General features: G+C 41.2%; 4 protein-coding genes across 4 annotated transcripts; 2 read left to right on the forward strand and 2 right to left on the reverse strand.

Moving 5' to 3' along the window:
* Positions 1 to 8437: 8437 nt before the first annotated feature.
* On the reverse strand, positions 8438 to 18911 carry LOC114574028 (interferon gamma receptor 1-like). Its single transcript, XM_028606314.1, has 8 exons — positions 18559 to 18911; positions 12732 to 12849; positions 11339 to 11523; positions 11075 to 11223; positions 9777 to 9948; positions 8874 to 8998; positions 8713 to 8769; positions 8438 to 8668 (listed from the first exon to the last, which is right to left on the reverse strand). The coding sequence occupies exons 1-8, from the start codon at positions 18614 to 18616 to the stop codon at positions 8438 to 8440; spliced, it is 1095 nt and encodes a 364-aa protein (XP_028462115.1). The 5' UTR covers positions 18617 to 18911.
* A 2119-nt stretch (positions 18912 to 21030) lies between these two features.
* Positions 21031 to 25681, forward strand: smim28 (small integral membrane protein 28). The gene is made up of 3 exons (XM_028606373.1): positions 21031 to 21055; positions 22894 to 23075; positions 25259 to 25681. The coding sequence occupies exons 2-3, from the start codon at positions 22977 to 22979 to the stop codon at positions 25679 to 25681; spliced, it is 522 nt and encodes a 173-aa protein (XP_028462174.1). The 5' UTR covers positions 21031 to 21055; positions 22894 to 22976.
* Positions 25682 to 36922: 11241 nt separating this feature from the next.
* LOC114574100 (protein LTV1 homolog) lies at positions 36923 to 49941 on the forward strand. Its single transcript, XM_028606424.1, has 8 exons — positions 36923 to 36972; positions 38682 to 38904; positions 43293 to 43420; positions 44156 to 44223; positions 44329 to 44406; positions 46157 to 46209; positions 46327 to 46527; positions 49416 to 49941. Exons 1-8 carry the CDS (start codon positions 36923 to 36925, stop codon positions 49524 to 49526), a joined length of 912 nt encoding a protein of 303 aa, XP_028462225.1. The 3' UTR covers positions 49527 to 49941.
* Positions 49942 to 52152: 2211 nt separating this feature from the next.
* Positions 52153 to 57619, reverse strand: ifngr1 (interferon gamma receptor 1). Its single transcript, XM_028563523.1, has 7 exons — positions 57592 to 57619; positions 56764 to 56881; positions 55375 to 55559; positions 55111 to 55259; positions 53792 to 53963; positions 52899 to 53023; positions 52153 to 52796 (listed from the first exon to the last, which is right to left on the reverse strand). Exons 1-7 carry the CDS (start codon positions 57617 to 57619, stop codon positions 52434 to 52436), a joined length of 1140 nt encoding a protein of 379 aa, XP_028419324.1. The 3' UTR covers positions 52153 to 52433.
* Positions 57620 to 62440: the final 4821 nt, after the last annotated feature.

Below are 62440 nucleotides of genomic sequence, written 5' to 3' on the forward strand. Positions count from 1 at the left end.
ACACACAGAACACAGACACAGACACAGAGACAGACACACAGAGACACACAGACAGACACACAGACAGACAGACAGACAGACACAGACAGACAGACAGACACAGACACACAGATACAGACACAGACAAACAGAGACAGAGACACAGACACACAGAGACACACAGAGACACACAGACAGACATACAGAGACAGACACACAGAGACAGACACAGACACACAGAGACAGACACACACACAGAGACAGAGACACAGAGACAGAGACAGACAGACAGACAGACAGAGACAGACAGACACAGAGACAGAGACACAGACACACAGAGACAGAGACACAGACACACACAGAGACAGACAGAGACAGACAGAGACAGACACAGACAGACAGACACAGACAGACACATTAGAGACAGACAGAGACAGACAGACAGACAGACAGACAGACAGACACAGACAGACAGACGAGACAGACACAGACAGACAGAGACAGACAGACAGACAGAGAGAGACAGACACACAGAGACAGACAGAGACAGACAGACAGAGACAGAGACAGACAGACAGAGACACACAGACAGACACAGAGACACAGAGACACACAGAGACACACAGAGACACACAGAGACACAGAGACACACACAGAGACACAGACAGAGACACAGACAGAGACACACACAGACAGACAGACAGACACAGACAGACACAGACAGACAGAGACAGACAGAGACAGACAGACAGAGACAGACAGAGACAGACACAGACAGAGACAGACAGACAGAGACAGACAGACAGAGAGACACAGACAGAGACAGACAGACAGACACAGACAGACACAGACAGACACAGACAGACACAGACAGACAGACAGACAGAGACAGACACAGACAGACAGACACATAAACAGAAACAGAGAGACAGACAGAGACACACAGACACAGACAGACAGAGAGACAGACAGAGAGACAGAGACAGACAGACACAGACAGACAGAGAGACAGACAGAGACAGACAGAGACAGACAGACAGACAGACAGACAGACAAATATCCATTGATGGGTAATATAAACAACTGAGCTAATTATAATCATACAAAATATAGCCACATTTGAGAGTTGCAGATTTTTTTTAGACTTTCTTCAAAGATTGTTGACTTGTTGTGCGTGTCCATATTCCACCGTGGGTGGAGAGAAATTTATTTTTATTGCTCTGTATGTCTGGCACATATTGCATAATAGATAATAAAAGTTACTTGACTCGACTTGAAAGATAACGTTTGGTGGAAGCCATAATCACACTAGAGCTGACCCCAGAACAGTTCATACAAAGTCAATGAAAGGGAGCCGGATGACTCTCACTCGACTCTGTGACTCTGCGTTCGTCTTTGTAATAAAACTCCACGCCTTAGTATTTAACTTTTATATTTTAAAACAAACGATGGAAAAAGTGACTCAGCCGACCTGTCATGGGAAGCCAAAGGTTAGAATCTTATTCGTTTTATGTAGATGCAGTAAAGTTTATTGTTTAATGGTTGACTTATGTGGTAATGAAGCACTTATCTCAAAATGTCAGGAGTGGTTTGCTATACATTTCAGGCCTCAGGTGGCCGGGTTAGCTCAGTTGGTAGACCAGGCGCACATATATAGAGGGTTTAATGCTTGACGCAGCGGCTGTGGGTTTGACTCCGACCTGTGGCCCTTTGCTGCATGTCATTCCCCTTCGCTCTCATGTCTTCATCTGTCCTGTGGAAATAAAGGCCTAAAAATGCCCAAAAAATAATAATAAAAATAAATAAATTCCGGCCTGAAATACTGAATGTAAAAATATGTTTGTCTTGATGAAGTGAGAAACTAGTCGTGCCGTCTCACTTGAGACCGTTGAACAACTGCCTTCTTATTCAAATTTAAACTTTAGGTGATTACAATTGGTTGTTATTCCTATTTGAATTGTCTTTAAGAAATCATTTTATAGTTTGAAAAAAAAAAAAAAAACTGTTGAAACAACTTTTGACTCACTGACTGTGTTCATTTATCTGAAGATACCTTATCGGTTTCTCTTATTTTGACTGCATTGTGTTTTTTTTTTTTTCTTCTCCAGGCACATATTCCAACATATATAACCGACCCAAGATCATTCAGGAACCACCATCGGTATAAAACACTTCTTTTGTGTTCTTTTAGATGTGACACATGTGAGCGATAACGCACACGGACTAAAAACAAGTCTTGAATCATCCCTTCTCTCTTTTTGTTTCCTTCGGCCGCCAGACCAAGCCGATCCCGTGTCCAGTAAGACGGGCATCCCTCTGGACGTCCTTGCCAAAGGCCTGACCCCAAAAGGCCTCGGACCGCGACAAGGAGGAGAGCAGGCCGGAGCGCATGATATACACTCACCTAAAGGATCATTAGGAACACCATATAGACTCGTTAATGCAATTATCTAATCAACCAATCACACGGCAGCTGCTTCACCGCATTTAAAAGGGGGTTAGGGCTGGGCGATATGGACCAAAAGTCATATTCAATAAGCTGAGGAGAGCAAAGAGAGCAAATGTTTCAGTTTGTTTGTTTTTTTCCAAGGTTAAAAACACATCCTATATTTTCATCAAGGAATAAAAAAATCAGATATCATGAATTCTTGGTGAGGAATATAAGAGTTGAGTATCGCCAAAATATCTTCACCTTAAAGATAAATTCATTAGGAACAACTAGAACATATAGAAAATTTCACTGTAATGCGCCTTTAATGCAATTATGTCAATCAACCAATCAAAATCACGATATCTAGTCTCATGCTTTCGATATAATATCGGGTCGCCCAGCCCTAGGGTGGGGTCCAGGTCTAGACAATCTCCTGAACACCAAACTGAATGTCAGAATGGGAAAGAAGGGTGATCTAAGCAACATGGTTGTTGGTGCCAGACGGGCTGGTCTGAGTATTTCACAATCTGCTCAGTTACTGGGATTCTCACCCACAACCATTTCTAGGGTTTACAAAGAATGGTCTGGAAAAGGAAAAACATCCCGTATGCTGCAGTCCTGGGGAGCGAAAATACCTTGTTGATGCTAGAGGTCAGAGGAGAATGAGCCGAGTGATTCCAGCTGATAGAAGATCAACTTTGACTCAAATAACCACTCGTTACAACCGAGGTATGCAGCAAAGCATTTGTGAAGCCACAACCTTGAGGCGGATGGGCTACACCAGCAGAAGACCCCCACGGGTACCACTCATCTCTACTAAAAATAGGAAAATGAGGCTACAATTTCAACAAGCTCACCAAAATTGGACAGTTGAAGACTGTAAAAATGTTGCCTGGTCTGATGAGTCTCTATTTCTGCTGAGACATTCAGATGGTAGAGTCAGAATTTGGCGTAAACAGAATGAGAACATGGATCAGTCATGCCTTGTTACCACTGGGCAGGCTGGTGGTGGTGTAATGGTGTGGGGGATGTTTTCTTGGCACATTTAGGCCCCTTAGTACCAATTGGGCATTGTTTAAATGCCACAGCCTACCTGAGCAATGTTTCTGACCATGTCCATCCCTTTATGACCACCATGGACCCATCCTCTGATGGCTACTTCCAGCAGGATAATGCACCATGTCACAAAGCTCAAATCATTTCAAATTGGTTTCTTAAACATGACAATGAGATCACTGTACTAAAATGGCCCCCACAGTCACCAGATCTCAACCCAATAGAACATCTTTGGGATGTGGGGGAACGGGAGCTTCGTGCCCTGGATGTGCATCCCCCAAATCTCCATCAACTGCAAGATGCTATCCTCTCAATATGGGCCAACATTTCTAAAGAATGCTTCCAGCACCTTGTTGAATCAATGCTACAAAGAATTAAGGCAGTTCTGAAGGCGAAAGGGGGTCAAACACAGTATTAGTAGAGTGTTCCTAATAATCCTTTAGGTGAGTGTATATACTGTGTGGTGTGTGTGTGTGTGTGCAGGGGTGTCAGACTGGGGGAAAAAGGGGACTGGGACTGAGCCCTCATGCAAGGAGCCCAAAAAGATGCTAGAATGAATATATGTATGTATACAGAGTAGAGCTGCAAAGATTAATTGGTTAGTCGTCAACTATTAAATTAATTGCCAACTATTTTGATAATCTATTCGTTTTGAGTTGTTTTTTATGAAAAAAGTCAAACATTTAAAGGGATACTCCACCGTTTTGTTGAAATAGGGCTTATCGCGGTCTCCCCTAGCTGTAAATATGCATTGTTTTAGTCCGGTGCAACGCCGCCGCTAGTTAGCTTAGCGTAGTGAATGGAATCCTATGTTGCCGGTTAGCATGTTGTGAGTAAAAGGGAGCCAACAAAAGACAAAAAACAACCTAATTACTTGCACTGAGACAACAAATGCGTTGGCCCACCTATCTACAGCCAGGGGAGACCGTGATAAGAACTATTTCAACAAATGGTGGAGTACTCCTTTAAGGGGCGCCTAGGTAACTCACATGGTGGAGTGCACGCCCACATGCGGAGGCTCAGTCCTCGACGCAGCAGGTTTGGTTCCGACCTGCAGCCCATGGCTGGCATTTTCTCTCTCTCTCCATGGCTACAGCTGTCATGTCAGAAATAAAGGCCTATGGGCGCCCGGTTTGCTCAGTTGGTAGAGCGGGCGCCCATATATAGAGGTTTACTCCTCGACGCAGCGGCCCCGGGTTAGACTCCGACCTGTAGCCCTTTGCTGCAGGTCATTCCCTCCTCTCTCTCCCCTTTCACGTCTTCAGCTGTCTTGTCAAAATAAAGGCCCGAAAATGCCCCAAAAAGAAATAAAGGCCTATCAAAGAAATGCCCCAAAACAACTCACGTTGTAGCATTTTTATATATATTATATATATATATATAAATTTTTTTAAACTGAACAATGGAAAAGGTGACAGAGAAGTACGCTCTGAAAACTTGGCCGACAGGTGAAGTACCTGTCAGCTGAGACCTTTTTAAAGTGTTGTTGTTGGAAGCCAAAGGTTAGAATCTTATCAGTTTCACCTTTGTGCAGTAAAGTTTGTTTATTGGGAAACACCCCAGGTGACTAGGAAAAATAAAATGACTAATAGAGCTCAGCATAGAAACTTCCCTCATAAAAAGGTCCTCCAACACAAAGAAAGAGGAAGATGAAAAGAGGGGCATCCGCTGGGATTTCTGTCTGCAACGGAGAAATGCCGGAAGTGGAACGATGCAGATCTAGACGATCATAGCATCAAACAACTAATAAAAACCAAACTGATCAGAAAAATTGACACTTAAACCATCAGTGTGATCTAAACCTTAAAATGACAGAAACCATCTTGGGGACAAAGTTCTGTTTGAGGTTTCCTTTAGATTTTTGTTTGTTTGTCCCTTAATGCCAGCCACCGGGGGCCAATCAAAAGGTGTCTGGCTTCACACACAGTGAAAGAGTCGATTTATAGACTTAACCAATGGGCTTGGAGCTGAGAGCCACAGACAGGACTGTATTGACAGACGGATTAATACATTGTTGGTTTTGGTCCTTCCATGTGATTTGTCGGCAATATCCTACAACCCTGAACCCTGAGTACAGTGTGTTAAATTCTACTTGTGTGTGTGTGTGTGTGTTTTATGAATAGGAGCGGCGAGTGGAGAAGAAAGCCAACAAGATGGCGTTCAAGGAAGAAAAAGTCCGCCAGGAGAAGCAGATGTTGAACCTGAGAACAAACGTTCAAGGCCTGAAGCTTTAGCAACAAACTGCCAGCACAGACTTTTTACCCGTTGGTGGCGGACACGCCGCTGTTCACCTCACTGGAGCCAAACAAAGGAGGACGGACGGACGGGGTGCTGAGAGGAGGCTCGGGTTTCTCATATCATCAACACAGAGTTAATTTAATAAAAAAGGAGTAAAAAACCAGGTCTTGTCATCATGTTACAGCAGGCTGAAATCCAGGAAATACCAAAGGCTTGGTATTGAGTAGTGTATTAAAAACGTATGAGCCAAAAGTTGGTGTTGTACATCTTTTCCTATTAGTGATCTCATTTACTCATCCTCTGATCAGATCTTGTCTGGTATTTTGAGTAATACGCTTTATTGCAGAGAGTTAGACGAGAAGATCAATACCACTCACATTCAACTCTTTGCCAGAAAGCAGATTTTGTTGGAAAAAAACATAAAAGGGTATCGGTATTTGTACCTTAAGATCTCCACTGATACCCAGCCGCATAAACCCTTTATATTTGAAAAGAAAAGATCAATATTGTTTGTCTCTTTATTAAAAAAATTTAAATGCAATTTAATTTCATTTCAATCTTTCAAACTGCACTTTCCTCCCACCAGGCAGGCGGATAATCATCGGTCACAATCTTTGTCAAAGCAGCAGGACGACATTCCTCCCTCGCATCCAAACGAGTATCATGTTTACCTCACCTTAAATATAAATCACATCTCATTAGAAGCACAGCATTCATACTCTTAAAAAAAAAAAAAATAGATATGGCTTCGGTGTTTAACCCAAAAACAAATGACTGTATAATTAATATTAATTACAATTGTATTAGCAAAAAGCACACAATGTTAAACAAAGCATAATGCAAATGATAAACTAAACTCCCACACGCCGCCTACACGGCCGGTTTTGCAAGCTGTGGCACTGTTTGCGAGGCTGAAAAGTTAAATAACCTGATAAACGGTGTCTCAATTATCTCAAGGCTCTCTGCATGATCGCGGTAACATTACTCAACTCGATAAAGAAATGGCTGAAGTGAAAGTTTTGCCCCAAAACAATGTCGTTGCGTATCATTGCACATTTTAAAGTGGGTATATGGAAACACTGGAGTTTTCTTACCAGGTATACCTGCGTATCACGTAGACTACACCGCTGCTGCTAACCTGCTGCATACAGGGAAAGTCCACATTATATGGGAGGTGCTCGGTTTAACTTGCAACATTTAAATCAAAAGCCTCAAGTTTGGTCAGAGGGACCAGTGAGACTTTCACTTAAAAACATGTTGGATGGAATTCGGTTAGTGGAACTCAAAAACAAAATGACACATCTCTCCTTGCATAAATAAGTTTCCCCGGTTTGCTCTGGACAATCCACAAAACCTTTGCCATGAATGGTTTTCATTAGAACTTCTTTCTACTGAAGAAATAGTCCCTGTGTGTTCTGTGGATTATGTGTGGACATTATTTCTAAAATAAAGTGATTCAATTCACCCTCATTTTATTGGAATGGTGTGGCAGAAATCCTAAACCAAACTTCTGCACAAACTATTGACATGATTAGAGAATACTTGATGCAAGTGAGAACATGCATTTTGTGTGTCATTTGGTTGAACTCTGCTTTTTTTTTTTTTTTTTTTTTTTTTTTTTTTTTTTTTTAAACAAAACAGTAAATGCTGGCAAAGATTTAAAAAATAAAAAAAAAACAGACATTCCCAAGCCCTTTCCATTCATGAATAACAGCTGCACATATAAAACACGGTTTTAGCCGATACTAAAAGACAACAAAGAACTTAAAACCACACCTTTTGATATGCTCTTGTTTCCTTGAGATAAAACCACCCGGTTGCCTTTTGAAGTAACCGTTCTGCACTGCAGCATCTGATAAAATGAGAAAAACAAGACCGACTGAGGGTTGGGACTGGAAGATCACCGGTTTGTTTTCCGCCGGCACGGAAGAGTCAAACAGCACAAGCAGCGTTGAAGAATGTTAAAAACGGGTTTAAAAAGCGGCTGAGGTTTCATATTGTTGAAAAGCACGTACTCAAAAAAAATGTTTCCCTGCATTGTTCAGGCGGCGTGAAGTCTTTTTAATCCTCTTCGGGTTGCAGCTCTTTGATTTTAGAGAGAAGAATCAGGCCCCCCTTTGGATTACCTCCAAAAACAGCCACAAAGGCAAACCAACGCTATCCTTCAAAGCAAAATGAACCCAGGGGTTAATAACACACGTGTACCGATTTGTTTTCAACTGTTCTCTGTGACCAGTTTTTTTCATGCTTAATAGTCGTCAGGGCATGTGACCAGTTTTCTACACCACTAACAAGGCTCAAAATAGCACCACTTATAGCATACATGCAAAGTCATTGACAACTTTGGGTACAGACAGTTTAAAGACCCTCATTAAAATGTAGAAGTGTGGTGCTATTTTCTACACCACTAACAAGGCAGAGAACTGTCTAAAACTGGTCACATTCGATTAGCATGAAAACATATCCCGGAGAACGGTCGACTCGGGTATGTACTAGGTTCATTTTGCGCCGGATTTGTCCTTTAACATGTAGGTCAATGCATTTCTAAACAGTGCAGTCAGAAAGAAAGAAAAAAAAGATTTTGAGCGTCTCTCAGGGGTCTTCTTGGCAAAGCTTCTACCTCCCTGAGTGCAACGTTTAGGCTTTATAGTGCCTAGTTAGCCCCGAGGTACGATCGTGACGGCTGATCCCGGATGAGTTAAAACCAACGCCGTGCAAATTCAAAATCCCAAATCAGGACGGCCCTTCCCTCTCGCTGTAACCCGTGACCATGTCTCCGTCCCCCATGTCCACCTGCAGGTTGTGCGGCAGGTTGTGCGGGCAGTCGTAGGGAGACCGTTCCTTCTCCTCTCCGTCCTCTGCGAAGTCTTCGTCTCCCCTGTATCCCTCTCCGAGTTCCCCCCCGGAGGAGGAGGAGGAGCAGCAGCAGCTGTCCTCGGTGAGACTGTCCCCGTCCTCGGGAGACTGTCAATGGAGCTGACCGACAGGTTTTGCAGGGCTGCCGGGACACGGTCAATGATCGGACACTCCCTGTCCCAGTGGTTTCTAGCAGCTTCAAAGTCTTCCTGACAAAAGGGAAAAGGGGAAAGAAAAAGGTTTACAACAACAACAACATAATTACTAATCGTTTGGTTGGTTGGTTTTAGTTTTTTCCGATATGACTCCTTACCAGAGCCGAGGGCAGACCGGGTAGCTTCATCGTCCAGGCTTTTGCTTTGCAGATCAGAAAAGTAATCGCACTGATTACGACGAAGAGGAAGAACAGCATTATAGCGAGCGCTATCGCAGGGAGCTCTGCAATCAAATCAGATTTTTAAAAAGAAAAGTCAAGTCAAAATAGTTTGAAAAGGTTTCTCGTTTACCAAAAGTGCTGCAGCAAAGAACACTTATTTTGAAGGACAGTTTATTTTTTTAAGTCCGGTGACGATGTTTATGCTGGATTAGTTTGTGTATCGGTTATCATTCAACCTGGATTTGAACTCTTTCAGGTCTGGACACACCAACCCGATAATCGGCCGCCGGACGGTCTGGCGAGGTCGGGGTATTTTCAGTGTGATATTTAGTACTTTTATTTACACAGTTTTCTGCACTTTTCACCAAGTCAAATTTAAGACTTTTTAAGACCCTTGTGAATGAAATTTAAGACCTTTATCCCATTTTTTTCAAGCCAAGTATCGCTAAACGTGCACTTCCCCATAGCTAAAGAATGAAATCCGTTTTATGTCTGTGGTACAATCTGAAAGAGCATCGCACCAATAACACGAAAGCTGATTGGCTGCAATATAAGTTGCAGGTCTCATTTGTAGTCTTAATGTGGCTAAATTATATTTCGACTAGTCAAAGAAACAACTACAACTCCACAGTAATAATGAAAAAAAAGAGCATTAGAGGCAGCGATACATGGACGTAGGAAAATTAAGACCTGTTTAAAATGATGTAAGACCTAGAGCACATTCACTTCAGCCATTTAATACTTCACCGCTGCCTGTTCTGTTCAGAAAATATTTCACGTGACCAGACTGTACTGTTCTTGATGCAGAAAGAAGACAAAGTCTTCCCCGTTAAGACTTACCAATCGACGCAGTCGCACAGATGTCGTGTGTCTTTGTGAACAACACGTTGCGACGAAGCTCCCCGTGAACCAAGCTTCCATTCAGGCTGACGCACTTCTTCACCCCCTCCGGAAACGAGATGTTGCGTTTGCAGATTGTCTCACCCGCCTTGCAAGACTCGGTAATATTTCCCTGAAAGTCACAGAACACGTACAGATACAAGAACACTGTTCATGAAGTACTGGATGAATGAATTCAGGATAATTCATGTACCACTATTATAAAAGTGTTACCATCTTATTTTCATATTCGTATAATGGGGAACAAAGAATTTGAACTCCATTGTTTTTTGGGGTGGAAGCAGAAATGTCTTTCAACAAATCTCTCCTTCTTATTAAAACTGCTTTCATTTGAGTCTCGATATCCAACCCCTAGCTGGAAGTGTGATGTTCCTGAAAGTGCTCCCGTGGTGCAATTAAACAGAAACAGCATGTTGTGGTATGATGAGACTAAAGGGAAAGCTTAGACAACATCGGATATTTCCCAGAGAGAGAGAGAGACAGGCTGAACTAGGCTTTAGTATCTGATACTTCCCAGAGAGAGAGAGAGACAGGCTGAACTAGGCTTTAGCATCGGATACTTCCCAGAGAGAGAGAGACAGGCTGAACTAGGCTTTAGCATCGGATACTTCCCAGAGAGAGAGAGACAGGCTAAACGAGGCTTTAGTATCTGATGCTTCCCAGAGAGACAGGCTGAACTAGGTTTTAGCATTGGATACTTCCCAGAGAGAGAGAGAGAGACAGGCTGAACTAGGCTTTAGCATCTGATATTTCCCAGAGAGAGAGAGACAGGCTGAACTAGGCTTTAGCATCTGATACTTCCCAGAGAGAGAGAGAGACAGGCTGAACTAGGCTTTAGCATCGGATACTTCCCAGAGAGAGAGAGAGAGACAGGCTGAACTAGGCTTTAGCATCGGATACTTCCCAGAGAGAGAGAGACAGGCTGAACTAGGCTTTACGGCGCCTTCACACTGGCACTTGAAATCAGCTCGTGGATGGATGTCGTACTACACCGTTGAAAGCTTCGGAAGAGAGTTTATCAGTACCATAGCAACGCTAACTTCCGCTCGGATTGTCGGATAGGAACTGTCCGTTGCCAGTCGTACGAGTTCAACTTTTTGAACGCTTTCGCGCCGCACTCGTTCGCTGGGAATCTCCGTAGGAAATGAATGACTTCCGGTCGTTTCGCAGCCGTATCTACTGTTCCAATGTGAAGGCAGCGTTAGCATGGGATACAAACTTTACGATGCGGTACTTACAGCGTCTGACGAGATCGTGAATTCAAAGGTGGTGGCACCCGTCTTGACAGCGTGCTTCAGTCGGTCGTAGTGGTGGAGGGGATTCACGAAGCTCACTGTGGCGCCTGAATCCTTCTCATCCACATCCACGGGAGGGAAGTCCAACTCACCTGGGAAGAGAAACCTCTCTTTATAACTCAAAACAGCACCGTCTAACTTAAACAGTGGCTTCCTTATATTTATTACAGGGAAATAAACACATTTTAACATCTACATGTTACTTACATTCTATTTTGACCGTCTTTAAACGATTAAAGGAGAATGTTTCGGATGATACCGGTTTGGATCGGTTGCCTCCCTCTACGGCTGTCACGTTGACGTGGTAATTGTCCATGTAGCGCTCTTCAGACGCCCAGATGTAGTCGCTCAGGTCGTACCGATGGTCTGTGGTTTCGTTCTGATAGGGTTCCCTTTAAGATGAGCAACAACACAGCACATCAGTCAGTCATCTAACTGCATTCACAAACAGAGTATCCTTGTCCAGCTGCTGCAACAAATATGCAGAGGCGGAGAAATCACTCTGCACAAAAATGATCCGAGAAGTGTTTGATGGTTATTTATTTGTGGTTGCCAAACAATCATAAAGTAAGCTTTATTTACCATCAGATTCAAGTAGCTACAAAACATTAGTTCTGCTGGTGTACAGCTGGACTGGAGCATGTGATGTTAGCTGTTCACTGAATAGGACCTGTAAAGCCCCGCCCATTTTTTTTCACTTAAGGTAGTTGTTATGCATTTCTCCCGGGTGCAAAATTACAAATCCCAGTATGGCCACGCCTCGGCATGGCCATAGTGGTCGACTAGTCGGGTTTAGGCATTTGACCTCGTTTGGTTAAGGTTAGGAAAGCTGGTCAGGGGATAGGACCTGTACAAATAAGGTTACGTTACCTTGCGTAAACATGGACGCCTGGCCAATAGTAGCTATTGAAGGGCGGGTCTGTAGCTAGCTGTCTGGATTTACCCTGCAGAGATCTGAGGAGCGGTTAACCATAGTCCTCAGAAATACACCGGAGTTTTAAATTCCAACAAAAAAAGAAAGCTGAAGGAAACGGAAATCGCCGAAAATACATGCATCCGGCGGAAGTGGAAAGTCGTGGATATGGACTTCACCCATGTTGACAGGCTCAGTTTGAATTTCCAAAAGGAGGGTTGACCAGACAACCCTGGCCCAACCCTGGTATGTGGTGTGAAAGAGGTAGTGACTTTATAAATCCAGGGTTATAATACGAATACATGCTTTTTGGCACTAAATATGTTCAAGTATTAATAAAACAGTTTGAATCTGAATGCATTTTTAAATCATATCACATATGAGATAAATCTCGGATAGAAAATACAGTATATTGACCAAGTTTTTAATCATTTTTAAACACTTTTTTTTTTAGTGGAATGTAACTAAGTACATTTACTCCAGTACTGTACTTAAGTACAAATGTCAAGGCCACCCCCCCTCTCCTCCTCCACAATGGCTACACAGACACAGAAATGGCACATCCTAAGGAAAGCTCATAGTGGGACTGGCTCTAGTGATAATTAATCAAACTAATTCGAGCATTAGCAAAGTTTTAGCAAAAGTTATATTTTCTCCAGTTTGAAGTTCAGGAGAGTTTGGTCTCACCCTTCAGACCCTTCGATGTGTACTAGGAATCTGGTTTGTGGTCCCTGTTCGCTGTACTCCCATGTGACCACGACGTCGAGATTCAGGCAGCTCAGCTTCACGTTTGTCGGCGGCGGAACTGCAAAAAAGAAAAAGACGAAAGATCAGTGGCTGATAGGGGTGGGAATCTCTTGGCACCTCACGATTCGATTTGATTCAGAGGCCAACGATTCGATTCTTAAGCGATTATTGATGCAACAATTTTTTTTATGTACATTTCCATGGGGGAGTTTGCTAATCACTTCCTAGACAAAGCACACACACAAGTTTTAAATAAATGTATTGTCTTCTGAGGTTTTTATTTTGTAGTCATTCCATGCTTAAGCTTTAAACATGCTTGTGAACGTCACCTTCTCTCCCAGTGATCTTACATGTCAGAGGCTCAGTCACGTTTAAAAGGTGGAGAATTGGCTTCTTAGAACATGAAACATGAGGTGGTCAGATGTCATGTGATAAAGTAGATGAACATGTGTATTTGTGTATTTTCATGTATATCTTATTAGATATATATATATTATATAAATAAATATATATATATATTTGTATATTTTTTTTCTGCACTCTTGCCTAAACTCTAAGTTGTTGTCCATTATCCCATCCTCTTTCAGTCACTCTGTTTTCTGATTTGTACTTGTCTGGAGACAGTAACTTTTAAATAAAAATCAACACATTTAAAAAAAAAAATTAAAAAAAAATCTTATTATCTCAATCAAAAATCGAATCGTTCTAGAGAGGATTGCGATGCATCTAAGAATCGATTATTTTTCCCACTCCCTAGCGGCTGAGCTGGGAAATGCATCGTCACGAAGCTGAAAACATGGCTTCTGATTGGTTCTTCTGATGCCGTGACAAGTTTTTAAACTTTTTAGAGACACGTGCTTCTCACAGGAGAGCGACGCTTCAAACATATGATGATCTTATATGATCTTTTTATCCTTTTTCTATGCTGTTTTGCTGCACTTTTTAATATTTACCTGTAGTTGGTATTGTTCCTGTTACCGATCAGTTACTGGTTTTGTTTTTTCGTTGACCTTGTAAAGTGCCTTTGAGTACCTTTTAAAGCGCTTTTAGAAATAAATGTACTACTACTACTACTACTACTACTACTACTACTACTACTACTACAACAACAGGTCATGGTGCATTGCTGTAGATGAAACAGATTTTTAAATCAAACTAAATCAAACACTTTTACCTTCGCATCAATCAACTAATCAATTAGTCAACTAAGAATTTATTTGGTTGCGAAAAGCCCTGCAGGAAATAAAGAAAATAGTATTGAAGGAAAAAAATTGTATTGAACAACTTATTTTCAGGAAGTTGTAACACCTTCACCCACGCTGATGATCTTCGCACCGGCGAGTCCAAGCCATGTTTGGCAACACTCGCTACTCATAAAGAGATATTAAAAGATTTCATTCCAGGCATTTATTTACTAATTTGATTCATATATTACGCTACTTTTGTGAAGCCAAGACTTTTGTAAACTAATTTCAAGCACCAAAACAATGGAGTGTGGTTATGTTTTCACAAGAGATGTGAGAAATATTTCCCTTTTAGCGCCAAATTATCTCTTTATCCAATGCTCTAGAACCATTTTGGGCCTCACTATACAGAAAGCTGAGTTTGTCCTGAACATTTTGATATGTTACACACGGGGGATCAGTTATATGCATATACCCTTAAAAGTTGAATTCAGTAAGATATATAGGATTAACTGAAACACAGCCAGTGGCAACTTAATGCAACAGCATTCACCTCTTCAGTTTTACCCGTCACAATTAAAGCTCTATGACTTAACTTCCTCCCAACATTTCCCTGAGAAGTAACCCAATAAAATACATTACACATTAGAGCTGGACGATATGGCAAATCTCACAATATTTTTGACAAAATACTTCAATGTTGATATTGTCGCGATATTGTAGTGTTGACTATTGGTGCTTTCACAAAATATTAACACAATGAGTTTTGATAAATAATCACCAATAATGTGGATTCGGTGACTAAGTGGGGTAAAGGCAAATAATAGAAAAGCTAGAACAGTCTGGTAGATTCAGAAAATTACATCACTTTACTGTAACGCAGCCTCTAAAACACTTACTCACGATATCCAAAATTGAAGACGATATCTAGTCTCATATATCGATGTCGATTACACATCCAAGCGAATCAAAGCACATCTGTGCGTACACGACACCCACCCACACCCCACATATTTGGGTGTAGGCAAGTACATACTTTCCAATCAGCTCCAGTAACCCTATTGGCCCATCAAATAACAGCGTGTTGACAAATGCTGTCAGCTTTTGGGAACCACAAGAACAATAACCGGTACATCAAGGTGCCATTGTGCTTGCTCTTCAACATTCCACCGTTCGGTTTCATAGCTACTGCCTCGCCAACAGCTGGGAGACAAAGTCTCTTCATGGGTGAACAAAAAAACAAGAATAGTGTAGTGTAACAGATTCAGTCTCATCTTATCCTAATGTTCTCTTTCCTGTTCACTCATCAAGATCCTGCTGTTCTGCAAGATGTTTTGACTGTCCTGAAACTATTTCACCTGATCAACAAACTTTGAGTGTATCCTGATTTAATCAAGTCCGTCTGCCTTTATCTAGCTTCAGGCTGATTTATACTTCTACTACTTATACTTCTATCTACGTGCGTAGATACATGAAGACACAAACCTACGCCGGACTGTACACCTTTAGTGCCGATTAGGGCTGGGTACCGAGTTCAATGCTTTTTAGGCACCGACTGAATTGCCTCTACAGTGTTGAGTAGGGATAGACCGATTACGGGCCATTTTATGGCAGTTTTCAGATTATCTGTATCAGCGTTTTATTTGTCCGATAACAGATAAAGTTAATGAATTACAAAGTGTTGTATTTTGGCTCGTCTACAGCTCTGTGTTTGTCCCTCTGCTCCAGTTTCTCTCCCCACTGAGTCTCACTTAATGCCCCCCCAACACTATCTGACTCTCTTACTGGCTATTATGTTCAAAGTTTCTAATTTATTAAATAATTGCTTAAAGCATTTAAACTAAATTATGTGTTGGAATTTGTAACATTCCAAAATCTTAATTTTGACTTAAAGATTTTCATTTTCTCTGTAAATGCATATCGGTTCCAAATATTGGTTATCGGTCTCATTAACTACTAGTATCGCCCTTAAGAAACCAGTATCGGTCGATCCATAGTACTGAGTATCGAAAAATGCCTCTTCAATCAATCCTCAATTTCAATACCTAAGGTGTAAATCTCATCGGCGTCAGTGAGCCAATAAGCACGCAGCATGCTTCTACCAAGAACTAATAATGTCTGCGATTGGCTGAGACACCCAGGAAAAACTCTACGTTACACAGAGACGGGGCTCACATAGTAGGAGCTGGAAAATAGATAAAGGATTTGTGCCATAATGTTATTTATATTTGTTAAAATGGATTTTATAAAATTGGTATCGAAAAAAAGTATCGTTCAGAAACCGATATCCAAGCCAGGTTGGCTCTAAAGAGATTCACTCCTTAACTTATCAAAGCACTTTGTCTTTGACGGAGCAGACGGTATTGAGTCTATGCAAATCGACTCAGACAGACTTGTGAGTTGAATGTGCTTCTGAGCTTTTGTTTATTCGGTTACTCCCTGTAAACTTGTATAAGACCCTGGCCAGAAACTCATTCCGGTCAGAGAGAATTCTGCAGCTTCTTGTGAACTTTGGTCTCCACTGTGCAGTGAATAAAACTTATCTGAATCAGCCACAGTCTGTCAGCTATTTGTACTAATCAATGTTTGATTGCATGACTTATGAAATCAAGACCTCGCCCTTCCTTTAACAATGAGTCTGCAAACACACGAGAGAAACACATTCGCAAATAGGCGTAATTTACATGGGGGGGGGGGGAGTTACAACCCCTCCAATAATCAAAACTGGACAGTGTAACCCACCCCCCAAAAAACTGTTATAATTATAAATTTCCTTTGCATAAATAAAAAGACATTTGCGCCATAACTTGATGCAGAAAAGGCACAAATTGTTGCAGAAAAATTCACCAGAATGCAGGAAATAAAGTGTTTGAAACTCAAAATGTACCCAACCTTGAACCCAAAGTTACACCCTTGCATTCCCATGACCTTTGCTTTACGATCTGGGTGATTTACAGTGTCACTTTTGTTATGGTTCAAATGTAGTTTCTGGAATGTGTCACTCAGCAGCGTGAAAGACGAGCACTTGTGTTTTTACTGATTACAAAAAAATAAAAAATAAAAGCACTCGATGGGGGAAATGTGACCCAAGGCTATCTTCATGAGGAAGAAAAACTGTTGCCACTTTATGACTCAACATTCACAGTAGTTACATCTACACATACATCAGACCACACAGAAACCACATAACACCCACAGAGAGGCAGGAACGTCCACTAACACTCCTTTTAAAAACAGGGAAATGACTCCTGAACTCTCTTAATCATTTTAAATAAAAAGGACATACACAGTGGTGTAGTCTACGTGGGTAGACACAGTATACCCACTAAGAAAGCTCCAGGATTTCCATATACCCACTTAAAAATGCCCAATGCCACGCAACAACATACTGTACTTTCCATTGTAATTTTGATATGTTTTGAATTGTCATTTGTGTTTTATTTCTTTATTTTTTATTTCATATGCGAAATAAAGGGATTTCCACCGTGAATTGGTGCATAAAAGTGTATCCAAATGAAGGAAATGAAGTCTTTGACGCTCAAAATAATCCTGGGGGAGGACACCCAGACCCCCCCCACTATGATATGCCGCCCCTCCCGCAAAGCCAGATTCTGGCCAATATATTAATACAGTACAGTACAGTATACCCACTACATTACATTAGACCACACCACTAGTCTGGATCATCCCGCAGAAAGTTTTAAGCGTCAAACACTTCATTACCGGCATTCTGGAGAATTTTTCTGCAACAATTATGTGCCTTTTCTGCATCAATTTATGGTGCAAAAGTCTTTATGTAAATGGAAATTTTTATTATTAATTATTCTCCTGTATTATTTAGTTTTTTTGTTATTATTTTTTTTTTTTAGATTTATTTGCACAATTTAAAATATACAGAATGACAAAAGATAAACAAAGTGAAAACCCAGTGGGCTTATTTGAAGCCTCCACCTTAATTTTAAAATGTCATAACATCATATAGAACAATAAACAGAGAAAACAATGAGACAACATAAAGTTGATACTGAAATGTGAGAATAAAAGGTATTGAATTAAAAAGGGCGTAGTCTACGTGATACGCAGGTAAACCCACTAAAAAGCCCCAGGACTTCCATATACCCACTTAATACAATGGCATGCAACAACATACTTTCCATTATATGTTTAATATATGTTGAATTGTCATAACTGAATTTAACTAACTTCTTCAAAACTTCCTGCATATTCAAAACATCACGTGTTTCGGGAGTTGTTTTTTTTAGGAATCATGTACATCTCAACAACAAATCGGTTATAAAATGAGACTTTGTTAAAAAGACATGACATTTAAAATAACTTCATCTTTTCACGCTCGTGTTGTGTTCTTTCATGTCCAGGATTTTTTTTCTGCATTGAGTACTTTACTTTAAAAGTGTCCTTCTATATTTATCTTTTACATTTTCCTGATGATACTTACATACTTTAAGTAACATTTTAAATGCAGGATCTTTAACTACAACAGAGTATTTTACTGTGTGGTATTAGTAGGCTAAAGTAAATTAGTAAAAGATCTGAATACTTCTTCTTCCACATCTTCCACTTACCAATGGCAGCGGCAGCGGCTCGGCTGAGCAGAAGGAGCAGGACGCCGGACAGCAGCATGTTTCCAGGGCAGGCCTTCCAAAGTGTCCGCCTAACAACCGCTCAACTCCGGCTTCCTCCTCAACACTGACAGGCAACAATAAAATGAATAAAAAGCGAACGAGCCTTCATTACAAAAACGCCAACTTTTTGGGCAACAACGTAAAGTTTCCGTCAGACAAGTTCCTGATTTTCTTCCACAGAACCCTGACGCACTCACGCCCACTCTCCGTGTAGTAGTGTTGTAAGAGCGAGGACGATTCACCTGTTCAACCGGGAAACACACACACACACACCTGGACCGGAAACCGTAAGAGAGCGTTGATTGTTTTTTTTACAGTCATCTTCATTTTCTTCAAAATAAAGGTTTTTTAGTGTGCACAAAAGAAGGGAGGGAAAAAATAAATAATGTGATATGTAATCTCCATTTAGACAGACAGACAGACAGACAGACAGACACGAAGACAGATAGACAGATAGATAGGCCTACATGTAGATAGATATGTAGATAGACAGACAGACAGACAATAAGACAGATAGATAGATAGATAGATAGATAGATAGATAGATAGATAGATAGATAGATAGATAGATATATAGATAGATAGATAGATAGATAGAGATATACATATAGATAGATAGATAGATAGATAGATAGATAGATAGATAGATAGATGGATAGATAGATAGATAGATAGATAGATAGATAGATAGATAGATAGATAGATAGATAGATTTGACACTCTATACTATATGGATATATGTTGTTTTAATGTATCTTTGTTTTGTAGGCCTGTTTTTTTTACTTGTGCTTTTATTGTGAAGGCCTAATCTTTAAATTTCCGGTTGTGTTTAACGTCTTTTGCACATAGACTGTATATTATTATGTTAATATTAACAGTCTATGCTTTTGCACAGGTGAATCAGCTCCCAGTGAAAGCTGGTGTTTGTCGCCACCTACAGTTCAAAGGAGTTGACTTGTTATTACAGTTATTCTCCATTGGTTTGGCTCATTTCTTGAAACAGAAATTACATTCTCAAAACTCTAAGATCATTTGGAAAAACAGTCTTACAGTTCAGCACAACACTATAGTTCACTTGCAAAAAGCTCATATCTCTCCCAAAACTGTTCACTCATGCTTCAAAACTAAATTCCTTTCTCATTTAAATAGTCAGTGCTCCCAAAATGCTTTGTCTCTTTGGCATTGTGTAAGCACTGCAAGTAAAAATGTTTAGATGTTTTGTCACTATGGCAGAGGACCATTGAAATATCCCTCATGTCTACCTTTCAGTCTTAGCCCAGTCCTTCATTGACAATGGTTACTGTACTGTTTTTTGTCTAGCTAACAGAATACAATTGTGTATAAAACTGAAAAAAAAAAAAAAAAAAAAAAAAAAAGGATTTGAGGGTAAGAGTAGCCTCCAAGGTTTGACATCACACATTGCACTCATACTGCCAAGGAAATTGTAACCATTTTTATTCACATGGTTATAATGAAAAAAGGTTATAATGATGGACAACCAGTAACTGACTTACATGTACATATTGCTACCGCAGCTCTTTCACTCAATCAGAGTTCCTCTCAAATGGTACCCTGTAAATTTGCTTCATTGTCATCTGAAGCTTCTTCAATAGCCGGTCTATTGTGGAGATGCTTATAGTGTTGACATTTTGGAACATGGCATTGTCTTGTAGGATTGCAGCATGTATCTGTCTCAATGTGATGGCATTATTTGCAATCACCATGTTCCAGATCTCTTGTTCTTGTTGTTCACTGAGAGGTTTTCCTCTGCCACCCGTGCGAGTCTGTCGTCCAATCCTAGACATAGAATTCAAAGGACAACACTTCATTCGTAATGTATACCTTATGTATTCCTTACAGAATGAGTTACCAATATAATTGTATTGTTTTACTTACAGTAATTTTACCACAATTCTAATGCATGACTGGAATACTACTGTAAACTGTATCATCAATACTGTAGAAAATAAACTATTCCATTCCATTCCATAGTCTCCAATATTGTTCTTGTCATTTTTAGTATCATAACATCCCATTGAGGTAAGATATTACTTTAGGTCTATCACACACACACACACACACACACACACACACACACACACACACACACACACACACACACACACACACACACACACACTAAATGAATAGGTAAATGAGTAAATAAATATATTTCTTGCTCTATATGCACAGTGTCCTGTCCTGTACAACATTTAATTCCATCTTTGACTGACTACATACCTGTTTTCTCTGCCTCTTCCCCCTATTCCACCACCACGCACCCTTTACCCCTCCTCCCCTTCCTCGAGCAGGCAGTTGCCCTTGTTCATTTACTTGGCCAGGTGCCTCTATGTTCAGAAATAGTACTGGTCCTGCATGGTCAAGCTCTATATATACATGTTTGGCAGCATTCACAATCATGGACAGCACCTGTCAGGTAACTAAACATACTGTTTGATCGGTCATCTGAGATGTGTCAAACTTGTCTTTTGTTAGTCAAGTTCTAGTTTCACCTGTCAATTGCTGTCATCAATTTTTCAATATTCTAAGGTCAATATTATGTTCTTGACTAATTTTGACAATTGAACAGACTATTGTGCATGTGATGACTTACACAATGAAATGACCCTGACACATTTTGGAGAGAACAACCATTAGACTGAGAATCAACAATCAGTTTAGATCAACTAGATCTATTCACTTGGAAATTGTGCTAAATGTAGGCTACCTGTACTTAATCATTTGCAAAGATATACTGAGACATTGAGACATGAACCAAGACATTTGCAATTTGATGAAATTAATGAGAATTTCAATTCTGTTGTGAACAATTGCCAAGTGGTTTAGAGGTTTGTCCATGTTGTTTTGAGAATGTCATTTCTGTTTCAAGAAATGAGCCAAACCAATGGAGAAAAACTGTAATGTAATATTAGGCGAGTGGCAGTAGGGACAAAAGGACAACATCTCTAGGAGGAGGCAGTTATGGTTAGGGAGAGAGATTAGAGATTAGTCTGTATTGCCAGACCTTGCTCCACAGCGCTGTGGAGGAGGGTCTGGCTAGTCCATACAGCACTCTGTGATGGGAGAAAAACGTGCTTTAGTTAATTAGCATTTCTTTAAACCAATCACAATCGTCTTGAGCTTAAAATTACAACATAAAGAAAGCGGAAGGTGACAAATATCTCGTTAGTAAGCGGGACATCCGGCAGATGTTTCTGGTGCCACTGGACCAATCCCAGAAGTGGAACGTCGTGGATGTAGACTCCTTGGTTTAGGGGTCCTCCCTCAAACAAATACTATGTTTTAAATAACATTTCTTTGCAATTTTAGATAATTTTTGGTATTTTTCTCTCTCATGCAACATTTCAGAGAGGATTAATGTAAGGAGGCGGCCGGCACACACACACACACACACACACACACACACACACACACACACACACACACACACACACACACACACACATACGCACGCACACGCACACACACATGCGCGCATGCACACACACACACACACACACACACATGCGTGCATGCACACACACACACTAGTGCGTCTCACTATCTTTGTGGGGACCCGTCATTGACATAATGCATTCCGCAGCCCCTTACCCTAACCTTAACCATCACAACTAAAAGCCTAACCTTAACCCTTACCCTAACCTTAACCATCACAACTAAATGCCTAACCTTAACCCTTACCCTAACCCTAACCACCACAACTAAATGCCTGACCTTAACCCTTACCCTAACCTTAACCATCACAACTAAAAGCCTAACCTTAACCCTTACCCTAACCTTAACCATCACAACTAAATGCCTAACCTTAACCCTTACCCTCACCCTAACCATCACAACTAAATGCCTAACCTTAACCCTCACCCTAACCATAACCTAATTCTAACCCTAATCCTAAAACCAAGTCTTAACCCTCAAACAGCCCTTTAACCTTGTGGGGTCCAGCATTTTGGCCCCACAAAGCTGTCGAGACCCCACAAGTATTGTTAAACAAGAACACACACACACACACACACACACACACACACACACACACACACACTCTCATCTTTGGCCTGAATCCTGTTGCTCTGCTGCACTTGTCGACATGTGAGCAGCTGCTTAACTCATCCCCCCTCCTCCTCCCCCATCAGGCTTTCCCAACAACTCGCCTAACCTTGACTCCCAACACCCCCCACCCACCTCTCCCTCTCTCCCTCCCTCCCTCCTTATACTTCCCTCCCTTTGCCCCACTGGACCAACAACTGGATGCTTTAGTTGATCATCTATTCACACTACAAGCACATTTCTCCATCCGTCCATCCGTGGGCCCGTCCACCTCCGTCCGTCCCCTGAGCATCATGCGAGCGCTGTGGGACAGCAGCTGGATGCGGTTTGGACCGGCAGGCAGAGGCTCGTACGACTGGGCGACAGGAGCGCCATCCACACAGGAGGAGCAGGTGTGTACAGGCCAAGTTCAGCGGTGAAAATCTGAAAATAAATTCTCCTCTCATCCATAAAATCAACCTAAACTTATGTGGATTCAAAATTAGTAGGAAAAATGTTCCTTTCACGTTTTGTTTCTGCTGGTTTCAGCGCTTACAGCAATTGAAACTTTTAAACCCAAGACACAGCTGCAGACTTATTTTAAAATGGAGATATTCGTAATCTTAGCCGACTTAGGTCTAGTCTTCACAACGATCTAAAATAACATGCTGTGCCATTGAATGAAGCTTGGCCACACTATGTGTTTGCAAGGATCAGTCCACTGTTTCTGCTAAAGCTGAGGAGGCGAAGATATTAAACACAAAAACAAATGGAGAAATATTCCAAAAAATCTATACAAATTTCTGTATGAGAACTTTGTTTTTTATTCTTTCCTGCCCCATTAATCATCTCACAGTTCCTCAGACTTATCTTCTGGTCTTATCTTAGTCCATGCTCTGCTTTTATACTCATAGACGTGTCTCAACATTTGACTCTGTGTGGCTAAAGGAGATTTCTAAAGCTGATATGTTGAATTTTTTTTTTTTCTAAAAGTTTAAAGTTTAACGTTTAACTTTTTTTGCACACCACTTTTGTTGGGCAGGTGCGTAGGATGTGAACAATAGTAGCAGATCAGGAGCTTAGAAAGAGTCCTGTACACTGACCATTACGATTGCTTGCGTAATGGTCAGTGTGCGGGACTCTTTCTTAATCTAAAAGTTTAAAATGTGCCATTATTTACATACCGTACAGTAGAATCCATGTATCCGTTCCCCCTTTATTCTTGAAAACAGAATAAAAATGTCCCCTGACAAACTGACAACTCTCCAACTGTTGAATTGTTGAAAGTGTTTTGTATTGTTGAGTGTGGTCTATCTGTAACGTGTCTTGAGATCACTTTTGTTATGATTTGACACTATAAATCAAGTTGAATTGAATTGAATTGAATGAATAAAAAAAAGGTTGAGACATTGTGCCGTAAGTCTTCTATAATGACTTTACTTCTCAAGCGAGGAAAGGAAAACTGTGCATTGTCTATGTTGTAATGGACCAATAAATATGATTTTTTACAACATTTTAATGGAGAACCAAAAAAAGGAGATAGTAAAGTGTTAGCAGGAGACTTTCCTTTTATTTTGTTTTCTCTTTATGTTTCTTTTTTCACTTTAGAGTCCTTTAAGCCTCATTTTAACCCTTTGTGTTGTCTTCCTGTCCACCATGCAACTTGTTGTCCTCCTGGGTTAACCCTTTTTCCGAGGTTTTTGAAGCTTTTTTTTAGGTTTCTGTGGCTTTTTTCTGCCTTTTTTTTCACTACCTCCGGATAACAAACTAACATCAACTTATTCCCATTAGTTGTACTTTTTTTTTTTTTTTTTTTAAATTCATGGTCAATAAACCTCATTTATATGAAATTATCCCTAATTTTTGAATTAAAAAAAAGTGATTATTATTTCAACAAGTAGTTATGATTGAGTGGATAATCACAGACTGTCAAAGTTTAGTCAGGATACTGTTTAGAAACCATTCCATAGTTTTTCAAATGCTGTAACATTTAATAAAACCCCAAATTCTATGAGAGATCTGATCCTTATTTTTCCTTGAGAAGAGCGTTGTATGCAACAACCCAATGTTAAATTTACAGGCAATTTGCTTGAAAGAAACCCACATTTTCTGATGTAGAAACTTAGAAAATGCGTATTTTAGGCTAGAACATTTTTTATCACATACAGCAAACATCTCCCCACTATCCGCTAGGTGCCTGTCCCCTGAACACAGTGTAAAAAAAAAACGTGGTCTCTGTAGACAGCCCAGGCTCCACAAACGTCAAGAAAAACAAACTATGCCAACCTGCACCACCAAACATAACAAACGGTGTTCCAGCCAATAACCGACAAGAAGAATTTGGGGGTGGGTGTTGGGGGGTTAGTGTGCGGAAGGCTCAATGGTGTTTTACTATTCTATTTCATGAAGACTAAATGAGGTTTATTGACTGTACATTTAAAAAATGAGTAATAAGTAATAAGTTGATGTTAGTGTATAGTGGTGGTAGTTGAACGTTGAAAAATGCCTCAAAAACATTGAAAAAAAGTGACAAAAAGTGTAAATTTCAGGAAGGACAACACAAGGGTTAACTCAACTCTTTTTCGTTGATCTCCAGGGCAACAGCTGGGAGGAGTTCGAGCTGGGAGAGGATAGAAAGACGGAGCTGGTGCTCTACGTCGTCGTCCCGGTCCTCTCCGTCCTCCTGCTGGTTCTCCTGGTCGGTTTGGTTTACCGCCAGTGTTCCCGCAGCAAACTGACCCTGGCCAACATCATCGCTCTGGCCCTGCAGGACGCAGAGAGGGGCGCCGAGATCCTCTCGCCCCTGACCAGGAACGCAGAGCGCCACACCAGCACCAGCTCCGATGGGTCGGACGGGGTCTACGTCATGGTCTACCTGCCTCCGCCCTACGAGGAAACGCTCACCAAGATTAGCCGGGCCGCCAGCCTCTCCGGCTCCAGAGATGTGGAGTTGATAAAGATAGAAGACCTGGAGGCCAAGCTGTGTCCAGAGCTCAAAGCCAGCCGCCAATATGTGTGATTAAAAAGACATTATAACTCCAATATTTGTTGTGTTTTTAATAACTTTGTTGTCTGTGTACTTACTGTATGTAAATATTACTGAACTCTGCAGCTCTACAGAGCTTTTTAGCCTCCGTTAGCTCGTAGTTTGAGTTTTTACGTTACACTTACTGTCTGGTTGAAGGTCAGTGTTTCTATCAGCAACAGGTAGCTGTTTTATAAAAAAGGCTCTGATAAGGTCCAAAAGTGCCAATCCATCAATTAGATGTTGAGATATTTTACAGGACAAGTGACAACTTTGACCTGGTGGGGGTGCTATAGAACAAAGGTCAGATGATTACTACAGTCAGTAGGCTATGTCTTTGGGCACCATGAGTATCTGTACCAAATTTCATTCCAAACCATTAAAAAGTTGTCAAGATATTTCACTGAAAACCAACATAGTCAAGATGTTGGTGGCCCTCAAGGATCCAAACCTGCCATAAGTGTTGGTGAGATGTTTCAGCCCGGACCAAAGTGGGAAACCGACCGACTGATTGTCTGTCAAAGTACAACACAACGAAGACCTGTCTGATGATGAGAAACACAGTAACAGAGTAAAAGTATGACCTCTGGTGGTGAGAAGTCCGAACAACAACAACAACAACATATCTCAGCAAGCACAGTTTACTGTAAAAGTCTTTAAACTGTATGTACGGGGTCAGCCCAATGATCCCACAGCCCTACGTTCCCACATTTCTAAGAATTTTTTTTCACAGAAAATTAGGCCCTATGTCCCCACATTTCTAAGATTTTTCTTAAAATTAGGGTTACATTCCATCTGTAGCCCATTGCTACTGGATAATAGGTTGGGTGTAATGGCTACCAAATTGGGAAAAAGGGGGATACAATTTGATACAAATTTATGAAGAAGGAAATGTTGGCACATAGGGCCTAATTTTGAAAGAAATCTTAGAAATGTGGGAACATAGGCACGCTCCCGTATGTCCACTATGTAGAGTCTTTTAACCAGACCTACATTAGGCCAATGCTTTGCGAGAAAGGGAGAACGTGTTCGGGGCTGCCAATAAACCAATGTCAGAAACGTTAAATAACTTTGAGTGTGGTGACCAGTTTATTCAATGACTGCATGCTCACTGTAGCACAGTTAGGATATAATTAAGTATAGTCCATTTCATTTTTAGGTAAGTTTCATTCTGCTTTCCAATTCAATACAAATAAACAATACCCCTCGTACCGTGAATGAATTATTGGCGTCGCACAATGATAGTAACATTTTATTTCAACCGATCATTAGGGTGCTCCCTGGAGTGTCAGGGCCCTGGTCACGTGCCCACTTTGCCCATGCCGTAATCCAGCGGTTCTCAAAGTGTGGGGCGCGCCCCACTGGTGGGGAATAGAGACGTGACAGGAGGGGCGCGCCAAACGGAAGGAAATTTTCCTTTTTATGCCTTTATATCCTTATCCAGACATCCCAACTGTCCCGGAAGTTCCGGGAATCTCCACTAGACTAGAGATATTGATAGCGGTGTGTGTGTCAGGGTACCCTTACGGTCTTAAAAGCATTGGGAAAGTCTTAAAGATCAAATAAGGCCTCCCAAAAAGGTCAAAGGTCTTATATTGTTTGCCTTTCCTAGGATTAAGTTCATACCGTAACAAAATTAACTGTTACCAATGTAGGCTAATTAAAAACTGACCGTCGCCCGTCGCTGGACGCACCGGAGGACCGAGACACAAAACACGCCTCTCTGACCGGTACCGGGGGGGTTAGCGGTTAAACTTTGAGTGGAGGATGTGCGGAAATGTGTCGGTGTGTCGAGCCTGGCTGGCCACTCGGCGCCTTCAGACAAAGTTCAAGATAACAGGCTAACGGCTTATTAGCTGGTCAAACACCGAGCGGCTCCATTAATCTGCTCGGTGCGTCTTAACAAACAGAGCGAGCAGCCGCCGGACTCTAACATCTGTTGATCCGTGCAGGACTTCACTGTGAGCGGACCGTTTAGAGACGATGTGACCGGCAGGTAACGTTAAAGGTTCGCTGCTACTGTAGCAGAGCTGCAAGGAAACCAGGGCTCTCAAGTGTCACACATTGAGCGTGACTGTCACGCACTCCCGCCACACATTGTATTTCTCACGCGGAAAAACTATTTATAACATATTTAATATTCTGCAGCGCCCAGAAGTTTTCTGGTGCGCCGCTCTCACTATGGAACTGACAGGAATCAAGCGTGTCTTCCCTGGAGTTCTTAGTCAAGCCTGCCACTTATCAGCCAATCAAAAAATAAAGAAAGGAGCTATACAATAGCCAATCAGAAAATAGTACTATTGTATCTGGGTAAGATTTAACGCAACAACCAATGAGAAAAAAAGCATAGAGCAGCGTACAGACACTTCCCTAAACGTTCCCAAACAGGGCTCTGAGTCTGTCAGAAGGTCTGAGATCTACCGTATCAGCACAGCAATCACGTAATGCACAGCAGACTATGGTGCAGGTAGATTATTTTATAGGTTTTTTTTTTTTAGGTACTTTATTTTTCTCAAAATATCATGACTCCTCCAAATCTCAGAGAACACAGATATATTTTGAATGTGCAAAGTTTTGAACATGAGCAGAAATCTTGCTCAAAACACATCTGAAATATTACAGTCCAGGGGTGTATTAATTCATTAAAATTAATGAATTTATCATTGAGGTGAATAATTGTCATATGTGCATTTAAGGAGGTTACTTCCTCAACAAAAGTTGTCACTGCCTGTCCTTAAAACTTAAGAGCCCTGAGTAAATGCTGTACTGAGCTGTGTGTTTTCAGTGTTAAACACAGCTGCAGCTATTCATGCATGACTGTTGTTGGTGATTTCAGAGATGGAAGACTTACTCACATCATGTATTTCAGTAAAAGTAAAAAAAAAAAACAGTGTTGTAGAGTTACAAATTGTCAGTTACAAGTCCTGCATTCAACATTGTGCTTAAATAAAATATACTGTACTTAAAGTACCAAAAAGTAAAAGTGCTCATTATGCAGTGTAATATATCTTATATTATTGGATTATATTATATTATTATGCCACATCATATCTCTGTGAGATGGGCTTTTCAGCTGTTGCTTCACTGAAAACAAAGTACAGATCTCAGCTGAACATTGAGCATGACTTGAGAGTAGCAGTATCAAGCCTGCAACCCCAGTTTGAGAAATTGTGCAATGCAAAACAGGCTCATTGCAGCCACGATTAATTTTGAACTTGTTGTTATTGGATGTAGATTGTTAGTTTGTATTTAGATACAACTTGTTACTGTACTGATACTAGTTGTTCAATAATTTGGAACAGTTTAAGCTTGTTGCGTATTTCACTAGCATTGTGTTGGGCCGATGGGGGCAGGTGGGGCTTGAAAGTTCCGCCTTGTCCAAAGTGGGGAATGACCGAAAAAGTTTGAGAACCACTGCCGTAATCCGTCTATGCTGACATGCAACACTGACACAATGAAAAGCTGATTGCTTTTCCCTTTGATTACCTTTATTTCTGGTGACAATGCTCCACCCAGTGATCAAACATAAAACTGCATATATATTCATGTCACCAAAAAATGTTTAAGTTACATTATGGCTCCAACATACTGTATAGTTTTTGGAAGTTATATATTTTATGGTGATTAGCAGGAAAGTTGACTTACATTATGTTGCCATTAAATTTTTCTTGAACCAGTGAAATTAATGTAAATTAATGTTGTTTGCTAGTTTTTGGGATAAAAAATAAACCACGAGCATACATGTTTAAATAGAGCAGCATACACACTGGCACATGAATAACGGGCATGCGCGAGCGGCGACACGGTCTTCTGCACGCTCTGTCAGCTGTGTTTTGTTTGTTTTAATAATTGTTGACAATCCGTCGGAATATCGGAATATCGGTTAGGCAATCCTGCCTTATTTGCTTGACAGAAAGTTGGCTCACTGAGGGGGATCCTGACTCGCTGGTCGACCTAGAGGGCTACACGCTGGTGAGGATGGATCGTAACCTGAACTCCGGGAAAAGAAAAGGTGGAGGTGTGTGTGCGTTTATCAACAATAAATATTGTAATCCTGGTCATATTACGATGAAGCATCAGATCTGCACGAAGGATATTGAACTACTAGCGCTCTGCCTAAGGCCTTATCATCTGCCGAGGGAAATACACCAAATCAGACTGTTTGTTGTGTATATTGCGCCCTCAGCCGACACATTGGCTGCTGCCACTATGATTCAGGAACTTGTAGCTAAAGCGGAGGAAGAGGCCCCCGACGCAGCCAATTTTGTGATGGGTGACTTTAATTTATGCAGCCTAAAGGAACATTTTCCTACGTATCAACAATATGTCACCTGTTCTACGCGTAATGAAGCTTGCCTAGACCATTGCTATGGAAACATCCAGGATGCCTTTTATTCTAAGGCTTTGCCTGGTTTAGGGAACTCTGACCATAATATGATTAAGCTGATGCCTTCCTATGTGTCCCGACTACGGAGTGAGAAAGCGAAAAATGTGGAGGTTAAATGCTGGTCTGCTACTGCGACGGAGACTCTTCAGGACTGCCTGGAGTGCACAGACTGGTACGTCGTTACTGACGGGACTGATAACGTCAATGACGTGAGGATATGATCATCCCCGAAAGACTATTAAGATGTTTCCTAATAATAAGCCCTGGGTTACTCCAGAGTTAAAGCAGTTTCTTAATGAGAAAAAACGTCTGTTTAAATCAGGAGGAAGTAGAGAAGAGAAAAAAATCAAAAGCAAGATCAATGAGTGCAAAGCAGCATACAAACATGAATTAGAAAGCTTTTTAAAAAATGATGTTAGAAGAGCCTGGCAGGGAGTTCAATCTATTATAGGTTACAAGCCCAAGAAGCACCCTATGGTAGCAGACAATGATTTTAACATGGCAAATCAATTAAATGATTTTTACTGTAGATTTGACATCTATGATTTTAAAGCAGAACAGAATGAGGCCATTACAGCAGTATGAGACATGAAAGGTGTGGATATTGACATCTCTATGGACGATGTCAAATCTCCTTTTAGACGTGTAAACCCCCACAAAGCTTGTGGACCTGATGGTATCAGCTGTAAGACAATAAAGGTGTGTTCTGATCAGCTGGCACAGCCCTTTCACAGGTTGTTCCAGCTGTCACTAGACACTGGTGTTGTTCCCAGTTTATGGAAAAAATCCTTAATAGTGCCGGTGCCTAAAAACAATAGACCTAAGGAACTCAATGATCTGCGCCCTGTTGCCCTTACATCCACAGTTATGAAATGTTTTGAAAAAATAATTTTAAAGGAACTTCTCCATAAGCTCTCACCTCTTTTAGACCAAAATCAATTTGCTTATCGTGCAGAGAGAGGTGTTGAGGATGCGCTGCTATTTTTGATTAACAGCATTCATGAGCACCTTGAGCATGCTAAGAGCCTGGTCAAGATTGTGTTCATTGACTTTAGCAGCGCTTTTAATACAATCCAACCCCACCTGTTGGTGGAAAAATTGGTGCATTTGGGAGTAAATCCCTAATTGATTATTTGGATCTATAACTTCTTGACGGATCGCAGTCAGCAAGTCAGATTTAATTCTTGTATATCATCCTTAAAAACTATAAACACAGGGGCACCACAAGGGTGCGTTCTGTCGCCTATTTTATACACATTGTACACTAATAATTGTCAAGCCTCCTCTTCAGCTTACACTTATTTTAAATATGCTGACGATACAGCATTGGTTGGTTTTTTAAAATCTGACATTTCTTCTGTGAATGAATTCCAGAGGGAACTCCAGGGTATCACTCAGTGGTGTTCTGACAATTTTCTTGAAATAAATGTGAAGAAAACAAAAGAGATGGTCATAGATTTTAGCAAAAACAGAATTATAGTCCCCCCTTCTAAGACCAATGGTGAACTTGTAGAGAGAGTATCAACCTATAAATATTTGGGAGTTGAAATTGACTCTAAATTAATTTTTAATGACTGTGCATTGAATAAAACTAAGAAAATGCACCAGCAGATGTTTTTCCTTAGGAAACTAAACACTTTTAGACTAGACAGACACATCTTTGTAATGTTTTATAAAAGTATTCTCCAGAGTGTTCTGTCTTTTGGCCTTATCTGCGTGTTTGGTAACATGCATGTTAAGGACCAAAAGAGACTGCAGCGTATGATCAAGATGGCCAGTAAGATCATAGGACTTGATCAGGTGTCAGCAACTCAGCTGTACAATGAGCTTATCCTAAAAAAGACCGACCAAGTCCTTAATGACCCCACTCACCCTCTTCATCATAAATTTATGAGAAGCAATAGGTCAACTGGTAGAATTTTACAACAGAGAATTAAAACGGAAAGGTACAATAAATCATTTGTGCCTACAGTGATCAGACTGTTTAATGACCCTGCACATCGCAAGTACTTTGATCCTGCACTGGCACTTTAACTGGATGGTAGATCCAATTTTCCTTTTTTGACAACCACTCCTAGTTACTTTTATATATATATATTTTTTTTTTTTTTCTTTTATTTTTAGCTATCTTAATGTTTCGTAAACATTAGATGTCAGATTGTCTTTGTCATTTCTGTAGTATTGTTTATTCTTTGTATTGTGATGGTTGACTTCTGTTATTGTCATTCCTATTGTACTTGTTACTTTTTTGTTATATACATGTTTATTGATTTGTCTGTGGTGTCTATATGTTTAGAGAATATGTTGTGACAAGAGTGCAAAATGAATGACCACATGAATTTCCCTTGTGGGATGATACATTTTACCTTGACCTTGACAACTTATACATAAAGAGAAAATCTTCTGCCAAAGGGAGGTAGTCTGGCGTCTTTGGGAGAGCACGGTCTCTAACTTGTTGTAATCCCAGATTTAATGCTCTGTATAGTGGTTGTGGTCTCACCAAAATCAGCAGTCTGTTCTCATTTCATGGCTGTAATAACAGTTCAACAGCTCTCAATTAAAAATAAGATAGTGGCTGTTTTTTTTTTTTTTTCTTCAACATTTTGTCACGTTTGTCATAAATAAAATAGTTTTGAGATATGGAGGGGAGAGTGTTGCAGTTTTGTTTTAACTTAGAGGAGAAGATCCAAAGAAAATATAAATAACGCTGGACTGTGTCCTTTTTTTATTTTTTTATTTTATTTCCCCTTCCTGTTCATTTCCATTCCCGTCCCTTACATCTGTGAGTCTTCTTTACATGTATAGCAAGTAATAGTAAAAGTAGTCATTTATTTAATTCAAAAGTATAGTTAATAGTAATTTAAAGTCTTTCAATCATAATTATCAACGTGCACATTTTGGAGGAAATTCCTTAATCTGTCCACATTGGGACACTTTTTCCCACAATGCTTTATGGCAGATTTTATTTTTAGATCATAGACACAAAAATCATGGGGGTAAGCGAGCGTCTGGAATGCGTAGCTCCTATGGCGCCATTTTGATGCTAACAAGTGATCACCTGCCGTTAGCATTACATTGACTCCCATTCATTTTGACGTCACTTTGACAGCGAATAACTTTACATCTGAAGCGTTTAAAGACTCTATTTGTCCATTTTTCATTTCTAAAGAAACACGACAATGTATAAAAGGCTCCATTACCTTGTACCTCACGTTATGGCTCCGTAGCAGACGCTTTTGTAAAAATAGGCTAACGATTGTGTCATAACCAAGTGACTTACTGTCGATAGTAGAGGAATTACCATATAGTACAGGAGAAGCTCACAGGCAGTTTGGACTTACATTAGCTGTTTAGGTTTAATTACTGATGTTAACTAGCATGTTAGTTAGCAATAATTAGCCTGTGCCCATATTATCTCCTTACATATATCTACGGTCTCTGTCTCTGTAAGATTGGGAATGATTGAGATTTCTTTTGGCACAGCTACCAGAAGACTTACAACTTTCAGACAGGTTGCTCACGTCACATTTACGTTGTCTCTGTCAGTTGGAGGCTGCGCAGTAAAGCTAGTGATCACGGAAAAGTGCTTCTAATAGCCTTCACTGGTCTCCGTCCAGAGCAACAGGGTCTGTTGGTCCATGACAAAAACACAACAAGTGCAACATGCTTGACTTTATTTATGTCATAAATCACCACTAATAGATGGCGTATCACCACTCCTATAGGTTAATCCTTCTAGTGATAGTTACAGCACTACTGGCATTTAGCGAAGTAGTCAGAGGCTTTCTTATTGCTGCACTGCGGCTGGAAGATGAGCCTGATCCTGCAAAGAAACAGAAGACATCAACAATTCATTCACATGATTTCACGAAAATAATTTTTTAAATAAATCTTTTTTTTTTTTGGCATGTATTGCCTTTATTTGATAGGACAGCTTGACATGAAAGGGAACGACATGCAGCAAAGGACTGAGCCTCTGTAGCCTACATGGTGCCCCAAAAATCCTCTTTTTATATATTGTTTGAAATGGTCTTTACACATCGACAGCAATAAATAACTTAAGGGCTCTGAAAAAAGATGCAAAAAGATCCGTCATCTGTAGCTGCTGTAATTCAACACGGTCTCACGGCAGTTCGTGAAATGGTCATGTTATTTTTAATCTCTTAATTGGTTTACACAGACACATTCATCTCGTTTTGTTTGTGGTGGTGAGCACGTAATGGGAAGCATCTATACTGAGGTTGGGTTTAGGAAAAGAAGAACGGGGAAATGACACGTCACACGCAGGAGACGGCCGCGGTCTCTGGGTGTTTAGGAAAAGAAGAACTAAATTTACATTAGTTTAAAATTTGTGCTTACCACCACGAAAAAAAACGAAATGAACGTGATCATGTACACAAATCAATAGATGATTGGCAGTCCATTTCATGGACTGCCAATCACTGCCTCGCAGCCGCCTGGAAATAACCAATGACATGCCTGCTTGCCCCGCTGCGCGTACTCTACCTCTCCCGTGAACGAGCCTGAGATCAAAGAGTTTTCCTGCAAGCCTATTGGAGAATGGAGGATAAAACTCAGCAAAAGTTGCCACTTTGCCATCTTTCTGTTGGACAGGTACGTTTTTATTTATTTTTTATTGTTTCCAAGAAATGTATCGTGCATGTCTACTTTCAAATCTTGTTAGCTTTTCAACATTACCAACTGTGCCTGCATTTAATTTCTTGCATTTAAAAGGCAAATTACCAAAGGTTGTAATGTTACATGCAACACATAGACTACATGAAGATATAACTTACATCCTTATTAACTCGTCACAGTTGGCCGCCCCAAAACCGTTTTCACTGTGGAAATATTCACAATAGAAATAAATTCATATTAACATAGATAGGTAGGGAATGAACCAAGGCACTGCAAAACAGATTAAACAAAATACAGCAAAGTCAACATAAAATAACGTACAATAGCCTAGAGCTGAAGATCTTTGCCTGAACCCGACGGGACCCGACTGGTTCCGTCGGCTTAATTTCTATTATTTTGAGCGGTCAGGTGATGCGTTTCGATTAGCGTGAAAATGGATCCTGAGGAGGTGAAACGGAGGCTGGTCTCTGGAGGACTTAATTCATTTCTATGTTCCAACTTCCAAGTGGCCTATAGCCTCCGTTATTCTTGAATAAATTATGTTAAAAAATGTATAAATGACAATTTTTTTACGAAAGACAAAGGAGCTGTGCGATGCGCGAGTCCGACAGTAATGATGCTGATAGACGGCCTTTACAGTCGGGCTGTAAACTGGTTCGGGCATTTAAAAAGCTATCAATCAAAATGTACGGGTCGGGCTCGGGCCTTTTCGGGCCGTACTTTTAAGGCCCGATTACAGCTCTACAATTTTCATTAAAGTCATTGCTTACCACTTGTGGAAGCCTTGTGTTCGGTGTTTGTTAAGTGGCTGGTGGAGGATTGGTTGCTCGTGGAGGCTTGGTTGCCAGTGAAGGATTGGTTGCCAGTGGAGGATTGGTTGCCGGTGGAGGCTTGGTTGCCAGTGAAGGATTGGTTGCCAGTGGAGGATTGTTTGCCCGTGGAGGATTGGTGGCCGGTGGAGGATTGGTTGCCAATGGAGGCTTGGTTGCCGGTGGAAGATTGGTTGCCAGTGGAGGATTGGTGGCTGGTGGAGGATTGGTTGCCAATGGAGGCTTGGTTGCCAGTGAAGGATTGGTTGCCAGTGGAAGATTTGTTGCTGGTGGAGGCTTGGTTGCCAGTGGAGGATTGGTTGCCGGTGGAGGCTTAGTTGCCGGTGGAGGCTTAGTTGCCGGTGGAGGATTGGTTGCCAGTGGAGGATTGGTTGCCAGTGGAGGGTTTGTTGCCAGTGGAGGCTTGGTTGCCAGTGGAGGATTGGTTGCCGGTGGAGGCTTGGTGGCCAGTGGAGGATTGGTTGCCGGTGGAGGCTTGGTGGCTGGTGGAGGATTGGTTGCCGATGGAGGCTTGGTGGCTGTTGGAGGATTGGTTGCCGGTGGAGGCTTTGTGGCTGTTGGAAGATTGGTGGCTGGTGGAGGATTGGTTGCCAGCGGAAGCTTGGTGGCTGGTGGAGGATTGGTTGCTGGTGGAGGATTGGTTGCCAGCGGAAGCTTGGTGGCCGGTGGAGGATTGGTTGCCAGTGCAGGATTGGTTGCCAGTGGAGGATTTGTTGCCAGTGGAGGCTTGGATGCCAGTGGAGGATTGGTTGCCGGTGGAGGCTTGGTGGCCAGTGGAGGATTGGTTGCCGATGGAGGCTTTGTAGCTGGTGGAGGATTGGTTGCTGATGGAGGCTTGGTGGCTGTTGGAGGATTGGTTGCCGGTGGAGGATTGGTTGCCGGTGGAGGCTTTGTGGCTGGTGGAGGATTGGTGGCTGTTGGAGGATTGGTTGCCGGTGGAGGCTTTGTGGCTGGTGGAGGATTGGTTGCTGGTGGAGGATTGGTTGCCAGCGGAAGCTTGGTGGCCGGTGGAGGATTGGTTGCTGGTGGAGGATTGGTTGCCAGCGGAAGCTTGGTGGCCGGTGGAGGATTGGTTGCCAGTGGAGGATTGGTTGCCGATGGAGGCTTGGTGGCTGATGGAGGATTGGAGGTCGATGGAGGCTTGGTGGTTGTTGGAGGTGGCTGTGGTGTTGTAAGCTCCCCAAACCTGGCTTGCCTCTTCCCCCTACTGTGATGTCCACCCCTGGGAGTCAACTCAGTCACTGCGCTGGTGTTACTACCCGTCGCAAGCTGTGCGTGACACACAACTGAAAGCAGGGGAGAGAAAACAGAGACAAAAACTTTCACAAAACTCCTTTACAGACAATTACATTTTCTCTGAATATTCATGACCGCCAGAGGATGGTTCCTAAAGACTTCCTGACCCAACATCAGTCCAAAAGCGTCTACTCGTATACAAGAAATATTAAAATTAGGGCTGTCAAAATGAGCGACATAATAACAAGTTAACGCATAAATTCATTTTTACGACACTAATTACTTTCACGCATACAATTAGCATACGCGTTCTGAGATTTGGGCCTTGGGCCGCTCCGTAGTTTGGGCAATGAAGAAGCAATGCAGCAGTAATGTTGTGGATTGCTAGCAGAAACAAACCTTGAGTAGAAATACAGTAGCAGGGCGTATCAGGGCATAGCAGGGTTGTCAGGGCATAGCAGGGTGTATCAGGGTGTATCAGGGCATAGCAGGGTGTGTCAGGGCATAGCAGAGTGTATCAGGGTGTATCAGGGCATAGCAGGGTGTATCAGGGCATAGCAGGGTGTATCAGGGCATAGTAGGGTGTATCAGGGCAAAGCAGGATGTATCAGGGCATAGCAGGGTGTATCAGGGCATAGTAGGGTGTATCAGGGCAAAGCAGGATGTATCAGGGCGTATCAGGGCATAGCAGGGTGTATCAGGGCATAGCAGGGTGTATCAGGGCATAGCAGGGTGTATCAGGGCATAGCAGGATGTATCAGGGCATAGCAGGGTGTATCAGGGCATAGCAGGGCGTATCAGGGCATATCAGGGCATAGCAGGGCGTATCAGGGCATAGCAGGGTGTATTAGGGCGTATCAGGGCGTATCAGGGCATAGCAGGGTGTATTAGGGCGTATCAGGGCATAGCAGGGTGTATCAGGGCGTAGCAGGGTGTATCAGGGCATAGCAGAGTGTATCAGGGCATAGCAGGGTGTATCAGGGCATAGCAGGGTGTATCAGGGCATAGCAGGGTGTATCAGGGCATAGTAGGGTGTATCAGGGCGTAGCAGGGCGCCAGGGCTCCGGTGAACAAGCTCCCCAGAGCTAGGTTAGTTACAAGCTTTTGCTCACAGATGAAAAGTGAGATGAGAGAAAAAGGAAGTCCCCCGGCAGTCTAAAACTATAACAGCATAACTAAGAGCTGCAGAGATACACACCCTCCCCCGCCGGTCTAGGCGAACGCTGCAACTCCTCACTCCCTAAATATAAGCTTTATCAAAGAGGAGAGTTTTAAGTTTACTCTTAAATGTGGGGACGGTGTCTGCTCCCCGAACCCAGTAGATGAATCCCACATCAACGAATGGATTCTGATTCCTCAGAGGGTGGTATCTAGCCTGACAAGCCAGACCCACATCCAGATGTTGAGGTCTGGGAACTCACCATTGACGGAGCTCAATCCGAGGGGCGGGATAAACAATTGTCATTCAAATTCCCCCTGCATGCGATAGGATAGCGCTACAACCAGGCAGAGCAACGAAGAAGGTAGAGAAGATAGTTGATGGATTAAACTTTTGCCGTATCCGGTCGGAGAAACTCCGAACACATCTTCCTTTTTTAAGAATGACTTCAGTGCCGTTCTTTGTTCTTTTCTCAAAGAAAAGCTGAACTCCAAGTCTTCCAGAAGTCCGCTGTTCCCAGCATCAGCAGCAGCCATAAGCCCCGCCCACCGACTCTATACACGATGTGATTGGCCTGACCAGATTTTGATTTGTCCAGCTCGCAAGTCAACGGAGAGCGCCTAGACCCTCCCGCTGGCTGCAAATAAAATTTGCCGCTAGGGTGCGTCTAGATTTCTAGGCTAGGTGGTGTCATGATATTTATCAAACTTGTTTGATTTAATTTGAATGTGTAACCTGTGACAGAGATGACGATGACGATGATGATGATGAGTGGGAGGACACAGACTCTGAAGGCGACTTTGACTCTGAAGGCGGGTTTTCGGGTGACGAGAACACGGAGGGCCGCGGCCCGGAGTTTCTCTTTATGGACGAAGAGACGAAGAGTCGATTCACGGAGTACTCGATGACATCGTCCGTGATGCGGAGGAACGAGCAGCTCACCCTGCTGGACGACCGCTTCGAAAAGGTGAAAACTTTAACTCTTTCTGATGCACACGGAGTCTGCATTTTATATTACTTTATACTAGGGCTGCCACCTCTTAGTCGATTAGTCAACTAAGAGGTCGTTTTGGTCTTAGTCGACTAAGATTTCTTTAGTTGATAAGTCATTTTTTATGCTTATTCATGCTTAATTACTCATTTCCAAGAAACTTCTGAGCACATTTATGGTAAACACAAGATTTAAAGTGGTGCTTTTGCAGGATTAATTGTGGAGAAACTCAGTTTTACAGATGGTTAATTAACTACATTTATATTGTGCTTTTCTAGTCTTAACCACCTCTCAAAGCGCACAGCTCTGTCGATTAAATCAACTAATCGATTAGTCGACAAAATCCTATCCTAAGTGTTAGTCGACTAAGAATTTCTTTCGTCGAGGACAGCCCTAATTTATACACCTCCACCTACATCTCAGAGGTAAACGTTGTACTTTTTACTCCACTACATTTGGCTGACAGCTTTAGTTACTTTTCAGATGCCAGTTTTTCATCAGATGACCAGAGCCACACAGAGTCTGCCCCCGAAGAATACATTTTCAACTGATTAAAAAATTAAAATAAAACACAGACCGTTAACCACCACAAGCAGAAAAGCTATCCTCTAAATTCCTGGGTCTGCAGTGATTACTTATACTGAGACAGTGGTGGAATGTAACTAATTACATTCACTCAAATTCTGTACTTAAGTTTAAATTCAAGAATGCGTGTACAGTACAAATAAAGCGTTTGGACACACCTTCTCATTCAATGAGTTTCCTTTTTATTTTCATGACTATTTACATTATAGATTCTCACCGAAGGCATCAAAACTATGAATGAACACATATGGAATTATGTACTTAACAAAAAATTGTGAAATAACTGAAAACATGTCTTATATTTTAGATTCTTCAAAGTAGCCACTCTTTGCTTTTTTTATTAATAAGGGAAAAAATTCCACTAATTAACCCTGACAAGGCACACCTGTGAAGGTAAAACCATTTCAGGTGACTACCTCATGAAGCTCATTGAGAGAACACCAAGGGTTTGCAGAGTTATCAACAAAAGCAAAGGTGGCTACTTTGAAGAATCTAAAATATAAGACATGTTTTCAGTTAATTCACACTTTTTTGTTAAGTACATAATTCCATGTGTGTTCATTCATAGTTTTGATGCCTTCAGTGAGAATCTACAATGTCAATAGTCATGAAAATAAAGAAACACGTTGAATGAGAAGGTGTGTCCAAACTTTTGGCCTGTACTGTACTTTTACTTGCTTGTTTCCATTTTATACTACTTTATACACCTCCACCTACATCTCATATGTTAACATTGTACTTTTTACTCCACTACATTTGTCGGACAGCTTTTCAGATGCCAGTTTTTCATTCCCTTCCTGTCCCATGAAAACCTCGTATCTCCAGATGTGTTGATGTTGAATGTTTGTGATAAACTGAAGGATGGACTTTACACGTTATTGTCCCTAAGGGGAAATTCTTGGTCACAAGCACCGTACATTATGGACACAGCACTGTTACAGAGAAACAATAGTACAAACGTAACAGAACAACAGATGCAGGGGAATAACACAGACAGGTATCTTTTGTTTAGTGTTGCTATGGCTGCAGGCGCCAGGCTTCTGCCAAAGCGAGCTCTGTTGCGCCTCAGGGTCCTCTGATTTTGTGGTTGTGGTGTGTGTGTGAAGTAGGACTGGGACGATTCGTCGACATAGTCGACGTCATCGATTACGTAAATGCTTCGACACAAATAATTTGCGTTGACATGTCAGTAAATAAAATAAATAAGTAAAACTTGTGTACAAATGAATTAATGTAATGCAGAACTACTTGTAGATACGCTGGTTCTAGAGCACATGTGTCAAACTCGAGGCCCGGGGGTCAAATCCGGCCCCTTGCAGATTTAGATCCGGCCCGTATATAAATTTGGGTTCACAATAAATGTTGACCCACCTAGTTGTGCGCCAAACCACAAACACAGGAAAGTGTTTTTTAAAACAAAGCAATTCTATGACATTCAAAGCAGAATATGGCAGATTTGCCGACTCTGAGACACAGAAATCCCCCAGAAGCAGAGAGAGTTTTCATATTCAGGCTGTGAAACAGGTTGTTGTTGTTTAAAAAAAAAAAAAAAAAAAAAGATCATTGTTTTGCTTGATTTGCTAAATTCTATGATGGCTAAGGAACTCTTTTGATGACTTTTGTGGGGCTTCAGGTCTACAAAAATGCAACAAAAAGTGTACAAAAATGTCGGGAAAAGCAACAAATTTACAAAAAGGTGACAAATGTCTGAGAAAGCCACAAAAAAGTCAGAACAAAAACAACACAAAATGAGGAAAAAAAGCTAACAAAATGTTTTTAAAAAAAAGTGACACGCAGTAACAAAAGCATGTCAATAAACTCTACATGTCTGGCCCTTGGTGTGATTCTCTTTTTCCAGTGTGGCCCTTAGTGAAAATGAGTTTGACACCCCTGTTCTAGGGGAACCTGATCTGTAGCCCCGCTACTGAAGGTAGCCGAGGCCGAGCTCCTCCGCCTACATGCAGTTTTTTGTCAGGTCGACGGTCCAGTGAGTGAGTCAGAGATAGCAGCACGAAAAGACGAGTATGGCGAGTGGTTGTTTCCCACCATAGTTCCCTGCCGGCCTCTTTAAGATGGCAAGTTTGGGAAAACTTCAAGACCGTATGGCTGCAGCCTGGAGCCTCCCGTGTCAAGTCCTCTTGTCTAATGCCGTCCGTGTCTCAAAAACTTTGGTCCTTGGTAGAGATGGCCCGATACCACTTTTTTGCTTCCCGATACCGATTCCGATACCTGAACTTGCGTATCGGCCGATACCGAGTACCGATCCGATACCAGAGTGTCATATATTCTCTGTATCTCTGTATAGATGGGATATGATATATAACAGCTGTATACTACTATCTCTGTATGGATGTGATATGATGTATAACAGCTGTATACTACTATCTCTGTATGGATGTGATATGATGTATAACAGCTGTATACTACTATCCCTGTATGGATGTGATATGATTTCTATCTTTGTTGTCGGTCTGGCTCAGGTTAAACTCTTTGTGAAACATGAACAAACACAAACAATGAATGCCACAGAACTTAATTGTATTCTCCAGTTTGACAGTCAGTTATAACGGAAAAAGAACATAAATAAACTACTTTAACGTAGATTTTCTTTAGGGCTTTATTACGTGGTATCGGATTGGTGCATAAACTCCAGTACTTCCTGATACCTGCGTTTTAGGCAGTATCGGAGCCGATATTGGTATCGGTATCGGAACATCTCTAGTCCTTGGGTCAGTTCCAGTAGTAGTACTACAGGCGAGAGAGTAAAAAAAATTGATTTAAAAATCGAGTTGGTAGGTCAAATCGATTAATATTTGCACAGTGACTTTTCACTTAGAGAAAGGGTTTTCCTTTGCAATTTTGTTTATGTTGATGCACTTTAATTAAATACAATAAATATATATTTTTAAAATATATTTACAGTTCACAGTTATTTTGTTTTAAATGTAAGGGGGGGAATCAAATTGTAAATAGAGTTTTTTATAAAAAAAAATCACAGAAACAAATCGCTCTGCTCTATGTGTTGGTGTTGTTCAGCAGTTGTTGGGTATGAGAGTGGAAATACATCTAACATGATAACGCGTATCTGACACCATCAGCCAGATGTGCCAATCACTGGAACGAGACAAAAACAACTGTCCAACTTCTCCTCCCTACAGTGCTTAACCAGATACAAATAATTCACGTTAAATTAAAGGGAGAAGAGCTTGGATATTAAACAAGAGCGTATTCATTAATTTACCTACCGTTTAAAAAAAGCAAATACAGGTTAATCTCTCATACACTACTCTTTTTGCACTTGCTCTCTTTACTTTTAAGTTTTTATTTCTGTATTCCTCCTGAAAGTGACTGTATTTTGTGCTTGGATTGATCGCCTACATCTGGCTTCAGGTTGCACTACAAATTAATTTTACTTGAACAGTGCAGTGTTTTAATAAATAGAGACTTGAACCTTATTGAAATTTGTTTTGTGTAAATTGTTAATAATTGAGCAATGGGAAAATGATCGCTAATTGAAAAATGTATCGTTAGATTAGTCGACCAATCGAAAAAAATAATCGCTAGATTAATCGTTTTAAAAGATAATCGTTTGGGACAGCCCTAGTGTGGTGGCCTTAAAATTGAGATCTGAGCGTGTAGGCTCCGAGTAACCGAACGGTCCGGTTTGTTCCAGAGCTCGGAGAGACTGTTTACGTACGCACCCTCTGTTAACATTTCAGTACTTACTTTGTCTTTTGGCGTGACATGCGAACTCTGTCCGTCTGTGTTGTTGTTTTCAGTTTTACGAGCAGTTTGATGACGACGAGATCGGCGCTCTGGACAACGCAGAGCTGGAGGGCTTCATCCAGCCGGACAGCGCTCGCCTGGAAGAAGTGATCAAAGACTATTTCATACAGAAAGAGAAAGAGTGAGCACATTCTTTTTTTTTTATTCTTGATCTGCTTCTGTCATTTCTCGTGATGGGAGGTTTTATTAAAAATCGTCTGGGCCCAATTTTTCAAAAGTAATCCAGTGGGATTTTGGATCACGGATTCGATCAAATCTTGGAAATGGGTTTTTCAAAACTTTAAACTCTGTTTGGGATCTATTTGATCCAAGAAAACAGGATTATCCTGATCCATCAGCTGCCACATCTTAGTCGATTAGTTGACTAAGATTTCTTTAGTTGATAAGTCATTTTTTATGCTTATTCATGCTTAATTACTCATTTCCAAGAAACTTCTGAGCACATTTATGGTAAACACAAGATTTAAAGTGGTGCTGTTGCAGGGTTAATTGTGGAGAAACTCATTTTTACAGATGGTTAATTAACTACATTTATATTGTGCTTTTCTAGTCTTAACCACCTCTCAAAGCGCACAGCTCTGTCAATTAAATCAACTAATCGATTAGTCGACAAAATCGTAGAAGTGTTACTCGACTAAGAATATCTTTAGTCAAGGACAGCCCTAGTGGATTCAGTTGTGATTTTTCAAACCAAATAATCTGTTTTTTTAAGACCACAAAATCAATGTTTACTGATGATATATACATTTCTGCATATTTGAAGCATTTATGAAGCCTGTCACATCTAATGAGATATAGTAAACCCCAAAAAAAACTAAAAACAGTGTTTCTGTTTCTTAAAATTAAAACAAACCAGGGCTATTTGTGGCCACCGGTGTTTTGCCTACCTGTTGCTCTTTGCTAAGCCAGTAGGCTACACTGTTGGTTCCACTTAAGGCTCTGGTAAACAGGATTTGGTAATACTGAAATTTTGTATTTGGATCACAGTGATCCAATCCAATGTTCCTTAAAAAAAAACTGGCAAAAAAGATGATGAGGAGGAAGAAGAGATGGAAACTGTTGTTATCAAAGCTCCGGAAGAGAAGTGGGACTGTGAAACCATCATCAGTGAGTTTAATTTTAACTTTGCAGATCCGTTTTCTCGGCAAACCTTTCACTCATCCGACAATTTCTTCATCATCAGCAGAAACATGCAGCAGAAATCCTCCTATGACAACATTCAGCCACAATCACATTGAACTTAGTTTATAGCTTCACTCAAGACATACAGTGGTGCTCAGAAGTTTATGAACCCATGCTAAAGTTGACTAAAAAATCATCTTTTTGAAATTGATCTTAACTAGTACAGTGCCCGTTGAAAATGTGCCCGTTTGGAACGGGACGATTGCTTGGCCTGTGGTATGGCTGCTTGTAGAATTCTTCAAAACCAAATTGTACCCCAAAATTACTTACAGAAGGACCCCAAACCACTTAATATGCAACTCCACTGTATAGCCTATCTACTGACTTACAGTGTAGGCTACATCTACATCAGAGGAAGAGATTGTACTACTATATTTACCACAAATCACAAGATATCACAATGACAATGTGGAGTAATCAGACATTAGCCTCATGGACTCATGGCAGTTTATGAGAGCTAATCAGCACATATCTGCGATCATCAACCACCAGAACCGGACTGTGTGCACGCACAACCAGAGAGAGAGAGAGAGAGAGAGAGAGAGAGAGACTAGCAAACAGGGGACAAATATCCATCGATGGGTAATGTAATATAAACAACTGAGCTAATTATAATCATACAAAATATAGCCACATTTGAGAGTTGCAGATTTCTTTTTAGAGACGTTTCTTCAAAGATTGTTGACTTGTTGTGCGTGTCCGTATTCCACCGGGGGTGGGAGAGAAATGTATTTTTTATTGCTCTGGATGTCTGGCCCATATCGCTGAATAGACAATAAAGCTGACTTGACTCGACTTGAAAGATAAGCGTTCGGTGGAAGCCATAATCACACTAGAGCTGACCCCAGAACAGTTCATACAAAGTCAATGAAAGGGAGCCGGATGACTCTCACTCGACTCTCAGTGACTCTGCGGTCGTCTTTTGTAATAAAACTCTACGCCTTAGTATTTAACTTTTATATTTTAAAATTGAACAATGGAAAAAGGGACTCAGCCGACAGGAAGCCTTTTTTTAAGTGTTGTCATGGGAAGCCAAAGGTTAGAATCTTATTGGTTTCACGTCCGTGCAGTAAAGTTTATTGTTTAATGGTTGACTTATGTGGTAATGAAGCACCGATCTCAAAATGTCAGGAGTGGTTTGCTATACATTTCAGGCCTCAGGTGGCCGGGTTAGCTCAGTTGGTAGACCAGGCGCACATATATATAGAGGGTTTAATCCTTGACGCAGCGGCTGTGGGTTTGACTCCAACCTGCGGCCCTTTGCTGCATGTCATTCCCCTTCTCTCTCATGTCTTCATCTGTCCTGTGGAAATAAAGGCCTAAAAATGCTCAAAAAAAAAAAAAAAAAAAAAAAGCCCGAAGTACTGAATGTCTTGATGAAGTGAGAAACTAGTCGTGCCGTCTCACTTGAGACCGTTCAACAACTGCCTTCTTATTCAAATTTAAACTTTAGGGGATTACAATTGGTTGTTATTCCTATTTGAATTGTCTTTAAGAAATCATTTTATAGTTTGAAAAAAAAAAAAAAAAAACCTGTTGAAACAACTTAATTGCAATATTTTATTGTTCTGTATTTTATGACAAGTGTGACTCACTGACTGTGTTCATTTATCTGAAGATACCTTATCGGTTTCTCTTATTTTGACTGCATTGTGTTTTTTTTTGTCTTCTCCAGGCACATATTCCAACATATATAACCGACCCAAGATCATTCAGGAACCACCATCGGTATAAAACACTTCTTTTGTGTTCTTTTAGATGTGACACATGTGAGCGATAACGCACACGGACTAAAAACAAGTCTTGAATCATCCCTTCTCTCTTTTTGTTTCCTTCGGCCGCCAGACCAAGCCGATCCGCGTGTCCAGTAAGACGGGCATCCCTCTGGACGTCCTTCCTGCCAAAGGCCTGACCGCCAAGCAGGCGGAGCGCATGACTCGGATCAACGACTCGGACCTGCCCCGAGTCTCCACCCAGCACCGCGACAAGGAGGAGAGCAAAGAGGAGAGGAAGGCCAGGAAACAGGCCATCAAGGAAGAACGCAAGGTGAGGAAGAAAAAGAGATATACACTCACCTAAAGGATTATTAGGAACACCATATAGATTTCTCGTTAATGCAATTATCTAATCAACCAATCACACGGCAGCTGCTTTTAGGGGTAGGGTCCAGGTCTAGACAATCTCCTGAACTCCAAACTGAATGTCAGAATGGGAAAGAAAGGTGATCTAAGCAACATGGTTGTTGGTGCCAGACGGGCTGGTCTGAGTATTTCACAATCTGCTCAGTTACTGGGATTCTCACCCACAACCATTTCTAGGGTTTACAAAGAATGGTCTGGAAAAGGAAAAACATCCCGTATGCTGCAGTCCTGGGGAGCAAAAATGCCCTGTTGATGCTAGAGGTCAGAGGAGAATGGGCCGAGTGATTCCAGCTGATAGAAGATCAACTTTGACTCAAATAACCACTCGTTACAACCGAGGTATGCAGCAAAGCATTTGTGAAGCCACAACCTTGAGGCGGATGGGCTACACCAGCAGAAGACCCCACCGGGTACCACTCATCTCTACTAAAAATAGGAAAATGAGGCTACAATTTGAACAAGCTCACCAAAATTGGACAGTTGAAGACTGTAAACATGTTGCCTGGTCTGATGAGTCTCGATTTCTGCTGAGACATTCAGATGGTAGAGTCAGAATTTGGCGTAAACAGAATGAGAACATGGATCGGTCATGACTTGTTACCACTGGGCAGGCTGGTGGTGGTGTAATGGTGTGGGTGATGTTTTCTTGGCACATTTAGGCCCCCTAGTACCAATTGGGCATCGTTTAAATGCCACAGCCTACCTGAGCAATGTTTCTGACCATGTCCATCCCTTTATGACCACCATGTACCCATCCTCTGATGGCTACTTCCAGCAGGATAATGCATCATGTTACAAAGCTCAAATAATTTCAAATTGGTTTCTTGAACATGACAATGAGGTCACTGTACTAAAATGGCCCCCACAGTCACCAGATCTCAACCCAATAGAACATCTTTGGGATGTGGGGGAACAGGAGCTTCTTGCCCTGGATGTGCATCCCACAAATCTCCATCAACTGCAAGATGCTATCCTCTCAATATGGGCCAACATTTCTAAAGAATGCTTCCAGCACCTTGTTGAATCAATGCTACAAAGAATTAAGGCAGTTCTGAAGGCGAAAGGGGGTCAAACACAGTATTAGTAGAGTGTTCCTAATAATCCTTTAGGTGAGTGTATATACTGTGTGGTGTGTGTGTGTGTGTGCAGGGGTGTCAGACTGGGGGGAAAAAGGGGACTGAGTACCGAGAGCCCAAAAAGATGCTAGAATGAATATATGTATGTATACAGAGTAGAGCTGCAAAGATTAATTGGTTAGTCGTCAACTATTAAATTAATTGCCAACTATTTTGATAATCTATTCGTTTTGAGTTGTTTTTTATGAAAAAAGTCAAACATTTAAAGGGATACTCCACCGTTTTGTTGAAATAGGGCTTATCGCGGTCTCCCCTAGCTGTAGATAGGTGGGCCAACACGCACTTTTTGTGAATGCATTGTTTTAGTCCGGTGCAACGCCGCTGCTAGTTAGCTTAGCGTAGTGAATGGAATCCTATGTTGCCGGTTAGCATGTTGTGAGTAAAAGGGAGCCAACAAAAGACAAAAAACAACCTAATTACTTGCACTGAGACAACAAATGCGTTGGCCCACCTATCTACAGCCAGGGGAGACCGTGATAAGAACTATTTCAACAAATGGTGGAGTACTCCTTTAAGGGGCGCCTAGGTAACTCACATGGTGGAGTGCACGCCCACATGCGGAGGCTCAGTCCTCGACGCAGCAGGTTTGGTTCCGACCTGCAGCCCATGGCTGGCATTTTCTCTCTCTCTCCATGGCTACAGCTGTCATGTCAGAAATAAAGGCCTATGGGCGCCCGGTTTGCTCAGTTGGTAGAGCGGGCGCCCATATATAGAGGTTTACTCCTCGACGCAGCGGCCCCGGGTTAGACTCCGACCTGTAGCCCTTTGCTGCAGGTCATTCCCTCCTCTCTCTCCCCTTTCACGTCTTCAGCTGTCTTGTCAAAATAAAGGCCCGAAAATGCCCCAAAAAGAAATAAAGGCCTATCAAAGAAATGCCCCAAAACAACTCCACGTTGTAGCATTTTATATATATATATATATATATATATAAAAATATTTTTAAACTGAACAATGGAAAAGGTGACAGAGAAGTACGCTCTGAAAACTTGGCCGACAGGTGAAGTACCTGTCAGCTGAGACCTTTTTAAAGTGTTGTTGTTGGAAGCCAAAGGTTAGAATCTTATCAGTTTCACCTTTGTGCAGTAAAGTTTGTTTATTGGGAAACACCCCAGGTGACTAGGAAAAATAAAATGACTAATAGAGCTCAGCATAGAAACTTCCCTCATAAAAAGGTCCTCCAACACAAAGAAAGAGGAAGATGAAAAGAGGGGGCATCCGCTGGGATTTCTGTCTGCAACGGAGAAATGCCGGAAGTGGAACGATGCAGATCTAGACGATCATAGCATCAAACAACTAATAAAAACCAAACTAATCAGAAAGATTGACACTAAACAACCTTAAAATGACAGAAACCATCTTGGGGACAAAGTTCTGTTTGAGGTTTCCTTTAGATTTTTGTTTGTTTGTCCCTTAATGCCAGCCACCGGGGGCCAATCAAAAGGTGTCTGGCTTCACACACAGTGATGGAGTCGATTTATAGACTTAACCAATGGGCTTGGAGCTGAGAGCCACAGACAGGACTGTATTGACAGACGGATTAATACATTGTTGGTTTTGGTCCTTCCATGTGATTTGTCGGCAATATCCTACAACCCTGAACCCTGAGTACAGTGTGTTAAATTCTACTGGTGTGTGTGTGTGTGTGTTTTATGAATAGGAGCGGCGAGTGGAGAAGAAAGCCAACAAGATGGCGTTCAAGGAAGAAAAAGTCCGCCAGGAGAAGCAGATGTTGAACCTGAGAACAAACGTTCAAGGCCTGAAGCTTTAGCAACAAACTGCCAGCACAGACTTTTTACCCGTTGGTGGCGGACACGCCGCTGTTCACCTCACTGGAGCCAAACAAAGGAGGACGGACGGGGTGCTGAGAGGCTCGGGTTCTCTCATATCATCAACACAGAGTTAATTTAATAAAAAGGAGTAAAAAACCAGGTCTTGTCATCATGTTACAGCAGGCTGAAATCCAGGAAATACCAAAGGCTTGGTATTGAGTAGTGTATTAAAAACGTATGAGCCAAAAGTTGGTGTTGTACATCTTTTCCTATTAGTGATCTCATTTACTCATCCTCTGATCAGATCTTGTCTGGTATTTTGAGTAATACGCTTTATTGCAGAGAGTTAGACGAGAAGATCAATACCACTCACATTCAACTCTTTGCCAGAAAGCAGATTTTGTTGGAAAACATTCATATTCCTCATAAAAAGGGTATCGGTATTTGTACCTTAAGATCTCCACTGATACCCAGCCGTACAAACCCTTTATATTTGAAAAGAAAAGATCAATATTGTTTGTCTCTTTATTAAAAAAATACATTTAAATGCAATTTCCTCCCACCAGGCAGGCGGATAATCATCGGTCACAATCTTTGTCAAAGCAGCAGGACGACATTCCTCCCTCGCATCCAAACGAGTATCATGTTTACCTCACCTTAAATATAAATCACATCTCATTAGAAGCACAGCATTCATACTCTTAAAAAAAAAAATAGATATGGCTTCGGTGTTTAACCCAAAAACAAATGACTGTATAATTAATATTAATTACAATCGTATTAGCAAAAGCACACAATGTCAAAGTAATGTAAACAAACGCAATGCAAATGTGATGCGAACTAAATAAACACTCCCACACGTCGCCTACACGGCCGGTTTTGCAAGCTGTAATAAAGGAGTGGCACTGTTTGCGAGGCTGAAAGTTATTTATAACCTGATAACCAGCGGTGTCGTCTAGTTTATTGTAGTGGGTATCCTACACTAGGCTCTCTGCATGATCCAAAAGCTTTGAGTTTGCGGTAACATTACTCAACTCGTATTTGCGATAAAGAAATGGCTGAAGTGAAAGTTTTGCCCCAAAACAATGTCGTTGCGTATCATTGCACATTTTTAAAGTGGGTATATGGAAACACTGGAGTTTTCTTACCAGGTATACCTGCGTATCACGTAGACTACACCGCTGCTGCTAACCTGCTGCATACAGGGGAAAGTCCACATTATATGGGAGGTGCTCGGTTTAACTTGCAACATTTAAATCAAAAGCCTCAAGTTTGGTCAGAGGGACCAGTGAGACTTTCACTTAAAAAACATGTTGGATGGAATTCGGTTAGTGGAACTCAAAAAACAAAATGACACATCTCTCCTTGCATAAATAAGTTTCCCCGGTTTGCTCTGGACAATCCACAAAACCTTTGCCATGAATGGTTTTCATTAGAACTTCTTTCTACTGAAGAAATAGTCCCTGTGTGTTCTGTGGATTATGTGTGGACATTATTTCTAAAATAAAGTGATTCAATTCACCCTCATTTTATTGGAATGGTGTGGCAGAAATCCTAAACCAAACTTCTGCACAAACTATTGACATGATTAGAGAATACTTGATGCAAGTGAGAACATGCATTTTGTGTGTCATTTGGTTGAACTCTGCCCTTTTTTAAAACAAAACAGTAAATGCTGGCAAAGATTTAAAAAATAATAAAAAAAACAGACATTCCCAAGCCCTTTCCATTCATGAATAACAGCTGCACATATAAAACACCGGTTTTAGCCGATACTAAAAGACAACAAAGAACTTAAACCACACCTTTTGATATGCTCTTGTTTCCTTGAGATAAAAACCACCCGGTTGCCTTTTGAAGTAACCGTTCTGCACTGCAGCATCTGATAAAATGAGAAAAACGAGACCGGCTGAGGGTTGGGACTGGAAGATCACCGGTTTGTTTTCCGCCGGCACGGAAGAGTCAAACAGCACAAGCAGCGTTGAAGAATGTTAAAAACGGGTTTAAAAAGCGGCTGAGGTTTCATATTGTTGAAAAGCACGTACTCCAAAAATGTTTCCCTGCATTGTTCAGGCGGCGTATGAAGTCTTTTTAATCCTCTTCGGGTTGCAGCTCTTTGATTTTAGAGAGAAGAATCAGGCTCCCCCCCCCTTCGGATTACCTCCAAAAACAGCCACAAAGGCAAACCAACGCTATCCTTCAAAGCAAAATGAACCCAGGGGTTAATAACACACGTGTACCGAGTCAACCGTTCTCTGGGATTTGTTTTCATGCTAATCGAATGTGACCAGTTTTAGCAAAAAAAACGCTAATTAGCTTATAACGCTAGTAGTCGTCAGGGCATGCTAAAGTAAAAAGAAATCGCTATTTCTACACCACTAACAAGGCTCAAAATAGCACCACACTTCCACGGTAGCATACATGCAAACCGAAGCATTGACAACTTTGTAAGTGTACAGACAGTTTAAAGACCCTCATTATGCTAATGTAGAAGTGTGGTGCTATTTTGAGCCTTGTTAGTGGTATAGAAATAGAGATTTCTCTTTACTTTATCCATGCCCCGACGACTAGCGTTATAAGCTAATTAGCGCTGTGCGCTAAAACTGGTCACATTCGATTAGCATGAAAACATATCCCGGAGAACGGTCGACTCGGTACACATGTACTAGGTTCATTTTGCGCCGGATTTGTCCTTTAACATGTAGGTCAATGCATTTCTAAACAGTGCAGTCAGAAAGAAAGAAAAAAAAGATTTTGAGCGTCTCTCAGGGGTCTTCTTGGCAAAGCTTCTACCTCCCTGAGTGCAACGTTTAGGCTTTATAGTGCCTAGTTAGCCCCTAGGTACGATCGTGACGGCTGATCCCGGATGAGTTAAAACCAACGCCGTGCAAATTCAAAATCCCAAATCAGGACGGCCCTTCCCTCTCGCTGTAACCCGTGACCATGTCTCCGTCCCCCATGTCCACCTGCAGGTTGTGCGGCAGGTTGTGCGGGCAGTCGTAGGGAGAACGTTCCTTCTCCTCTCCGTCCTCTGCGAAGTCTTCGTCTCCCCTGTATCCCTCTCCGAGTTCCCCCCCGGAGGAGGAGGAGTAGCAGCAGCTGTCCTCGGTGAGACTGTCCCCGTCCTCGGGGAGACTGTCCCCGTCCTCGGAGCTGACCGACAGGTTCTTGCAGGGCTCCACGGGGACGACGGTCAATGGACTGTAGTTTGTGCCGGACACGGGATCACACTCCCTGTCCCAGTGGTTTCTAGCAGCTTCAAAGTCTTCCTGACAAAAGGGAAAAGGGGAAAGAAAAAGGTTTTACAACAACAACATAATTACTAATCGTTTGGTTGGTTGGTTTTAGTTTTTTCCGATTTGACTCCTTACCAGAGCCAAGGGCAGACCGGGTAGCTTCATCGTCCAGGCTTTTGCTTTGCAGATCAGAAAAGTAATCGCACTGATTACGACGAAGAGGAGGAACAGCATTATAGCGAGCGCTATCGCAGGGAGCTCTGCAATCAAATCAGATTTTTAAAAAGAAAAGTCAAGTCAAAATAGTTTGAAAAGGTTTCTCGTTTACCAAAAGTGCTGCAGCAAAGAACACTTATTTTGAAGGACAGTTTTTTTTTTTAAGTCCGGTGACGATGTTTATGCTGGATTAGTTTGTGTATCGGTTATCATTCAACCTGGATTTTAACTCTCTCAGGTCTGAAGGCCCTGACGCACCAACCCAATAATCGTCTGGCGAGGTCGGGGTATTTTCAGTGTGATATTTAGTACTTTTATTTACACAGTTTTCTGCACTTTTCTCCAAGTCAAATTTAAGACCTTTTAAGACCCTTGTGAATGAAATTTAAGACCTTTATCACATTTTTTTCAAGCCAAGTATCGCTGCACTTCCCCATAGCTAAAGAATAAAATCCGTTTTATGTCTGTGGTACAATCTGAAAGAGCATCGCACCAATAACACGAAAGCTGATTGGCTGCAATATAAGTTGCAGGTCTCATTTGTAGTCTTAATGTGGCTACATTATATTTCGACTAGTCAAAGAAACAACTACAACTCCACAGTAATAATGAAAAAAAAGAGCATTAGAGGCAGCGATACATGGACGTAGGAAAATTAAGACCTGTTTAAAATGATGTAAGACCTAGAGCACATTCACTTCAGCCATTTAATACTTCACCGCTGCCTCTTCTGTTCAGAAAATATTTCACGTGACCAGACTGTACGGTTCTTGATGCAGAAAGAAGACAAAGTCTTCCCCGTTAAGACTTACCAATCGACGCAGTGGCACAGATGTCGTGTGTCTTTGTGAACAACACGTTGCGACGAAGCTCCCCGTGAACCAAGCTTCCATTCAGGCTGACGCACTTCTTCACCCCCTCCGGAAACGAGATGTCGCGTTTGCAGATTGTCTCACCCGCCTTGCAAGACTCGGTAATATTTCCCTGAAAGTCACAGAACACGTACAGATACAAGAACACTGTTCATGAAGTACTGGATGAATGAATTCAGGATAATTCATGTACCACTATTATAAAAGTGTTACCATCTTATTTTCATATTCGTATAATGGGGAACAAAGAATTTGAACTCCATTTTTTTTTGGGGTGGAAGCAGAAATGTCTTTCAACAAATCTCTCCTTCTTATTAAAACTGCTTTCATTTGAGTCTCGATATCCAACCCCTAGCTGGAAGTGTGATGTTCCTGAAAGTGCTCCCGTGGTGCAATTAAACAGAAACAGCATGTTGTGGTATGATGAGACTAAAGGGAAAGCTTAGACAACATCGGATATTTCCCAGAGAGAGAGAGACAGGCTGAACTAGGCTTTAGAATCTGATACTTCCCAGAGAGAGAGAGACAGGCTGAACTAGGCTTTAGCATCGGATACTTCCCAGAGAGAGATAGACAGGCTGAACTAGGCTTTAGCATCGGATACTTCCCAGAGAGAGAGAGACAGGCTAAACGAGGCTTTAGTATCTGATACTTCCCAGAGAGACAGGCTGAACTAGGTTTTAGCATTGGATACTTCCCAGAGAGAGAGAGAGAGACAGGCTGAACTAGGCTTTAGCATCTGATATTTCCCAGAGAGAGAGAGACAGGCTGAACTAGGCTTTAGCATCTGATATTTCCCAGAGAGAGAGAGACAGGCTGAACTAGGCTTTAGCATCTGATATTTCCCAGAGAGAGAGAGAGAGACAGGCTGAACTAGGCTTTAGCATCGGATACTTCCCAGAGAGAGAGAGAGACAGGCTGAACTAGGCTTTACACTGGCACTTGAAATCAGCTCGTGGATGGATGTCGTACTACACCGTTGAAAGCTTCGGAAGAGAGTTTATCAGTACCATAGCAACGCTAACTTCCGCTCGGATTGTCGGATAGGAACTGTCCGTTGCCAGTCGTACGAGTTCAACTTTCTGAACGCATCCGGATGACCAACGGACACGATTTGTTTCCGCGCCGCACTCGTTCGCATGCGGTCTGGGAATCTCCGTAGGAAATGAATGACTTCCGGTCGTTTCGCCGCCGTATCTACTGTTCCAATGTGAAGGCAGCGTTAGCATGGGATACAAACTTTACGATGCGGTACTTACAGCGTCTGACGAGATCGTGAATTCAAAGGTGGGAGGACCCGTCTTGACAGCGTGCTTCAGTCGGTCGTAGTGGTGGAGGGGATTCACGAAGCTCACTGTGGCGCCTGAATCCTTCTCATCCACATCCACGGGAGGGAAGTCCAACTCACCTGGGAAGAGAAACCTCTCTTTATAACTCAAAACAGCACCGTCTAACTTAAACAGTGGCTTCCTGATATTTATTACAGGGAAATAAACACATTTTAACATCTACATGTTACTTACATTCTATTTTGACCATCTTTAAACGATTAAAGGAGAATGTTTCGGATGATACCGGTTTGGATCGGTTGCCCCCCTCTACGGCTGTCACGGTGACGCAATAATTGTCCATGTAGCGCTCTTCAGACGCCCAGATGTAGTCGCTCAGGTCGTACCGATGGTCTGTGGTTTCGTTCTGATAGGGTTCCCTTTAAGATGAGCAACAACACAGCACATCAGTCAGTCATCTAACTGCATTCACAAACAGAGTATCCTTGTCCAGCTGCTGCAACAAATATGCGGAGAAATCACTCTGCACAAAAATCATCTGAGTAGTGTTTGATGGTTATTTATTTGTGGTTGCCAAACAATCATAAAGTAAGCTTTATTTACCATCAGATTCAAGTAGCTACAAAACATTAGTTCTGCTGGTGAACAGCTGGACTGGAGCATGTGATGTTAGCTGTTCACTGAATAGGACCTGTAAAGCCCCGCCCATTTTTTGCACTTAAGGTAGTTGTTATGCATTTCTCCCGGGTGCAAAATTACAAATCCCAGTATGGCCACACCACGGCATGGCCATAGTGGTCGACTAGTCGGGTTTAGGCATTTGACCTCGTTTGGTTAAGGTTAGGAAAGCTGGTCAGGGATAGGACCTGTACAAATAAGGTTACGTTACCTTGCGTAAACATGGACGCCTGGCCAATAGTAGCTATTGAAGGGCGGGTCTGTAGCTAGCTGTCTGGATTTACCCTGCAGAGATCTGAGGAGCGGTTAACCATAGTCCTCAGAAATACACCGGAGTTTTAAATTCCAACAAAAAAAGAAAGCGGAAGGAAACGGAAATCGCCGAAAATACATGCATCCGGCGGAAGTGGAAAGTCGTGGATATGGACTTCACCCATGTTGACAGGCTCAGTTTGAATTTCCAAAAGGAGGGTTGACCAGACAACCCTGGCCCAACCCTGGTATGTGGTGTGAAAGAGGTAGTGACTTTATAAATCCAGGGTTATAATACGAATACATGCTTTTCGGCACTAAATATGTTCAAGTATTAATAAAACAGTTTGAATCTGAATGCATTTTTAAATCATATCACATATGAGATAAATCTCGGATAGAAAATACAGTATATTGACCAAGTTTTTAATCATTTTTAAACACTTTTTTTTTTTTAGTGGAATGTAACTAAGTACATTTACTCCAGTACTGTACTTAAGTACAAATGTCAAGGCCACCCCCCCCCCCTCCTCCTCCACAATGGCTACACAGACACAGAAATGGCACATCCTAAGGAAAGCTCATAGTGGGACTGGCTCTAGTGATAATTAATCAAACTAATTCGAGCATTAGCAAAGTTTTAGCAAAAGTTATATTTTCTCCAGTTTGAAGTTCAGGAGAGTTTGGTCTCACCCTTCAGACCCTTCGATGTGTACTAGGAATCTGGTTTGTGGTCCCTGTTCGCTGTACTCCCATGTGACCACGACGTCGAGATTCAGGCAGCTCAGCTTCACGTTTGTCGGCGGCGGAACTGCAAAAAAGAAAAAGACGAAAGATCAGTGGCTGATAGGGGTGGGAATCTCTTGGCACCTCACGATTCGATTTGATTCAGAGGCCAACGATTCGATTCTTAAGCGATTATCGATGCAACAAATTTTTTTTATGTACATTTCCATGGGGGAGTTTGCTAATCACTTCCTAGACAAAGCAGCTAGAAAAAGCTTAGATTTGGACATATATATGTCACACACAAGTTTTAATTAAATGTTTTGTCTTCTGAGGTTTTTATTTTGTAGTCATTCCATGCTTAAGCTTTAAACATGCTTGTGAAAGTCACCTTCTCTCCCAGTGATCTTACATGTCAGAGGCTCAGTCACGTTTAAAAGGTGGAGAATTGGCTTCTTAGAACATGAAACATGAGGTGGTCAGATGTCATGTGATAAAGTAGATGAACAGCCTATGTGTATTTTCATGTATATCTTATTAGATCGTGTGTATTATATAAATAAATATATATATATATTTGTGTTTTTTTTCTGCACTCTTGCCTAAACTCTAAGTTGTTGTCCATTATCCCATCCTCTTTCAGTCACTCTGTTTTCTGATTTGTACTTGTCTGGAGACAGTAACTTTTAAATAAAAATCAACACATTTAAAAAAAAAATATTTATTATCTCAATCAAAAATCGAATCGTTCTAGAGAGGATTGCGATGCATCTAAGAATCGATTATTTTTCCCACTCCCTAGCGGCTGAGCTGGGAAATGCATCGTCACGAAGCTGAAAACATGGCTGTTCTTCTGATGCCGTGACAAGTTTTTAAACTTTTTAGAGACACGTGCTTCTCACAGGAGAGCGACGCTTCAAACATATGATGATCTTATATGATCTTTTTATCCTTTTTCTATGCTGTTTTGCTGCACTTCTTAATATTTACCTGTAGTTGGTATTGTTCCTGTTACCGATCAGTTACTGGTTTTGTTTTTTCGTTGACCTTGTAAAGTGCCTTTGAGTACCTTTTTAAAGCGCTTTTTAGAAATAAATGTACTACTACTACTACTACTACTACTACTACTACTACTACTACAACAACAGGTCATGGTGCATTGCTGTAGATGAAACAGATTTTTAAATCAAACTAAATCAAACACTTTTACCTTCGCATCAATCAACTAATCAATTAGTCAACTAAGAATTTATTTGGTTGCGAAAAGCCCTGCAGGAAATAAAGAAAATAGTATTGAAGAAAAAAAATTGTATTGAACAACTTATTTTCAGGAAGTTGTAACACCTTCACCCACGCTGATGATCTTCGCACCGGCGTAGTCCAAGCCATGTTTGGCAACACTCGCTACTCATAAAGAGATATTAAAAGATTTCATTCCAGGCATTTATTTACTAATTTGATTCATATATTACGCTACTTTTGTGAAGCCAAGACTTTTGTAAACTAATTTCAAGCACCAAAACAATGGAGTGTGGTTATGTTTTCACAAGAGATGTGAGAAATATTTCCCTTTTAGCGCCAAATTATCTCTTTATCCAATGCTCTAGAACCATTTTGGGCCTCACTATACAGAAAGCTGAGTTTGTCCTGAACATTTTGATATGTTACACACGGGGGATCAGTTATATGCATATACCCTTAAAAGTTGAATTCAGTAAGATATATAGGATTAACTGAAACACAGCCAGTGGCAACTTAATGCAACAGCATTCACCTCTTCAGTTTTACCCGTCACAATTAAAGCTCTATGACTTAACTTCCTCCCAACATTTCCCTGAGAAGTAACCCAATAAAATACATTACACATTAGAGCTGGACGATATGGCAAATCTCACAATATTTTTGACAAAATACTTCAATGTTGATATTGTCGCGATATTGTAGTGTTGACTATTGGTGCTTTCACAAAATATTAACACAATGAGTTTTGATAAATAATCACCAATAATGTGGATTCGGTGACTAAGTGGGGTAAAGGCAAATAATAGAAAAGCTAGAACAGTCTGGTAGATTCAGAAAATTACATCACTTTACTGTAACGCAGCCTCTAAAAACACTTACTCACGATATCCAAAATTGAAGACTTATATCTAGTCTCATATATCGATGTCGACACACATCCAAGCTTAATCAAAGCACATCTGTGCGTACACGACACCCACCCACACCCCACATATTTGGGTGTAGGCAAGTACATACTTTCCAATCAGCTCCAGTAACCCTATTGGCCCATCAAATAACAGCGTGTTGACAAATGCTGTCAGCTTTTGGGAACCACAAGAACAATAACCGTACATCAAGGTGCCATTGTGCTTGCTCTTCAACATTCCACCGTTCGGTTTCATAGCTACTGCCTCGCCAACAGCTGGGAGACAAAGTCTCTTCATGGGTGAACAAAAAACAAGAATAGTGTAGTGTAACAGATTCAGTCTCATCTTATCCTAATGTTCTCTTTCCTGTTCACTCATCAAGATCCTGCTGTTCTGCAAGATGTTTTGACTGTCCTGAAACTATTTCACCCTGATCAACAAACTTTGAGTGTATCCTGATTTAATCAAGTCCGCCTGCCTTTATCTAGCTTCAGGCTGATTTATACTTCTACTACTTATACTTTCTATCTACGCAGGTAGATACGTGAAGACACAAACCTACGCCGGACTGTACACCTTTAGTGCCGATTAGGGCTGGGTACCGAGTTCAATGCTTTTTTAGGCACCGACTGAATTGCCTCTACAGTGTTGAGTAGGGATAGACCGATTACGGGCCATTTTATGGCAGTTTTCAGATTATCTGTATCAGCGTTTTATTTGTCCGATAACAGATAAAGTTAATGAATTACAAAGTGTTGTATTTTTGGCTCGTCTACAGCTCTGTGTTTGTCCTCTGCTCCAGTTTCTCTCCCCACTGAGTCTCACTTAATGCCCCCCAACACTATCTGACTCTCTTACTGGCTATTATGTTCAAAGTTTCTAATTTATTAAATAATTGCTTAAAGCATTTAAACTAAATTATGTGTTGAATTTGTAACATTCCAAAATCTTAATTTTGACTTAAAGATTTTTCATTTTCTCTGTAAATGCATATCGGTTCCAAATATTGGTTATCGGTCTCATTAACTACTAGTATCGCCTTAAGAAACCAGTATCGGCCGATCCATAGTACTGAGTATCGAAAAATGCCTCTTCAATCAATCCTCAATTTCAATACCTAAGGTGTAAATCTCATCGGCGTCAGTGAGCCAATAAGCACGCAGCATGCTTCTACCAAGAACTAATAATGTCTGCGATTCATTGAGACACCCAGGAAAAACTCTATTACACAGAGACGGGCTCACATAGTAGGAGCTGGAAAAATAGATAAAGGATTTGTGCCGTAATGTTATTTATATTTGTTAAAATGGATTTTATAAAATTGGTATCGAAAAAAAGTATCGCTCAGAAACCGATATCCAAGCCAGGTTGGCTCGAAAGAGATTCACCCTTTAACTTATCAAAGCACTTTGTCTTTGACGGAGCAGACGGTATTGAGTCTATGCAAATCGACTCAGACAGACTTGTGAGTTGAATGTGCTTCTGAGCTTTTGTTTATTCGGTTACTCCCTGTAAACTTGTATAAGACCCTGGCCAGAAACTCATTCCGGTCAGAGAGATTCTGCAGCTTCTTGTGAACTTTGGTCTCCACTGTGCAGTGAATAAAACTTATCTGAATCAGCCACAGTCTGTCAGCTATTTGTACTAATCAATGTTTGATTGCATGACTTATGAAATCAAGACCCCGCCCTTCCTTTAACAATGAGTCTGCAAACACACGAGAGAAACATATTCGCAAAAGGGCGAATTTACATGGGGGTGGGGGGAGTTACAACCCTCCAATAATCAAAACTGGACATGTAACCCACCCCCAAAAACTGTTATAATTATAAATTTCCTTTGCATAAATAAAAGACATTTGCGCCATAACTTGATGCAGAAAAGGCACAAATTGTTGCAGAAAAATTCACCAGAATGCAGGAAATAAAGTGTTTGAAACTCAAATGTACCCAACCTTGAACCCAAAGTTACACCCTTGCATTCCCATGACCTTTGCTTTTACGATCTGGGTGATTTACAAGTGTCACTTTTGTTATGGTTCAAATGTAGTTTCTGGAATGTGTCACTCAGCAGCGTGAAAGGCGAGCACTTGTGTTTTTTACTGATTACAAAAATAAAAAATAAAAAGCACTCGATGGGGAAATGTGACCCAAGGCTATCTTCATGAGGAAGAAAAAACTGTTGCCACTTTATGACTCCAACATTCACAGTAGTTACATCTACACATACATCAGACCACACAGAAACCACATAACACCCATAGAGAGGCAGGAACGTCCACTAACACTCCTTTTAAAAACAGGGAAATGACTCCTGAACTCTCTTAATCATTTTAAATAAAAGGACATACAGTGGTGTAGTCTACGTGGGTAGACACAGTATACCCACTAAGAAAGCTCCAGGATTTCCATATACCCACTTAAAATGCCCAATGCACGCAACAACATACTGTACTTTCCATTTGTAATTTTGATATGTTTTTGAATTGTCATTTTGTGTTTTATTTCTTTATTTTTATTTCATATACGAAATAAAGGGATTTCATTCTGAATTGGTGCATAAGTGTATCCAAATGAAGGAAATGAAGTCTTTGACGCTCAAAATAATCCTGGGGAGGACACCCAGACCCCCCCACTATGATATGCCGCCCCTCCCAAAAGCCAGATTCTGGCCAATATATTAATACAGTACAGTACAGTATACCCACTACATTACATTAGACCACACCCACTAGTCTGGATCATCCCGCAGAAAGTTTTAAAGCGTCAAACACTTCATTACCCGGCATTCTGGAGAATTTTTCTGCAACAATTATGTGCCTTTTCTGCATCAATTTATGGTGCAAAAAAGTCTTTATGTAAATGGAAATTTTATTATTAATTATTCTCCTGTATTATTTGGTTTTTTTTATTATTTTTTTTTTTTAGATTTATTTGCACAATTTAAAATATACAGAATGACAAAAAGATAAACAAGTGAAACCCAGTGGGCTTATTTGAAGCCTCCACCTTAATTTTAAAATGTCATAACATCATATAGAACAAATAAACAGAAAACAATGAGACAAATATAAGTTGATACTGAAAATGTGAGAATAAAGGTATTGAATTAAAAAAAGGGCGTAGTCTACATGATACGCAGGTAAACCCACTAAAAGCCCCAGGACTTCCATATACCCACTTAATACAATGGCATGCAACAACATACTTTCCATTATATGTTTAAATATATGTTGGACCGTCATAACTGAATTTAACTAATAACTTTCAAAACTTCCTGCATATTCAAAACATCACTTTGTTTCGGGAGTTGTTTTTAGGAATCATGTACATCTCAACAACAAATCGGGTTATAAAATGAGACTTACAAAAGACATGACATTTAAAATAACTTCATCTTTTCACGCTCGTGTTGTGTTCTTTTCATGTCCAGGATTTTTTTCTGCATTGAGTAATTTACTTTAAAAGTGTCCTTCTATATTTATCTTTTACATT

This window comes from Perca flavescens, chromosome 2 (genome assembly GCF_004354835.1).
Source record: "Perca flavescens isolate YP-PL-M2 chromosome 2, PFLA_1.0, whole genome shotgun sequence".
In the NCBI taxonomy this organism is placed as follows: Eukaryota; Metazoa; Chordata; class Actinopteri; order Perciformes; family Percidae; genus Perca; species Perca flavescens.

Bases quoted from the DNA above. Each gene is read 5' to 3' on its own strand.
- LOC114574028 (XM_028606314.1), bottom strand. From the start codon at position 18,616: ATGCTGCTGTCCGGCGTCCTGCTCCTTCTGCTCAGCCGAGCCGCTGCC. The intron at 11,224-11,338 runs GTAAGTAACATG...TTCTCTTCCCAG, and splicing joins AAAGACGGTCAAAATAGAAT to GTGAGTTGGACTTCCCTCCC. The intron at 8,669-8,712 runs GTCCCGGCAGCC...CTCCATTGACAG, and splicing joins AGTGTCCGATCATTGACCGT to TCTCCCGAGGACGGGGACAG.
- LOC114574100 (XM_028606424.1), top strand. From the start codon at position 36,923: ATGGTTCCTAAAGACTTCCTGACCCAACATCAGTCCAAAAGCGTCTAC. The intron at 36,973-38,681 runs GTATACAAGAAA...AACCTGTGACAG, and splicing joins CAGTCCAAAAGCGTCTACTC to AGATGACGATGACGATGATG. The intron at 46,210-46,326 runs GTATAAAACACT...TTCGGCCGCCAG, and splicing joins TCATTCAGGAACCACCATCG to ACCAAGCCGATCCGCGTGTC.
- ifngr1 (XM_028563523.1), bottom strand. From the start codon at position 57,619: ATGCATTTCCCAGCTCAGCCGCTAGGGA. The intron at 55,560-56,763 runs GTGAGACCAAAC...CTCATCTTAAAG, and splicing joins CACATCGAAGGGTCTGAAGG to GGAACCCTATCAGAACGAAA. The intron at 52,797-52,898 runs GTAAGGAGTCAA...CCCTTTTGTCAG, and splicing joins CCGGTCTGCCCTTGGCTCTG to GAAGACTTTGAAGCTGCTAG.
- smim28 (XM_028606373.1), top strand. From the start codon at position 22,977: ATGCGAGCGCTGTGGGACAGCAGCTGGATGCGGTTTGGACCGGCAGGC. The intron at 23,076-25,258 runs GTGTGTACAGGC...GTTGATCTCCAG, and splicing joins CATCCACACAGGAGGAGCAG to GGCAACAGCTGGGAGGAGTT.